Source organism: Salvia splendens, chromosome 1, assembly GCF_004379255.2.
Source record: "Salvia splendens isolate huo1 chromosome 1, SspV2, whole genome shotgun sequence".
Taxonomy (NCBI): domain Eukaryota; kingdom Viridiplantae; phylum Streptophyta; class Magnoliopsida; order Lamiales; family Lamiaceae; genus Salvia; species Salvia splendens.
The window spans coordinates 36822738-36890651 of record NC_056032.1 but is presented as its reverse complement, the minus strand read 5'-3'; the positions used below and the strand labels follow the sequence as shown (position 1 = coordinate 36890651).

General features: G+C 37.8%; 9 protein-coding genes across 16 annotated transcripts in view; 5 read left to right on the top strand and 4 right to left on the bottom strand.

Moving 5' to 3' along the window:
• LOC121749036 (dihydrolipoyl dehydrogenase 2, chloroplastic-like) overlaps window positions 1-4118 on the top strand; it is a 5997-nt gene extending 1879 nt beyond the window's left edge. The window contains exons 5-15 of the mRNA XM_042143654.1: window positions 3-127; window positions 380-505; window positions 603-683; window positions 1083-1145; window positions 1242-1316; window positions 1404-1482; window positions 1564-1664; window positions 2367-2480; window positions 2767-2880; window positions 3271-3342; window positions 3771-4118. Of these exons, the coding sequence (XP_041999588.1) occupies window positions 3-127; window positions 380-505; window positions 603-683; window positions 1083-1145; window positions 1242-1316; window positions 1404-1482; window positions 1564-1664; window positions 2367-2480; window positions 2767-2880; window positions 3271-3342; window positions 3771-3818 (998 nt within the window). The 3' untranslated portion in view covers window positions 3819-4118. The remainder of the gene's footprint in view (window positions 1-2; window positions 128-379; window positions 506-602; window positions 684-1082; window positions 1146-1241; window positions 1317-1403; window positions 1483-1563; window positions 1665-2366; window positions 2481-2766; window positions 2881-3270; window positions 3343-3770) is intronic.
• A 4395-nt stretch (window positions 4119-8513) lies between these two features.
• LOC121749030 (GTP-binding protein SAR1A-like) lies at window positions 8514-11737 on the top strand. The gene is made up of 3 exons (XM_042143647.1): window positions 8514-8963; window positions 9633-9764; window positions 11241-11737. The coding sequence occupies exons 1-3, from the start codon at window positions 8835-8837 to the stop codon at window positions 11559-11561; spliced, it is 582 nt and encodes a 193-aa protein (XP_041999581.1). The 5' UTR covers window positions 8514-8834; the 3' UTR covers window positions 11562-11737.
• Window positions 11738-20111: 8374 nt separating this feature from the next.
• On the bottom strand, window positions 20112-21970 carry LOC121749001 (dirigent protein 18-like). The gene has a single exon (XM_042143612.1). The coding sequence runs from the start codon at window positions 20961-20963 to the stop codon at window positions 20220-20222; it is 744 nt and encodes a 247-aa protein (XP_041999546.1). The 5' UTR covers window positions 20964-21970; the 3' UTR covers window positions 20112-20219.
• A 500-nt stretch (window positions 21971-22470) lies between these two features.
• Window positions 22471-25208, bottom strand: LOC121749010 (zinc finger matrin-type protein 2-like). Of its 4 annotated transcripts, none has more exons than XR_006039617.1 (8): window positions 24978-25208; window positions 24803-24883; window positions 24665-24689; window positions 24407-24489; window positions 23927-24005; window positions 23809-23842; window positions 22810-22874; window positions 22471-22537 (listed from the first exon to the last, which is right to left on the bottom strand). XR_006039617.1 is itself a non-coding variant. In XM_042143620.1 (7 exons), the coding sequence occupies exons 1-7, from the start codon at window positions 24996-24998 to the stop codon at window positions 22517-22519; spliced, it is 375 nt and encodes a 124-aa protein (XP_041999554.1). In that variant the 5' UTR covers window positions 24999-25208; the 3' UTR covers window positions 22471-22516. The 4 variants fall into 4 exon arrangements, 2 of the variants coding, with proteins under 2 accessions (XP_041999554.1, XP_041999563.1); XR_006039616.1 differs by having other exon boundaries at window positions 22810-22870; XM_042143620.1 differs by lacking the exon at window positions 23809-23842.
• A 470-nt stretch (window positions 25209-25678) lies between these two features.
• LOC121799489 (probable protein disulfide-isomerase A6) lies at window positions 25679-29702 on the top strand. 2 transcript variants are annotated; one of them, XM_042198887.1, is made up of 11 exons: window positions 25679-25922; window positions 26269-26353; window positions 27342-27439; window positions 27570-27577; window positions 27914-28031; window positions 28217-28244; window positions 28343-28434; window positions 28652-28808; window positions 28883-29010; window positions 29130-29229; window positions 29408-29702. In XM_042198887.1, exons 1-11 carry the CDS (start codon window positions 25774-25776, stop codon window positions 29471-29473), a joined length of 1029 nt encoding a protein of 342 aa, XP_042054821.1. In that variant the 5' UTR covers window positions 25679-25773; the 3' UTR covers window positions 29474-29702. The 2 variants fall into 2 exon arrangements, with proteins under 2 accessions (XP_042054821.1, XP_042054814.1); XM_042198880.1 differs by having other exon boundaries at window positions 25680-25922; window positions 27570-27625.
• Window positions 29703-31185: 1483 nt separating this feature from the next.
• On the bottom strand, window positions 31186-34742 carry LOC121748999 (importin subunit alpha-2-like). 2 transcript variants are annotated; one of them, XM_042143607.1, is made up of 10 exons: window positions 34456-34742; window positions 33980-34082; window positions 33789-33880; window positions 33545-33676; window positions 33277-33462; window positions 32760-32923; window positions 32571-32649; window positions 32148-32279; window positions 31892-32019; window positions 31186-31806 (listed from the first exon to the last, which is right to left on the bottom strand). In XM_042143607.1, the coding sequence occupies exons 1-10, from the start codon at window positions 34660-34662 to the stop codon at window positions 31428-31430; spliced, it is 1602 nt and encodes a 533-aa protein (XP_041999541.1). In that variant the 5' UTR covers window positions 34663-34742; the 3' UTR covers window positions 31186-31427. The 2 variants fall into 2 exon arrangements, with proteins under 2 accessions (XP_041999541.1, XP_041999542.1); XM_042143608.1 differs by having other exon boundaries at window positions 32148-32276; window positions 34456-34741.
• Window positions 34743-41482: 6740 nt separating this feature from the next.
• On the top strand, window positions 41483-49516 carry LOC121748985 (protein SEMI-ROLLED LEAF 2-like). 2 transcript variants are annotated; one of them, XM_042143598.1, is made up of 20 exons: window positions 41483-41785; window positions 42221-42357; window positions 43286-43360; window positions 43452-43567; window positions 43786-43900; window positions 44463-44591; window positions 44854-44901; window positions 45078-45280; window positions 45399-45595; window positions 45850-46133; window positions 46209-46358; window positions 46974-47357; window positions 47440-47583; window positions 47763-47841; window positions 47919-48043; window positions 48158-48349; window positions 48467-48607; window positions 48700-48843; window positions 48921-49103; window positions 49179-49516. In XM_042143598.1, the coding sequence occupies exons 2-20, from the start codon at window positions 42223-42225 to the stop codon at window positions 49281-49283; spliced, it is 2949 nt and encodes a 982-aa protein (XP_041999532.1). In that variant the 5' UTR covers window positions 41483-41785; window positions 42221-42222; the 3' UTR covers window positions 49284-49516. The 2 variants fall into 2 exon arrangements, with proteins under 2 accessions (XP_041999532.1, XP_041999523.1); XM_042143589.1 differs by having other exon boundaries at window positions 41485-41785; window positions 47434-47583.
• A 1117-nt stretch (window positions 49517-50633) lies between these two features.
• LOC121799480 (pentatricopeptide repeat-containing protein At1g02370, mitochondrial-like) lies at window positions 50634-52661 on the top strand. Its single transcript, XM_042198869.1, has 2 exons — window positions 50634-50967; window positions 51341-52661. The coding sequence occupies exons 1-2, from the start codon at window positions 50713-50715 to the stop codon at window positions 52493-52495; spliced, it is 1410 nt and encodes a 469-aa protein (XP_042054803.1). The 5' UTR covers window positions 50634-50712; the 3' UTR covers window positions 52496-52661.
• A 6891-nt stretch (window positions 52662-59552) lies between these two features.
• Window positions 59553-63252, bottom strand: LOC121748973 (protein GLUTELIN PRECURSOR ACCUMULATION 3-like). Of its 2 annotated transcripts, none has more exons than XM_042143571.1 (9): window positions 62534-63252; window positions 61493-62020; window positions 61330-61395; window positions 61067-61233; window positions 60853-60988; window positions 60673-60769; window positions 60190-60590; window positions 60005-60109; window positions 59553-59931 (listed from the first exon to the last, which is right to left on the bottom strand). In XM_042143571.1, the coding sequence occupies exons 1-9, from the start codon at window positions 62693-62695 to the stop codon at window positions 59656-59658; spliced, it is 1938 nt and encodes a 645-aa protein (XP_041999505.1). In that variant the 5' UTR covers window positions 62696-63252; the 3' UTR covers window positions 59553-59655. The 2 variants fall into 2 exon arrangements, with proteins under 2 accessions (XP_041999505.1, XP_041999512.1); XM_042143578.1 differs by lacking the exon at window positions 62534-63252 and adding an exon at window positions 62259-62523.
• Between the last annotated feature and the right edge of the window lie 4662 nt (window positions 63253-67914).

Here is a 67914-nt window from a genome sequence, read left to right as displayed (position 1 = left end):
AGGCAAGACAGTAATTACCAGTGACCATGCTCTTAAACTGGAATTTGTTCCTCAGTGGATAGCTATTGTTGGAAGTGGCTATATTGGGCTTGAGTTTAGTGATGTGTACACAGCACTTGGAAGTGAGGTGTGATAGTTTAATCTTCCCTATTATTTTGTATCTAGACTGTTTATACTAGTAGTGTTAGATTTATTCTGGTTAGGGCAGTAGATTTCTTTTTACGGCTTCTTGATAATTCTACTTCCCCGGAGTTCTGACCACCAATCCTGATCATATACTGTGCCTAAGCGTAGACCTATTCAGCAGTCTCTTTTACACCTTAAGGTTATTTGCATGTTGTAAATACATTGATGATCTCATTACTGCTGAATCGCACAGGTTACTTTTGTTGAAGCTTTGGATCAAATCATGCCGGGTTTTGATCCGGAGATTGGAAAATTAGCTCAGCGAGTTCTCGTTAATCCTCGCAAGATTGATTCTTACACTGGTGTATTTGCTAGCAAGGTGGCTTACCAGTCAAAATTTTCTACTTTTATGTACAGACAAATAAAATAATTCATACATCCATGCTCAATTTTTATGAAGTTGACTCGTGGTACAGATCACTCCTGCAAAAGATGGAAAGCCAGTACAAATAGAGCTCATTGATGCAAAGACAAAGGAGCCAAAGGAAACTCTGGAGGTAATGTTCAGAAATCTATCTCAGGGGAATCTGGGCATGTAAATCTTATATAAATTCTAACGTTCTGCACTTGAATTTCCTTAGTAACAATTTAATGCTGCTGAGTTAAATTATTATTAATATAAAACTCTAAATACTTAGTAAGCTGAGAAAAGAGACGTAACGGAAGAAACATTATATGTCATATATTGCAAATTATTATCTGAAGTGCTAAATCCCCTTTTCTCCCATTTAATCTTTTAGATTGTTCTCAGCTGATATAACTGAACTATGAAAAATTGAAAACTACTGTATCTGTATGCCAGTGCTTGTTTGTTGAATTTTAGTCTTCTCTATCTGTTTTGTCACTACTCTTATTTGGAATTGAAAGTGTGAAGTAATATTCATGAGTACCTGCAGGTAGATGCTGCACTTATTGCAACTGGAAGGGCTCCATTCACTAAAGGACTTGGTTTGGAAAATGTTAGTCAAATTGGCCATTAAAATTGTATCATCATTGCAAAATGAATTAAAATATAGTAAGCTAATATTTTAAATTATATTTACTTCGAAATCCAGATTAATGTTCAAACACAGCGTGGATTTGTCCCTGTTGATGAGCGCATGAGAGTTATTGATGCAAATGGGAAGTTGGTGAGTCTGCAGTTTCATTTTTCTTATTTTGTATGTTCAAAAGTATTTATGATGTGCCTATTATTCACCCTAAGTTCTGCTTGTTAGGTTCCCCATCTGTATTGCATTGGGGATGCTAATGGGAAAATGATGCTTGCCCATGCAGCAAGTGCACAAGGAATATCTGGTATAAATTTCATATGAAACTTAAGCAATTTAATTTTGCATACCATTTATAGCTGTCAGTAACCTCTGGAATTGGTTTCAGTTGTTGAGCAAGTTACAGGGAACGACCATGTCCTGAACCATTTAAGCATTCCAGCAGCATGTTTCACCCATCCGGAAATCAGTATGGTAGGATTGACTGAGGTATGTCTTTCCATCTCAAAGTGCTTTTAGTCAGTGCTTCTTACTTGGTGTTCAGATCCTGCAGAATATAGCAGTACACTACCTAGCTATTTCGGATACTTCCTTCTCTTCATATGTGAAACTAGCTCCTAGTCATTCACGTACCTTTTGTTTCTTTAACTCGGGGAGTAAATATTATGTAAAGGGTGATACTAGTCAATTTCAGTAATGCTCCATGATCGCTTTCTTTTTTTGCAAAGAGTGGCCTGAGTGATTGCTGGTTAATATAATGTTAATCTGGATAGGCTAAAAGAGAGTAGGTGTAATAGTGACAGAATAAGAGGTAAATCTCTGTCTGCCATTTATAGTCACATGTTGACTCTGCGTGAGTTTAAGAAATTGTTTGATTTTGTGAAGAAAAATGGAGAAATGAGTTAGTGGAATGTGGACCACACTTTTATTTATTGATTTTATAATAGAATGTGAATGTGATGATTCAGTTGAATGGTGGGTCCACTTTACCTAAAATGGGAAAAAAAAAAAACAAATGAGACTTTAAATCACGGACATCCCGAAATGGCAAAATTAGACATTTTTTCACAGACGGATTATTCTATTAAGAAAGAAGTATTTATTTCTCCTGAGCGTATCACAATGGATGTTGACATAATTCCTCGAAAGCATGGTATAAAAGAAAACAAATATTGATTGTTGCTTTTTCAGCCTCAAGCAAGAGAAAAGGCTGAGAAGGAAGGATTTGAAGTAAGCATTGCCAAAACAAGTTTCAAAGCAAACACAAAAGCCCTTGCTGAAAACGAAGGAGAGGGAATGGCCAAGGTAATACATAATTCATAGTATAAGTTCCTTCAGTTTTAGTTCATTTGATTCTTATGATCTAAGCTCAGTGTAATTGTTGGTAAACGAATCAACAAATCACATATACTACCCTCTATGTGATACACTTTTTTAGAAGAATCTTTTGTTAAGTTACAAAGTATCCTCCTCCTCTGTATGAGTTTGATTTAAGAAAATTGATAGTGAACTCTACATTTACTTTTGGTCCTTCTAGATAATGATGTATAATATAATGTGGTATGCGTACTGAATCCAGTGTTCTTTACAGTTGATATACAGGCCTGACAACGGTGAGATCCTTGGGGTACATATCTTTGGATTACATGCTGCAGATCTCATACACGAGGCATCTAATGCCATTGCTATGGGAACACGTATACAGGTATATTTAACTATAAAATGCAACCTACTACTCTAAGTACTCTTTATGAAGAGCCTTGTAGGTAAGATACCAACTGCATAAACTGTAGCCAAGAAAGCAAGAAAATGTCTTACAGTTGAAAAATAGGATAAAATAAAATGGACAGAAAATTCACCTACTTGATGGCTTTGTACAAAGTTTATTACTATTGATTATCTTTTCAGACTATTGAGCCTTGCTTGAAAATTTACTTTTTCTGCAATGAGGTGTATGATCAGCAGAAAATGTTGAAAACTAAACTATGACCATTATTTGCTTCCAACCACACCAAGAACAAATTAAATCTTGGGGAAACAGATTCAATTTGAATTATCTGCCTTCAGTGTCAGCTGTTTACTTTGTACATTGCAGGACATAAAATTTGCTGTGCATGCACATCCAACCTTGTCTGAAGTGCTGGACGAACTCTTTAAATCAGCAAAGGTAACCCTTTGGTTTCTCTTCTTTATAAATTTGTGGGCAGGAGGTCTGTGCTGTATAATTCTATACTATATGATGGCTAACATCACACAAATGCATAGAAAAACCGTTCTCAGCCAAAGCATAAGTTCCTACCCTACATATTGGGGAGGCGAGAAATTAACAAAATACTACTAGCTAGTGAGACTCCTCATGCACTTGCAAACATAAACTGCAGGTAAAAGGGAAACCATTCTTAACTCCTGAACCGAAGCCCTCTCTGATTTTTCAATGGTACATTAGATGACTACTGTTCTCCTTAAGATAATGTGCTTAAAGAATATACACTGATTTCCCTAAATTGATGGTACATCTTCGTTGAGGGTCAAAGTCTCATTGTAAATATTTTCTTCGGAGAATAATCATACTTCCACTTGCTTTTGTAACTGCAGGTTAAACTCAGTGCCTCTAAAACAGTTGCTGAGCCAGTCCCCGTTTAGGTTTCTTGGGCTGTTGTAATTTATTAGAGTACGTGACTTCTCAAGGTTTTGAAGCTGTCGATCATGGAGAGGAAATGCTGAAACGGATTCTCTTACAAATTATTGCGATTGTTTTCGATTTTACTGGAGTCTCTAATAGTTCCTAGGAAGGTGCTATGATAAAAGTTTTGGATCTGTAAACTAACATTTTAGTTACTTTCTTTATGTGCTATGGGAATTCAATTCGTCGAAGGGGCTATGAATTTGTGGAACTCGGTTTATCAGTCAAATAAGATAATTCATCCATTTGTGTTGCATGAATTTTCAAATTCCAACACTAATTTTCCTCCCTCGTGTTCTGACTCTGACATTTTAAATTATATTCGGTGTATAAGGTCATCCGCAACGCTGTCTCTTATCCGTCTCTTAACCTTCTTCTCATCTCTTCACTATTCATGAGCTCTACGGTACTTTTCACCCATATCTTAATTAAGAGACAGCACATGCATCCCTCCATCTCTTAACTATCTCATCCCTTAACTATTCATTCAATTTCATTTTTTATTTTTATTTCCAAAAAATTCAATTAATAAAAACACACTTCATTAAATAAAATAAAATTAAAACTTAAAATTCTAAAAAAAAAAAACAACATTAATAAAATCCTAAAAAAAATAGATAATTTAAAATCTTCCGCTCACTCTCTCTAAATTCAAAATCTCAAAATTCAAAGAAGCATAAGAATATCATCAGTTGCGATGTCTTATTCCGTGGGATCAAAGCTCGAGGCAACAAAAAGTCGCAGCAATAGACTTGGGGAGGTGAAGGATTTTATTTCGAATTTGGGAGAGAGCTCCGACGAACTTTTAGTCCGTGGATTCCAACGATACTTGAAAATTCAGGTTGTTTGATTTTTTTATTCGATGCATTTGCTCAAATGGATCCATGAATGAATTAAATTTGGGAGAAGAATAATGCTTTGAGATGAATAATGTAGAGTGTTTGAGTGAGAATTGAGAGTTTTTTTATGGTGGATTAATTTGTGGGAATGATTTGATATTTATAGAAGTGATTGAGGGCTTAAAAAAATAAAATAAAAATAAAAAATTTGCAAAAAACGCCTATAAACGGCTAGTATATTTTTTGGGATTTTTTTTAATTTTTGAATTTTTCTTGAATTTTAAAAAAAAACAAAAAAAATATTTTTTTCGGATAAAGACGACGTCCACTCGCAGGCCGGCGAGTGGGCGTCACGGACGAACCGGAGCTCGCCACTTCGCCAACGCGCGTGGCGAGCTGTCTCGCGAGACTTCCCTCTGCGGCGAGACAAGGGACGGGATGGGGACGGGCTGGGGACGAGACGGAGCCCGCAGCGCTGTCTCGATGCATTCTCGTCTCTCCGAGACTAGATAGAGCCCGCAGCGCTGTCTCGATGCATTCTCGTCTCTTCGAGACTAGATAGAGCCCGCAACGAGATGCGTTGCGGGTGTCCTACCGTATTAGGTTAGTCATGTGGTTGGTAAGAGATTGAAGACGGACTAAGTTGATATGGGAGTAAAAAATAAGTAAATAGTAGTAGCAGCAGAAGCAGCCGTCGATGAATTTTATTTCTTTAATTCGTGGGTTAGGAAATATCACATGTTTTGTTTTCCAACTAAAGTAGTAGTAATTTTTTTGGTTTGATTTTGATTATGATAATCAAGAAACCACTCTTACACCCACGTCCTTTAATTGTGTCACTTAATTAAATGGGTTTATTTAATTAATGAACTAATGGGTTTAATTGGCTTTAGAGCATCCACAACGGTGGCGTCCGTCGCCACTGCCGTCAGCGCCGCTGGCACGGACGCTACCCGCCGCCGCTGCGCTCGCGCCGTGCCAGCGAGCAGCTGACATGGCGAGCTGGGATTCGTCAACGGCATAGCCGTTGTGTTTAAATTTTTTTTTAATTAAAAAATCGGTTTTTAATTAAAAAACCGATAAAAAAAAATTCACTTCCCAAAAAAAATATATCCGTTTATAACCGTTTTTTTCCACTTTTTAATTTTTTTTTTCATTTTTTTACCCCAAAAATACACACTTTCATCTATAAATACCCCCAATTTCACTCCCAAAAATTCACATCAAACTACACAATTCTCATCTTCATTCTCTCATATCCGTTTTCATCTTCAATCTCTCATATCCATTTTCATCTTCATTCTCTCATACCCTACAACATCACTATGTCCGGCCAAGACGATAACCCTACGGGCTCCCACGGTTGGAACCTCGAATGGTTCGGTTCATAACTGTTTCCTAGTCCGGAAACGGACTATTCGGCCCCTCCTCTCACCCAAGATTCAGGTGTTCCAGGTGGCTACCGGCCATACCCGGTCGACGAGCAAGGTGCCTCCGATGGGCGATACGGGTGGACACCGGAGCCTTGGCCTCTCGTCCCTTCCCAAACTCCGACTCCTCCATCTCGTGTCGGTGTCCGCACACCATACTCACCGGCGGAGATGGATAGATTGTTCAAGGCGTACTTGGAAATCTCCGAAGATGCGGTGGTTGGCACGAACTAATCCGGCGATCACTTTTGGTGGCGCGTCTCTCGGCGGTACAATGCAAACCGGCCGCCGGGAACGATCGAGCGCAACGAGAGTATGGTGCGCAACTGCATCGGCCGAGCCAACGACGAAATTGGCAAGTTCAATGGCTATTTCCTCCAGGAGTCACGGAATGCAGGGAGCGGCCGGAGCAAGGTCGACATCATCACTGCGGCGCTGAGCACCTACCAATCCATGAACGGTAAGTCGTTCAAGTACCTAAATGTTTGGCAGGAAACGAGGACGCACCCGAAGTATCTGGGAGGCGTAGCATCCTCCTCTAGCGGCTCCTCCAAACGGTCACGGTCGGCATCCCTATCCGACGCCGGCGAAGAAGTGGCTAGCCAACTCGCCGAAGCTAACTTGGGTAGCCCCGAAGCCGACCGCAAGGAAAGAAGAAGGCGGCGGCCGAACGCCGTCGCGCCGCGACTCCATCTGCCCCCGCCCCCGAACCCGCACCCTATGTTCCACCTCCACCCCCGAACAACTCGTTGTGGGCCCTTTTGGCCCAACTCAATATGGCCGATAGGTCAACTATGACCCCCACGCAACTTCAAACGCATGAGTACATGATATTGGGTCTCAAAAAACAATTGGGGTTGGTGCCGCCGGATGCGTAGTCTTCCTCGGGTAATATTAGCCAATAATCATGTAATTTTTAATTTTTAGGAGTTTAATTATGTAATTTTTAATTTTAGTTTTTTAATTATGTAATTTTTAATTTTTATGATTTTAATTATGTAATTTTTAATTTTTAGGATTTTAATTATGTCTTTTTTATTTTATTTGTAATTTGTAATATTTATTGTGGTTTTTTAATGAATTTTAGTATTATGGAAATGTTTTTGTGTAATTGAATTTTAAATTAATTGTGCTCGTCTTTGCGGAAGAGCACAACTGTGAGTGTTGTGCTCTTGCCAGAGAGCAGGCAGAAAAAGTGGGGTCGGGCCCACAACCGTGCCGCTGGCAAGAGCACGGTTGTGGATGCTCTTACCTAAACCAAATTATAGTACTATGGAATCTAAAAAACAATTATTAGAATAATATTTATAGATTTTAATTTTTAAGTTGTGTAATTTTTTTTTCAATGAATAATAGTATAAAAATATACTCCTACTTAACAATTACTATTATTTAATTTAATATAAAATAATTGATAGTAAAGTGTTGTGGAGTTAACTTGTAGTAACATGAATAAAAATATGTAGGTATGATTGAAAAAGTATAAAAAATGTATGTGACTAGGTTATAATTTTAACCAATTTAATTTTTGATTTTCTGTTATTTATTTTAAATAAATGTAAAATTGAAGTGGCATAGCTTAAATAGATCTGAAAATTTGTAGCAACATTACAGTTATTATGACTAAGACCATCAGCAGTGGGGCGCCCTAAGGCGCGCCCTATGGCGCGTCACGTCAGCATTTTTATCCTCCTCCTTCTCCACCTGCAGTGGGGCGTCCTAAGGCGCGCCCTATGACGCGCCACATCATCATTTTGTTGTTTTGTTTAATTAATTTAACTGTTTTCAAATAACACATAACGAGTAAAAAAAAACAACTAAATAACAAGCGGCGAAGTTTTAATAAAAAAAAATTACACCATTCAACTAAAAAAAGAAAAAAACTAAGTCGGGCCAATTCCCAACTTCCTACGCAACTCATCGAGTAATGCACGGAGATACTCGGCTTGTTCGGGGTCGGTGCACTTCTTGAGGGCCTTGTGCGTCTACAACATCGTCCTTGCCATCGACGCTGTAGCTAACGACGCAAATGCGGTGGACGTCTGCGTCGGGAGCTCATCCGGGTCCGGATCAGGGGTTGCAGCGGTCGACGCAAACGAAATCGCGTGCCATCGTCCGCGGCCTTCACAATGGGGCGGACGACATCGTCCGCGACGTCCGCAATGGAGCGGACGATGGCGAGGACGATGGCCATCGTCCGCGGTTTAAGTCGCGCCCGAAGCATAGGCCGCGGCCTATGCCACACACCCACAGTGGGGGCGGACGATGAATGACGCGGACGATGCGCGCCATCGGGCGTGCCATCGTCCGCCCATTGCAGATGGCCTAAATATAACATACTCCTATTAATATGACGGTTAAAAAATGGAATTTAGCTGAATTCGATTCAGAGTAGATTCCTGTATCCAAAAAGGAAAAGGAAAAAGTGGGCAACAATCATGGCGGCGCCTAACCAAATAAATTAAGATTTTGAATCTGAAAACCATCTGTCTCATTCACTCTCTCCTAATTCGGTAATTATTGTCACAGCGCAACATTGTTTCTCTCTCCAAGGGAAATTGAAGTGCGAGCGTTTACACAATCGAGAGATTGCGAGCGGTTCTTTGTTTGCAGATCGATTATTTTGTTTTAATTCTTCGATCGGAGTTGGTTGGATCAATCCATCAGTATACAGCTGCGAACTCACCTGTGCTAAAAAGATCCGAAGATGTTCTTGTTCGATTGGTTTTATGGAGTGCTCGCATCGCTCGGTTTGTGGCAGAAAGAGGGGAAGATTCTCTTTTTAGGGCTTGATAATGCGGGCAAAACCACCCTCCTGCATATGCTGAAAGACGAGGTGTCCTTCGTTTCCGTTTTAGTTTGATTTGTTTGATTGGGATTATGATTCTGGCGTTTGCTGTTTTTTATCCTTTGGCGTTTAGAATTGAAATGAGTCCTCGTTCGACGATATTTTTGCGAAATTGCAGATTTTGGTGAATCAATAGAGATCAGATGATGAGCGACTTTTTTATTATTGACTTTTTAAAAATGAAATCGAACATTTTGTATGTTTGGTTAGGGATTCATGGTGGGGATGAACTGTTAGTATGTAAGTTTATTTCAGTTTTTGTTTTGGCAGATTTAGATTTTCAACCTTAACTGTTCTGAATTATCCATAAATCGCACCCCTTCCCAAAGATAGTTAAATTAAATCATTTATCTGGAAGTGCAGTACTGGGACTAACATTGTAAAACAGATGTGGGAAGCCCCTCTGAAACTGCATTCAGTTGCCTAAATTTCCATTACAAGTTGCAGATGCGTGACTGAAATTAAATTGCTTAGCTCATAATTTCTTTCTGCTATTGCTTTCATGGAGAATTGTTTTCCTGATTTTCTCGGTGTCCGTCCTAATCTAAAATGTTCATTGTGAAGTGGAATATATCAGTGTGATCAAGGTGAATTTTACCTGCCATTTTTCTGACTTTAGAAGTAAACTGAAATTCTCGTGGTGTTAAAAATGAGCAGAGATTGGTACAGCATCAGCCAACTCAGCATCCAACATCAGAGGAGCTGAGTATTGGGAATATCAAGTTTAAGGCCTTTGATTTGGGCGGTCATCAAATTGCACGCAGAGTGTGGAAAGATTATTATGCCAAGGTATGATCCATCCATCCATCCATCCATCCATCCATCCATCCATCCATGGGATGAATGTTTCTTTTGTTATTTCAAATATAATTATGCCTATGAATAACCTTTCCAAGACTAATATCCATCATCATCATCCCAGTGATGAATTTTGTTCTTTGTCGATTGTTCCTATTGTTATTTGTCAAATGTTTTTTTTTGTTCTTTGTCAACTGTTCACAATATTTCTATGGTGTCATAGCTTACCACATGTCCAAATTTTTCCTTTCAGTCTTGTGTTCTTTGATGGCATGTATTCTAGAGTTCCTAGATGATTTTTACGATTATTTCCTTCTTTTATTGTACTCTTCTATCGGTGATTTTCTGTGTATAGTAAATGTATGGATCAATCATTAGGATTTCTTGGTAATTGATTCTCGATAGATGCAAATATGCAAGTATTCTTAATGATGCTTTAATACTGGACTTTTTACAAATAAGTTTGTATCTTAATAGATAGAGCATCATTTTACATTGAATCCTTTTCTAGTGAGTCTCGATGATGCTCGTCGGTTAGACATTGATTATATCCTTATCGAGGAAGCTAGAAATGTGATTTTTTCTCCTCTTATGTGCTTAAGCAGTCAAAAAAATTTCGGATATACTGTGCTTTTATATACAAAATAGAATAGAATTTCAAAGTGGAAATGAAGCTTATTTACTTCACAAGAGCAGACTTCCTTGGTTAATATCTTGTTTGGGATCTCAGTCCATAAGCTAATCCTTCTTGTGATACAAGGATTTAATTTAATACTATATCTATAAGATTGGCCTCCAAGTCCCAGAAGAATCTTGCTACTTGTTTATTTGATTTGTTGGAGGCTCAACTGAAAAATGGCAGCTTGATAAAAGTACTTTGATTGCTTTAAGATGTTACAATTATACTTCAACCGAACTCTTCTTTATTATTCTGAAGGACATTATCTTGAAGGAAAAAAATTACTTGTAGTACGTAAATTATATGAGTTCTTAGTACTTTTAAGTTGGAAATAGGAAAAACCTCAAGAACCTGGGAATGAACTATGGTCACATATTTGTTAGTATATTGGTTGATATGACCGATATTTTATGATTGATCTTTATCTCAAGGAAGTTGTTACACGTTATGAGTTTCAAAAGGACTTAAGTTTAGAGTAAACTGTTCTAGAGTGGTCAAATTTGAATTTTTTTTTTGATACTGCAACAAAGAGGTTAAGGATGCAACTTTTAAATATATTAATAATTTGGAGAAAAGTTGAGTGACTGAACGTTTTTACTTCCTATAGCAATAAGCTCAAAAAATCTTGGCAAAAGTTGATTAACTCACCAACATTGTTATATGCCTTCTCTTTTATAAAATCCATGTGGCCATTTATGGTTCAAATATGTATTAGTGTAACATAATGCAACTCAATGTTCGAATCCCTGCATTTCTGTGGTAGCTAATTATGTCTTTTGGATGAGAAGGTGGATGCTGTTGTTTACTTGGTGGATGCTTATGACAAGGAGAGGTTTGCAGAGTCGAAGAAAGAGCTGGATGCTCTTCTCTCTGACGATGCTTTGGCAAATGTTCCATTCTTGATATTGGGCAACAAGATTGATATTCCTTATGCTGCATCTGAGGATGAGTTGAGCTACTGCTTGGGTTTGAACGGCATCACTACTGGCAAAGGCAAGGTAAACCTTACTGATTCAAACGTTCGTCCGATCGAGGTGTTCATGTGCAGCATTGTGCGCAAGATGGGCTACGGAGATGGCTTCAAATGGGTCTCTCAGTATATCAAATAGAGGGCTGACAATACATTATTAGACTTTATTCGGTCTGCTTCAAAGGTTTGTTAGATAATTTTGCCCCATCGGTAAATTGGTTGAATTTTTGGATTTATTTCTTGTTCAATGTCAGCATATGATTACGCATTTATAGCTGACGGAAGGATTAAATTGATAAAGATTTTGGAACTTTATGTTGAGCCTTGTTATCTGTTATCCGGTATTAGTAATAATTTTGAAGTATGGAGTTTTTATGTATACTACTATCTGAGAGAGTTTAAGTTGAATATAAAATCAGTATTACATGGACCGGCCATTTCGGTTGGGCTGATTGGCCCAGCTGAAGTTGGGCCAACTATATAATCATTATGTGGATTGGACTGAGCAGAGTAAATAACAACCTGCATAAAACGTATGTAGATGGATTGATTAGGGCAAATAAGCCCTACCCACTTACCATATGTGTCCACCCCAATAACAGTATAATAAGATAGATAAAAAGTAGGGTAAATTGTTTCAAAAGTCGTCAACTTTGCAAATAGTTTAGTATTTCCCGTAAACTTTAAAAGTTGCATGAAAAGTCATGAACTTTACCAGGTGTTGCAAATTTCCCGTACGACCTGACCCGGTACATTTCCGGCAAAAACTAATCCTACGTGGCTCGCCGGAGCGTGACATGGCAAAATCTCCGGCAGAACAATAAAACGATGTTGTTTTTTAGTTTCAATTAAATTAAATTGAAGCATGAATTCGAAATCAATCTGTCTATTTGTTTGCAGATTTGTTTATTTGTTTATTCGAACTCGAATTGAGGCATAAAATAGATTGTTTGCTGATTAAAAAGAAAAAAAAGTCATTTAATGCATAGTCAGCATCCTAATCATCCGCCGCTTCAGCATAAAATTTACACGTCAGCACCCGGATGGCCGGAATACCCGACACGGGAAATCGACACCCAAATGTAAAGTTCATGACTTTTCATGCAACTTTTAAAGTTACGAGAAATACCAAACTATTTGCAAAGTTGACGACTTTTGAAGCAATTTACCCTAAAAAGTAACATGGACAACAACTAAGAACCTGGATCCATGGGCGAATCCATGTGAAAGTAGGATATGGCTAAGAGCATCCACAGTGGTGCGCATGTTCCGACGGACATTCCCGCGGACATCCCAAAAACACCTCCTGTCACGTCATAAGGACTTCCCACTGCACTGCCACGTCATAAGGACATCCCACTGCACAGTGGCGGACATCCCCAAGGACATCCCGACGGACTTCCCACAATAATAAAAATTCACAAATTCACCAAATTAAACAATTTACAGAATTAAAATTTCGACACAAATACGGAGAAATTGCAACCACTTTATTTAAAAAAAATATACATAGTACAAAAACAATATACATAATTATTAAAAAAAATTACATAGTTAAAAAAACCGCTGTCTCACTCCTCGGATTCCCCGCCGCCATTACCCTCGTCGTCCCCGCCGGTAGTCCCCTCATCGCCACTCTCCGCCATGTCTCCCAACCCCAAATCGCGCCACATGTTGTTGATGATATCCTTCAACGACGACCTGTAATGGCGATCGGTCGATGTCCGCCATTCAACCATTGCACGTAACAAGGTTTCATGTTGCGCGACGCGGGCAAGTGAGGGGAGTTCGGGATCGTTTTGGGTAGGAGCTGCCGATTGGGCCTCGACGGACCCGCAGGCGCTTCCACTCGCCATCCGCGCCGCGGACTTTTGCCCCACCGGGCGACGGCGGCAGGCCGACGATGAGGGTGTCAGGAACTCTGTCTCGGCGGGGAAGTTCGTGGGAACCAGCACTGCTACTGTACTCCCTGGAGGCGCTGATCTTCGTCCGCTTCGGCCAGTCAGATTCAACACCCGCAGTAAACTTGGCCGAAGTCTGCACCACAAGATACACCTCTGAATATTTGAATTCCCCGAAGCCCGCCGCAGCGTCTTTGAACTGATGGTGAGACAGAAGCTTCACATCTTCGGCAGACATGCCGCTGGTTGCCGAGCGGAGGTTGTTTGTGTAAATGCTGGCGAATCGGCTGAGCTGCCTCTTCAGCCGCTCCAACTGTTTTCGGCATTGCTCTCCGTTGTGAGGCTTCCCCCCTTGCGGTTTGAATTGGAAGTAGCTTTGGCTAATGCACCACCACATCCTGTCGATAAGCTGGTTAGCCCCGAATATGGATCCTCCACGATCCACGCCTTCGCAAACGCGATGCACTCCTCTGTGCTCCAGACGGTCCTTTTTTTCCCCTTGGATCCCTCCCCTACCTCAGCGGCCACCGCCTCACCATCGTACCCCGCCGCAGGCGAGGTAGTGCCCCGTCCCCTGCCCTTTCTCCATGTCGCCGTTGGTGCGTCTGTGGGAGAATCCAGGATCGGAGATAGCCCCAACTCCTCAAACGAGAACGTCTCGATGCCAGTGAACTGAGTCTCGAGAGGAGTACTCGGGGGTTGTCCGTCGAAAGTAAATTCATATAGGGGCGATAGACATTGTCCACCGGTGATTGGGGGACCCCCTATCTACTCCCCCGCAGCGACAGGCGAGCCCTGCATTATCATCTCTGTCATCTGGGGAGGCATCATCCCCGGCATTCCGAGCATCATCCCCGGCATTGGGGTCATTCCGGCACTCACCTCGGGCATTTGGGGCATCATTCCATACCAAGGCGGGTACATGTTGTAGTACCCAAGCATCATCCCCGCCGTCATTTGGGGTTGGGGCATCATCCCCGCCATTCCGGACATCGTGGCGGACATTGGGGTACTTCTGCCAACGGGAAACATCGGTCCCTGTGACTCACTCGTGGCGGGGAATTACTATCGTGGTGCTCCATTTATATTCGAAAGAAAAGTATTTAGAGAGAGAGATACTCGTTAATACAAGTGGTGCGAATGAAATGAAGTTCAACGAGCCGTATTTATAGAATTTTTGAAAAAAATAAAATAAAATAATCGGGACGTCCGTGGAGTCAACGCAATGGCGGACGTCCCGGGAACGCCGCGGAACTCCGGTGTCCGCAGTGGACGTCCGTATCCGCGTCACCGCTGCACAATGGCGGACGTCCCGCGCGGAACTCCGGCACGCCGGCCGGACGTCCGCCGGGACGGGCGCCATTGTGGATGCTCTAATGCCCTTAATAAAAGTATTTTTTACACATTTTTCTTTTATAAAATTTTGAAATTCATCCAAGTTTAATGTAAATTATTGTATAAAATCCCTTACAATTAATCTAAAACACCTAAAAATATAACTTTGGAATAAAATTTAGAAATCACAGCCCTTATTCATATTTTTTTCTGCGTCCGCCCCTGCCTGGATCAAACTAATATCAACATCTAAAGCTACCAACAAGGCAACAAGGTAAAGAGAGAACAAAAAAAAAGACATTGTCAAAGTGAGAAAAAAGAGCCAAGAGCAAGCCATAATTACTATAGTAAAGAAGAAGGAATCCTCTACACATAGAATTGATAAACCAAACTAGCATGTGTACTCAGGAATATAGGTTTACTCGTGGTCTTACCAAAGCTCTAATGTGGTTAAACTCCTCTATCTGAGAAGGCGAAAGTCAGACACCAACCTCTCACCGAAGTCCCAAGATCTGAAAATAATCATTTTTCTCAAACTCTTATTTAGATATCAATTCTTGGAACACAGCTTTGTTTAGGATATATCCTATATGGATCACAAAATGACATAAAACATGTGTAGGAAAAACGTGTGGAATTGTGAAAAGGCTAGGCCTTTGGCCTTTCACTTCCATTTTTTATGAGGTGTCTTGAAGGCTTTGCCTTTTGGAGTCCAATTTCCTATCCTATAAATAGATAGGATTTGGAAGAAGAGAAAAACAACAAAAACGAATCACTCTCTCTTCTCTCTAGCTTAAGCATTCTAGTTCGCATTAGGAGCATTGCATTGCTCGGTTCTCGCCTCCAATTCAAGTTCGCCGGTGCCTACGAGTTTGAGGTGCTTCAACTTGATAGGAGGAAAGTCGTTTCATCTTTGGGGACATTACGCCAATCCGTGAGCACTAGTCGGGGCGTATTTCGTCTTGCGGAGAGAGGGTCACCTCGACTCGACTTGAAGAATACTTTAGTTTGCATCTCTTTACTTTCGTTGTAATTTTTTTGTTACATTTACCTTCCAATTTTGTGTTCTTTGTAATAGCAAGGGTTGCCCGTGTAAAGGTTACTATATTTCCAACAATCGCAAGACGAAATGTTGTACTCTTGTTGAAATCATGTCGACCGAAGCTGGAGGAAACATGAAATTCAAAGCTGGAATAAAGCAACGAACGGTCGCAATGTCAATGCGCCATGTAGTGGTTAATTCCTTGAGATCTATTCTCCTGAGAATGATGTTTATCGTTTGTCATTTGACAAGCAAGACCAATTTAGATTTGGTAGTAGTAATTGGGATGCATGGGTTGATGAATATATCAATGCACATTTGGTACAATATAATTGTGTACTTATTGTTGGAAACAATATTGTGCAAATTATTTGAACGTGTTGTTATAAACAACAAAGATCACGAGGTGATCGCAATGGTCTCCGACGTGGACCATGGTAATAATCCAAATGAATGGTTTGTTGATACGGGTGTCACATGTCATGTGTGCTCCGAGAGAAACGTTTTTTCTACTTACAAATCTGTTGGAGGTAGAAAAGTACGTATGAGAAACCAAGCCTCTTCTAAGGTGGTTGGTGTGGGTAATTTGTTCCTAAAATTAGGATCTGGAAAGGTTCTTACCCTCAAGGATGTGCTGCATGTCCCAGACATCCGAAATAATTTGGTGTCAGGCTCACTTCTAGTAAATCATGGATTTTCACTAGAATTTGAGTTCGAAAAGATTATATTGACCAAGAATAGAAAATTCATAGGTGAAGGTCACCTAGTGAATGGGCTTTTTGAGCTGAATGTTACGGTCATTTACCGTGGAAAAGGAATAAGCAATAAGGAAGACGATACATCATCTTATTTGCTTGAAAGCTCTGATTTATGGCATAATAGATTGGGACATGTAAATCTAAATGCTATAAAAAGATTAGTAAATCTTAATTTACTAAAAGTAGATAAGTTTAACTCACAAGAAAAATGTGAAGTCTGTGTGGAAGCAAAAATGACCAAACTACAGTTTCGCTCGGTAGAACGGAGCACAAAACCTCTAGAGTTAATCCATACAAACGTATGTGATTTAAAATTTGTGCAAACTAGAGGTGGTAAAAATACTTCATCACATTTATAGATGATTGCACAAGGTATTGTTACCTTTACTTATTAAGAAGTAAAGATGAGGCAATTGAAGCGTTTAAAGACTTCAAAAATGAAGCCGGAAATCAACTTAATTGTCGAATTAAGTGTGTTCGAAGTGATAGAGGTGGTGAGTATGTAGCGCCGTTTGCAGAATTATGCCATGCAAGTGGTATAATTCACCAAACCACAGCTCCATATTCTCCTCAATCAAATGGTGTTGCTGAACGCAAAAATCGAACACTAAAAGAGATGATGAATGCTTTGTTGATTAATTCAGGATTACCCCAAAACATGTGGGGGGAGGCTGTGTTAACAGCGAATCATATCCTGAATACAATTCCACTAAAAAATAGGGATGTGACTCCTTATGAGTTGTGGAAAGGGAAGAAACCTGCATATTCATACCTCAAAGTGTGGGGGTGTTTAGCGAAGGTAGAAGTGCCACCTCCGAAACAAGTTGCAATAGGCCCTAAAACAGTCGATTGCATCTTTATTGGCCATGCACTTAATTGTAGTGCCTATCGTTTCCTAGTCCATAGGTCAGTTGTGCCTGGCGTGGCTGAAGGAACAATGATTGAGTCAAGGAATGCTATATTCTTTGAAAATGTATACCCTTGCAAGAGGCAAGAGGATCGTTCTAGTGAAAGAATGATGGATGAATTCACTAGTTCTAATCCTCCAAAAAGGACGAGGTCAAGTCCTGAGGATGTTGAACTAAGACGTGGTAAAAGAGTTAAAGTTGCTAAAACATTTGGTCCTGACTTCATAACTTTTATGTTGGATGACGAACCAAAGTCATTGGCGGAAGCTCTGTCTGGCCCAGACGCGGCGTGGTGGCAAGAAGCTATCAACAGTGAAATTGAATCCATCATGAGAAATAACACTTGGGTGTTAGTAGACTTGCCTGAAGGCTGTAAGACTTTAGGGTGCAAGTGGATTCTGAAAAGGAAATATAAGTCCGATGGTACTATAGATAAGTACAAAGCTCGCCTAGTTGTCCAAGGCTTTAAGCAGAAAGAAGGGCATGACTTTTTTGATACCTATTCACCTGTTACGAGAATCACTTCCATTCGGGTGCTTCTTGCGATTGCTGCTTTGCACAATCTTGAGATTCACCAAATGGATGTGAAAACTGCGCTTCTGAATGGTGATCTGGAAGAACAAATATATATGGAACAACCCGAAGGGTTTGTTGTGCCTGGGCAAGAGCGTAAAGTATGCAAACTGATAAAGTCATTATATGGGTTGAAGTAAGCACCATTACAATGGCATTTGAAATTTGACAACGTGATGTTGGCAAATGGATTCACTATCAATGAGTGTGATAAGTGTGTTTACATTAAGAACATAGATAACGGGTTTGTTATTGTGTGTCTGTATGTTGATGATATGTTGATAATGGGCAGCAATAGTGTCATTATTAACGAGACAAAAAACATGTTGAAAAGAAATTTCGATATGAAAGATATGGGTCTAGCTGATGTGATTCTCGGAATCAAAATATTGAGGACTAATGAGGGAATTGCCTTAACGCAATCTCATTATGTTGAGAAAATGCTTAAGAAATTCAACTCGTTTGATTGTAAGCCAGCAAAGACTCCTTTGGAGCTCAATGTCCATCTAAGCAAGAATATGGGTGATTCCGTTGCTCAAGAAGAGTATGCAAAGGTCATAGTAAGTTTGATGTTTATCACAAACTGTACTCGACCTGATCTTGCTTGTCCTGTAAACAAGTTGAGCCGATTTACGAGCAACCCAAGTAAGGAACATTGGAAAGCTCTGTGTAGAGTTTTGAGATACTTGAAGTATACTCTTAACTTTGGGTTGCATTACACAAGATATCCCCACGTACTTGAAGGGTACTGTGACGCAAATTGGAGTTGAGACAATATTGTGTTAATGCTATTGACTAGGCATACACCAAGGAGGAATAGTTCATGGCATCGCGTCCACTAGTCCGCCGGTATGTCCGATAGTGTTGACTATGGAAGGTTCAAAACCACAAGTTACCTCTCCAAATACAGTATCGTTTCCTGAGAACTGAGCAAAAGAGTCTGCATACATGCATTTGTGTCTGGTGTTGGTTTGAGCTTGCAGCGCTCTAACCAATGTGTGGGATTGTAGGAAAAACGTGTGGAATTGTGAAAAGGCTAGGCCTTTGTCCTTTCACTTCCATTTTTTTATGAGGTGTCTTAAAGGCTTTGCCTTTTGGAGTCCAATTTCCTATCCTATAAATAGGTAGGATTTGGAAGAAGAGAAAAACAACAAAAACGAATCACTCTCTCTTCTCTCTAGCTTAAGCATTCTAGTTCGCATTAGGAGCATTGCATTGCTCGGTTCTCGCCTCCAATTCAAGTTCGCCGGTGCCTACGAGTTTGAGGTGCTTCAACTCGATAGGAGGAAAGTCGTTTCATCTTTGGGGACATTACGCCAATCCGTGAGCACTAGTCGGGGCGTATTTCGTCTTGCGGAGAGAGGGTCACCTCGACTCGACTTGAAGAATACTTTAGTTTGCATCTCTTTACTTTCGTTGTAATTTTTTTGTTACATTTACCTTCCAGTTTTGTGTTCTTTGTAATAGCAAGAGTTGCCCGTGTAAAGGTTACTATATTTCCAACAACATGGAGACCCAAATTTGTTGAAGGCAGCTTTAGTAGCCAATGGAGTATTTATATGTCATGCATTTTAGCTGGATACCTATCACTTCATGAAGCTCTATTTTCCTGCCAAAATTATCTAAGTATTTTAGTAGATTTTCAGAAAAGTGTCTTTTTATATATGTATAGATTTTAAATGTACGTATCACAAAATTATTTACAGTAGCTACAATACATACTCATATTTGGTATTGTTTGTAGAAAAACACAAATTAGGTTTGGATTAATAGTATAACTGGAGAAGTTTTCTGCATAAAAAATGAGATTTGATGTATTATTAGAGATGGTCATAAGTTATATACTCCATATTGACTAAAGTGACACATGTGTGATGTGTGTGTGGAAGTGTCATGGGCTCATGGCTTTGCAATATTTAAGCTCTACTAGTTAATAAGATATCCAAATTAATTTGCAATACTAATTCTTGAAGATATTACTAGTATTTTTACAATGGGTTTCTTACTTTCTTATATTCTGCAGTACCAAAAATAAGATTATTTGGTGGTAGGGGGTGCAACTTATACATTGGTTATTTGTAGGGTTTGACTTTGAACACATACAACATGGGGATGTAGCTCAAATGGTAGAGCGCTTGCTTATAAATATGCATGACATTTTGTGTCCAAATCTAGCACCACTTTTGTTTAGGGAAAATCAAAAAACAAACACACATATAAAACCAAGAATCATCAATACCACAATACAAACATACACAGAATTAAACAATGCAAAATGTATCAGTAAGTAAGATGCACAGTCATCCTGAGCAACGTCTGCACCCCGTCGGAAACATGCTGCCCCGCCGGAATGAGCGACCTCACCTCCGCAAAACCGCATGCGTTCTTAAACTTGCCGGTGCCCCCCGTGACGGACAGCCTCGACATCGTGCTCCCGATCCTGTACACCCCAAAGAAGTTGATGCTATCCCCAAACTCCCCTCCCTCCATCATCGCCGTGAACGCCATCATCTGCGTCGACCCGTCCGCCGAGCTCGCCACGTACACTCCCTGCGCCTTCCCCACCTGCTGCGACCCCAGCTCCGGCGCTGCCGTCAGGTAGTCGTCGATCACTGTGATCGTCCCAAACCCCAGCCCCAGCCCGTCCGGCCCCAGCTGGGCTGTGTTGATGTTGTTGTTGTTGTTGTTGTTATTATTGGGGATTCCTGCGAAGGCGGTGCCGGCCAGGCCGGTTCCGAGGGGGATGCCGTTGGCGTTGATGGTGGGGATGGCGCCGTTGGCGTTGGGGATGGCCACGCCGTTTTTGGGGGGTTGGAAGCCGAGGGGGCGGGCGAAGGGGACTTGCCCGCTGTAGATGTTGCCGAGGAGCCCGGTCACGGGCCGGGCTGTCGGGTTGCTGCCGCCGAGGATGTCGTGCATGTATAGCTCCAGGACCGGGGCTTCGGCGCCGGGGGCCATGGCGCCGCTCTTTGCCATCACGGCCAAGAGTGTTACTAGGAAAGCTATAGCTGTTATGTTGGACATTTTTTTGTTTGCAAGGATTAAATGATGAGTTTGAATGAGAATGAGATTCAAAATTGCGCCTTATATAGAAGAAAAAAATGTAGTTTTTGCAAGATGGAGTAGTTGTATAATCTTTAATTAAGTGGATCACATACGATGGCAAGTGTGGAGGGTACAACAAAACCATATAAAGCCATAATCCAGCAAAGCTTAAATCATGATCCTCAAAGCCAACTTTAACAACTCCTCAAAATTAGTCAAGAAACTGGAAACTTGAACAGATATATGGGGGCGGTTTGATAATTAGTGTTGTCAAAACCTAATTAAAAACCTCCTTCACTATTGAAGTTGCTATTTTTACGCAATACGCTACAACAATTTGCTGACTTATTTGTTTGTACTAGAGGCTTGGAAAACTATAGTTTTCCAAGGGTTTCATTTCATGTTTCAACCTCTTGTCCAATATATAGCTGTCTAACATCGTGCACCATTGATTAATAGTAACTAGCAGCTCTTAAAGTCACAATCTCGACCATGTGATTTGCAGAGGCGAATATGAAACAAGACAACCCGAAACAGAGTACTGCCTCCACCTAGCTTGCATCACTGGGAGACTCATATATGTGCTTTACCCCACACTTCTGATTTAGGGACCCAGGTCACAGTTCACTTCTTCGACGATCCAAAACCTCCAAATCCCATCATAGCTGCAACGTATGGGTCAATCTCGGGTTTCTCCTCTACTGCCTTCTCTTTCTGAGATATTTTGGCACGAGATACCTCTAGTCCGACGGCGGTGGGAACCTCGCATAATAGGCCCGGTAGAAGGCCTGATGCTTTGCATCACTAGCGTCGATCCGAGTTTGCAAGTGCTGGATCCGTTCCCCAAAGTTGTCTAACCGGGAGTCACACTGGGCCCTCCACACCACAGCATCTGCATTCCATTGCTGCACCTGGGTCCAACGGGCATCCTGCTGTGCTTGGCCTACTTGAAGTGCTCTGACCCCAACAGCTATTTCTGCCAAGTAACTGTCTTTGGTTGGTCTCCCCCGTGGTCGGTTCCTCTTGGACCGACTGCCCTGGCCTACTTCATACTCAGAGGCGACTTCATCCCGCAGCCCCATATCCCCGAGGAGCCTCTGCAGATCCAAAATGCTCCGGCGGACATGGATGATGATGATGAAGTCTCCTCTGAGTATGAAGTAGGTCAGGGCAGTCGGTCCAAGAGGAGCCGACCACAGGGGAGACCAACCAGAGACAGCTACTTGGCAGAAATAGTTGCAGGGGTCAGAGCACTTCAAGTAGGCCAAGCACAGCAGGATGCCCGGTTGGACCCAGGTGCAGCAATGGAATGCAGATGTTGTGGTGTGGAGGGCCCAGTGTGACTCCCGGTTAGACCACTTTGGGGAACGGATCCAACACTTGCAAACTCGGATCGACGCTAGTGATGCAAAGCATCAGGCCTTCTACCGGGCCTATCATGCGAGGTTCCCACCGCCGTCGGACTAGAATAACCTTCTTCTCTTTCTTTTTCTCTTGACGTTGTTGCTTTCTTTCCTCCTCTTCTAGTTGTTTTAGGATCCGTTCATCAAAGTCTAAAAATGGAACAGGAAAATAAAACAAATCATAATTCATCATCAAAGCCATTGTGTCGTGATCGCAGATGGTTATAAGAGTGATCCATCAGTAAAACCCTAGTTTAGTTAGTTCATCATGTGATCATAACAAATGTGAACCAGGCAAGTGGAACACAATCTTTTATGATTAAAGACATGCCACGATAAATGCATCTGTCAATTTGCCAGTAAGTACGCAATATTGAAAACATCCACAAGCATAATAAATATATTCTGTTCCAATTCAATACCTTGCTCTGTAAAGCCTGGAGTATCTGTCCTCTTTTTAAGAACCTCAAACCGTTGCTGGACCTGTCTACCAAGAAAAAGTAACATAAACTATTATTCTACTAATATCCCAGGTATAGAATAACATGGTCAAATTGCTAAGACTAACGAGCACATTTCTCCGACCTACTGAAAACAAGCTACCTGTTACACTCCTTTTATTAATAGTTATTTGTTTCAGTTTTTTTTCACATTTTAGTGAGTTTAACTTGATGAGAACATACACACAGTGCAACTCCTTTAAGATGTCAAATTAGAGAACTAAAGAGAAAATAATTTTCTCTCCTTTTAGCTTTATATATCAATGCAAAGTCCTAATCTTGCATGAGAATCAGATTATAGCTAATTAACTGTCTATAGTATATAGGTCAATTTTATAGGTTTAACATTATTGTGAGTTGTATGTTGAATTTATATTTATTTTAAGTGGTCAGTGCAATAGGATTTCCAACTAGATTATAGGATTTCCAACTAAATTATAGGATTCCCAATCAAGAGGGAGAGAGCAAAAAATTTTGCTAAGAACAATAAGATCATATCATATAGAAAATTAGTGAATAATCTAGCTTCAAGCTGGCCAAACTATTTGGTTTGACAGGACTACATGGTATCTCAGTTCAGTTTGCCTAATTCCAATTTATGCAATAACAGTACTTATTTTTCTTGTCTCCTCACGTTTATCATTTCATGTCCTTCCTCCCCTTATCTGTGTTTAGCAACCATACACATTATGTCCATGCTAGTACAAATCTAAGAGACCAGACAAATAGTACCAAGTAGTTTTATTACGTCCAAAGACTACATACTAGCTTATGCATTGGTTATAACTCAGACAAGACAAACTATATCCAAAATACATTGACGATAAAAGCCAAAAGTCAGTTAAAACTTAAAACCAATGTTCTGATCGCCATAACAATTAACATTCTTCATGCCAAGTAAAAGGAAGAATTCAAGCCCACCTGCTCCAAGGTTACATTCCCAGAGCTCGTTAATCTAGAGAAAAAGAATCAATTGGGATCTATATAGCACATACACAGATGTAAAAACCAAAAGAAAGAGACTGGGTTTTTGACATACGCTTTTTTCCATTTATATGATCCAAGTAGTTTGCTGAATCTTTAACTACACATTCGCAAACTGAGCAGTAGTATCCAGCCTGCAGCAGCATAGTGCTAAATGATTTGCATACATAAAATCCAAGAAAATACAACACGTTTTAAAAGATTCTATCAGAAAACTTAAGCCAAAGTAAAACACCACAAAAAAATCATCTTAAACTGCAGTAGCTTTTGTAAAAACTGGGGAACTATTCACAGTCCCACCTCTTAGTACTACTATATAACTGCATTAGGATTACCTTTAAATACAACAAAAAAAAAAGTTTTGACCACATACCTGTTGACTGGATAAACAAATTCATTTTTTGCCACTAATTATATAGAAATGTGGTTACAGGATGAATAACAACAATAGTATATGTGGTCATGAACTGAAAGATGTAATCAACGACTTGCAGAATAGGATGACCAGACACATACGATTTTGTTCAAACAATACCTGAGTCTTCCCCAGGCGTGATTCGAGGTACACTTCATAATCTCTGTGCTTCAATGGTTTCCTTTGCACTGGTGGACCACTTGCTACACCAAACAAAATCGAAAGATTGTTGGCAATCATTTCAAAGATCCAAATCCAATAGCAAACATCAATCATGAACACCACATTCACCAATACAATACACTAACCGCTGATGTTATCTAATAATTTAGGAGCATAATAAGAACGGAACAAAAATATTGAGATCAGAAACCATACATTTTGACTTGTTCCGGGCTTCTTCCTGCAACAACACAAGAACAAACAGATTATCTACCTTTTATGGCATTGCCAGCTGGAATAACTACATTTATGATAATCCATCAAGAAAAAAACATTTATATGGCATAGACAGACCTTAGCTTCGCGGTCCCGAGCACGTTGCAGGTACTCCTCTCGGTCAAATTTTTTTGGGTAAGTGTTAACAATTCCAGCAGCCTGCAGAAAGCAAAAAAAGAGTTCTGCCTTTGAGTCAGTGAAATCAAAATTCACACAAAATGGAGATGAATTTGAAACACGAGTTTGTGCTTACGCCACTGCCAGATTGAGCCATTATGTAGCTCCGTTCGCCGACTCTTACATTGAATTCTACCAAAAGGAATCGCGTAGAGATGAGGGAGGGGAACCGGAAATTATGACGAAAGGGTCGATGGGAGTGGGAACATACTAATTCAACACTAGTTTTCTGAATTGGGGTTTGCAGCAAAAAAGGACTTGCCTTTCCCCTCTTCCTCTACTCTCCTTTGTTTAAGTACTCAAATTTGCATGGAATAATTGTTTACAGTATTTATCAGTATTTAATGCTCCATATTAAACCAATTCCTTGGTATTTATTCCACTGAAAATTAGTACATCTACAATACAATTGGTGCACCAAAAAAACTATGTAAATCAGTAGCTATTAGTTTCAATGTCAAAAGGCTCAAAACATTATGGAAAAAATCCTAATAGCATATTATATCGTTCAAATAAATCCTAATTCAAAACATTAATCATATGACATATTGGCTATAATTCTTGGATACATAAAGCTTAATGAGTATATTTATCGCATTAGATTATTTTTTTGCCTTTTTCATTTCTTTAATGTTAAAAAGACCATATTAGCACATAGTAGTAGGAGTACTAATTTTACAAACTGAATTTCATTGTTCACTAAAAACATTTAATCATTTTTAATACTACTACTATCTCTTATTTTATGAATTTCACCACCTATTAAGAGCAATATGTCAAAGTAAAACCACTGAAAAATCTGACAAAATTAGCTTTAAGTAGACTTACTACAATCACACAAAAAACTTCTATTTTTTCCGATTGAACCGAAAATGTGGAGATCGTCGATCTGTTTCGCCGCCCTAACGCTGTTGTTGGTTGCTTCGGCCTCCGCCGACGACGTCGTTGTTCTCACCGAGGAGAATTTCCACCAAGAGGTCGGCAAAGACCGCGGTGCTCTCGTCGAGTTCTACGCTCCCTGGTATCCAATTTTTTCTGAAATTATTTTGATGTCACTCGTCTGTTTTAAAAACTCTGTCATCTCGCGTATCCTCTGCTTGTCTATTGTAATTTATTGGTTGTGTCTTTGATTTTCATGTTTCTTTAGATCATTGTGTAGATCTGATTTGATCGGTTACTTATTCGATTTGTTGTCAGTTAGCTAAGTAGGGGTTATGTTTGATTATCTATCTCTACTCGCTAGTCGTTTTTCTTTTATCAGAATAAATGGCGGTTAGCACTGGCCATGTAGTTTCAGAACAGTTCCTGCTTTTGCTGCAGCTATGTAGTTTCAGATCATGATGTGGAAATTTTATCTTATAATGCAGGTGTGGACACTGTAAGAAGCTTGCTCCTGAGTTTGAAAAGCTCGGTGCAAGTTTCAAGAAGGCAAAATCTGTTTTGATAGGAAAGGTTAGCCCACCTTTTATTCTTGTTCATGACTTGGAGTGAATGTGCTATGTGATACTCATTTCCTAATCTCAAGTTCACATGTCATATTTTCGATCTTGGAATCAATCGTAGTATGAGTGACGGCCTTGAGGATGTTTGAAATTTCAAATACTTCCACTGTGATTCAGTCAAGTGTTCTATTCTTGTTGTAGCAAGCTTTGTAGTTTGTAGTGTTACAGAAATTCTCTATCAAGTTTCACTTTGTAGGAGTGAGAACCAATGGTCAAAAATAAGGTTAATGATTTGTAGCACTCAACTTCACAGTCGAACGTCTTCATTAAACTAGTGCAGTAGAAAAAATACTATCTGAGACAGCTAATTAAATCAATAAAAAAATAAATAAATCAAAACTTATATAACAAAAACACATACGTAAGTATTGAATTTCAGAGAAGTTTAGGGAGGCTGAGCCCCCTCACCACCCTTGATGTCAAGGTTATACTCCGTCCCACTACAAGTGAGGCGTTTCTATTCGGACATTGTTTTGCAAAAATGATAAATAAATAGTTAGAGTGGAGAGAAAATAAAGTAAGTAAGAGAATAATGTATATACGACTCTCTTCTATATTATTCTCTCTCTTACTTTACTTTCTCTCCACTTTAACTATTTATTATATCATCGTCGCAAAACAACGGACGGAAAGAATTGCCTAAGTACTAAATTATGTTTTGCTTACTGCAACTTATAGTTTGACCAAGGCTGTCAATCTTCGAGATTTTAAGTGCTTATTTTTTGTTGAGATTTTGACCCTAATCATTTCATCTGAGGGTCTGTTTATTGGATGTTTCTTACAGAATTATGATTGCAGTTACCCTACATCTAAATATCTTGATCGACGATAAAACATGTCAATTTGATATTTTGATGCTATGGTTTTGTAATTTTACATTTTATTTCTTAGGATAAAATAGTTGATTAATGTCAACAGCTGCATTTGGTTTGTTGTAGGTTGATTGTGATGAGCATAAGAGCCTTTGCAGCAAGTATGGGATTTCTGGGTATCCAACTATCCAATGGTTCCCTAAAGGTTCCTTGGAGCCAAAAAAGTGGGTTATAGTCTTCTTGGAAGTTTTGTCTAACTTTGTCCTCATCCCCTTTCTCCTTGAAGTGGATTAGTGGAAGTTTAAAGTATCTAGTACAATTTATATAGCCTAATGAATAAAATTTCATGTACAGGTATGAAGGTGCTAGGACTGCTGAAACCCTTGCTGAGTATGTTAACAATGAAGGAGGTTAAACATTTTTAGTTAATGTGATAAATGTCATTCAAAATTAACCATGTATGTTTATCGTATGTCATTTGATGATTATGTTGTTTTTGGTGGCGTAACTAACTTTGGCTTGAGCAACAAATTAGTATGTGTGTGCAACCTTTCAGTTTTGTGAAGAAACTTACTTATGAACTCATGGATGAGAATAGGACGCTGTGATGCTCTCTTTTTTAGTGGTTTTACTTATTAGCTTAGTTCAAGCCCAAGTACGTTGTGTAAGTAACGATCATCAACTTGTTCCTTCATCAGGTACCAATGTCAAGATTGCCGCAGTCACTTCAAATGTTGTGGTTCTGACTCCTGCTAACTTCAACGAGATTGTACTTGATGAGAAAAAGGATGTGCTAGTTGAGTTTTATGCACCTTGGTAAGTGTGCATGAGTTGTTTTCTCTTGAGCATTATAATGTTATATGAGACGTGGTTGTCATGCAATTTAAATTATCTTACGGACCTTGAAAGCAGATTGATTAGCATCTTATTATGATATTTTTCCAAATGCATTAGTATGCCCTGTTTATATATACTTATAACTTAATGCTTTGCTTTTCCAGGTGCGGTCATTGCAAGAGCCTTGCTCCTGTAAGTGCAGTGCTGCCTACAGTGCCTAGTTAGTTGAATTGTCATAACTCTTGAAGATTTCATTCAGATATTGATTTCTATATCTTTTCGACATGTAGATCTATGAAAAGGTTGCAACAGCATTCAATCTGGAGGAAGATGTGGTCATTGCTAATCTTGATGCTGATGCACACAAGGATCTTGCAGAAAAGTAAGAGCAAAAGCACAGTTGTTTTCTCCATCAAAATACATAGTACTTGTCTTTAAATTCTAGTGTTGATTAGTATTTAAATTCTGTCCTGGTGTACCATTAGCTGCAATGCTAGCCTGCATCTTGAAGTACTCATTAGATTCCTGAAATTTATGTACTTTTTCTATGGATAGTAATGTGGCATCGGTTTCCTTATGAAGTATCTTCTGCCTTGCAGGTATGGTATTACCGGTTTTCCTACATTGAAGTTCTTCTCAAAGAACAACAAGGGTGGTGAAGATTATAATGGTGGCAGAGATGTAGATGATTTTGTTACTTTCATTAATGAGAAGTGCGGAACGAACCGAGATGCGAAAGGAAAACTCACCTCCAAGGTCTGTGACAGAATTACTGATGTGACCATGTTTACTTTTGTTTGTGATACTGATCTACTTTATATCCTCCCTAGGCTGGCATCATTGAGGACCTTGGAAGCTTGGTGAAGGAATTTATGAGTGCAAAAAAAGGCGAGGAGAAGAAAGTTGTATTCAAACTATTAGAAGAAGAAGCTGGGAAGCTGAAGGGTTCAAATGCAAGGTTTTTCATAAATGCATATTTTAATTTGATCAGTTGTAATGATGTTATAACATGCCTTTTTTTAGATTGTGCATATTAACATTGGGATTATTACTTTATCCCATCTAATTATCCTGTAGATATGGGAAGATCTATATGAAAGCTGCTAAGAGCTGCATGGACAAAGGTTCTGATTATGCAAAGAATGAAATCCTACGTTTGGACCGCATAATTGCTAAGGTACATCATATCTCTTTTGCTACATAGGTTGTTGAAACTAATGAATTTAGTTTTTCCTATACTTCTCCATGATATAATATTGGATGCTACTGTACATAAGTAGCAATGTTTATCCTTTATTGTGCCCTTGCATTCTGTAAGAATTTTCATAAATATTTCTTGCTTCTTGTTGATGCAGTCAATCAGCCCAAATAAGGCCGAAGAATTCACCCTAAAGAAGAATATCTTATCGACGTTTGCTTAAGATGAGTGATGAAATGCAGTGTGGTAACTCGAAGGAATTCTTCTTCTCCTAGGGTGAAAGAAACAAGAGCTTCTACCTTCGTGAATATGAGTAGCAAGAGATATAATTTGTATTACAAAAACAAAAACAGATAGTTTCCACCAGTAGTAATCATAGAGGATATTTGACAATTACAATTTTTTCATATTAACAAACTTGTAAGTTAATGCAGATTTTGAGTTGTTCAGCAGGTCGTCATGTTTTATTGTTTGCGTGTCGATTTATTTCTTGAACAGTCCATCTCCCTTTTCCAAACCATGTAGGAGGTATTGTTATTTTGTTGACCTCCCCTTGAAGGCAAACTCCCCCTCACCCTCTCGGAAAATAGCCGTGGTCGTCCCCTCCCTTGCCATTGGCGCTGCCCAAAGAAGAAGAGAAGTCGAATGTTTTCCTTCGTGTGTGATTTTGGGCGGATAATTGAATGAACTTCAATTTGATTCCTGCGCGTGCTCTTCCTCATCATTTTTGGATTTACCATTTGTCACTTGCCCCATTCTCCCCGATTTAATTGGATTTCTGAATATTTCGAGTGATGCATTAACAACTAACAAGATTCAGTTTTGGGGTTTCGCGTTGGTTTTTAAATACGTACTACTTTTCCTTCTTTTTTGGATTATATAATGCAAAATGGGGGGGGGGGAGAGAAACTTGCAATAAAGAGATAAAATTGTATCATCCATACATTGTTTAATTTCATTTTAGTCCTCTGGTAAATCATTGCTTGCTTGGACAAATAAGCTTGTTAAAGTAATAGATTTTGTTAATCTAGCTTCACTGGAAGACTTTGGTGATCAATATAGTACTTTTCCGGAAACTGCAATTTTTTTTGTGCGTAAACCATACCTTACCTCCGAAATACCAAATTATGTAAACTAGAAATCTTCCTATTGAAATAAAAGATACAAAAATAGCGCACCTGAAATGAGCATGAAGAATAAGAAGGAAGTCGTCGGAGTGAGCTGGCAATTAGTTGGTAGTTATAGTTAGTTATAAGGGTTTTGATTGTATGTAATCATACCCATGCACCCACATGCACTCGAGCACATGCATGTAGCATGTTGCTTAGAACTATAAATAAGTGGTTGTTTCTTCTTCTTTGTAAGTTTCATCTTTTTGTTGAATGAGAAATATCTTTTCTCTATGTTGAAATTATTTCTTCATATCTATTTTACATTTCTTATACTTCCAAATTCAATCCTATAGATCTTCATGGCCGAACTACATGATTTGTGTATATAAATTGAAATTTCGAATGCTAACTCTCATCATCCCTTCCATTTTCCTTTCTCTGTCTCTGCTGCCCCTACTTCCCCCTTCCATTTTCCATTCTATGCTCTCTCCCCACTCCCATTCTTTCCCCGCAAGTCACGCCAAGCTCGCCTCTCTCACAGTCATCAAGCTAATCTTCAGGGAGTCCACTACCTTCCTGCAGCTGCTGTGTGATACCATAGTCATCGACGAAAGGCTGCCGCCGGGAATACAAAACCCAATTACAAAACATGTGCTTGGACAAACCAAACCTAATGACGAAGAAACAAATCATCTTACCAACTAACCCCGAATTTGCCATCTCTAGAAACCCTAAGTCATTTCACTGGTTGAAACTTAAAAACTGTGATAGATAATTTTGATTGCAGGGGGAATTGATAAAAGAAATGAAAAACAAGTACATATAGAAAAAATATCAAATCATAATTTTGTAAACTGAAAGGCGATAATGTTTGCGTGACCAAATAAATAATTTCCAACCGACAAATTTGATCATACACTACAACGTAAGAAGAAACAAGTTCACTACCTAACAGGCTAGGTAGGTATCATATATCTTTTGGGAAAAAAATATCCACTGCCACTTAATAGCAATAAGTTTAATATCTGCCTCCGTTTCAATATTGGCAGAGACATAAGCCAACATTTAGTTGAAGTTGAACCCACCCGCCGGGACATTAACGTCAGCCCCTCCGAATTGGAACCCTGGCTGGGCTGGGTCGCCTGGTGGGGCTGGCTCATCATCATCCTCCAACCAATATGTCTCAAGTATCTTCACGGCCTTCTCATATATCTCATTGTTGTCATGACTCTGCAAGTTCTCGATTTTTTCAAGACCTTCAGCATCATCAATCATTTGAGCAAACAGGTTGGTATCTCCTGCCCCTGTCAAACCTAAATTCTTCTCAGCTTCCCCTACTTTCAGAATGTTTTCAAGACCTTCCAAACATACTGTGACGATCCTTGGGTCGGGGCATATAAGCAAATCGCATAGAGGCTTAATACAATTTTGACTTACAAGGTACCTGTTCAAGAAAGAAAGGATTCAATTGCAGTAACAACAACAAATTCTAGTAATACAAAGATAACATAGTGCATGTCATAACTCACTTTATTTGTTCATGAGTACCACCAGACGTCGCATTTGACAAGGCCCATGCAGCCTCTTTTTTAACATCAAATTCAGCATTTAGCAGCAATTGGACAAGTGGTCCAATAATGTTGGCTTCAATGACAGCCTGCAAAAGGTGGATGTGTTGCTTAGTAAACACTAACCTATCAAAACATGTTTCACAGCACCACAACCCACCAACTGATATGCTTCACACACACAAACCACCCATATCCATAGCAAACCACACTTTACCTGAATTTGCCCTTTGTTTCCAGCTGTGATGTTGGAAATAGTCCAGCAAGCTTCCTTTTTAATGCTTTTCTTATAGCTACCATTCAAGAGGTTAAGAAGAGAGGGTAGTGCGCCATTGCTGATGATAAACTGCTAAAGGCACTCAACATTTAGAATTAAATCATGTATTGTAAAACAAGTACTACAGATCATGTAGACATATCTAATGACAGAATTTTGGCATATGCATGTTGTTTAAGTGTATAATTAAAACATTAGCCACTAGGTCTTGTGGCGAAGAACAATAAAAGGACTGAAAGAACTAAGCATACATTGTGCTAGTTCACTTCCCCATGCCACAAGTATCTCAACATGTTATTATTCTGAAAGTAAAGAAAATAAAACACATCCGTAATGTGATTGGCAGAACATCCTCAGTCATACCTGAGTTTGCATATCATCACCTGTGACAATATTGCCTACGGTGCGAAGGGCAGGGATAAGAACAGAGGGTGATGGATGGCTGAAATGAAAAATAAATCATTAATCAGACCAATAAAAACAAATAACAAGCTTCATATAGAGGAACTTCTTTGAGGTATCTTTGATACAAAGTCTAGTCTAGATACTCACAGCAACAACTCAACCAAACGAGGGCAGACTCCAGAGTCTATCACAGCTTGAATTTTGTCATTGCTACCATCCGAGAGATAAGAGAGGGCCCAGCACGCATCAGTCAAAACTTCCTCATCAGTTGAGCCTATAAGTTGTCTGAGAATTGGAAGTGTGGGGCTTGTCTGCATATCACAACCAAAATGTCATAACCATGGTATGGAATCCTAAAAAATAGATGTACATGTATATTACAGAATAAGATAAGATGAATCAGTCATTTGGAAAATTAACAACAGGGACAATGGTCTACAAATACTGGAACAAAAAAATATGCATTGCCTCTCTACCAAATAAGCATAAAATCATATCAACTAAAAGGGGCAGGTGACAGCAAACAAGGCTACACCAGTACAAATATTACACGATGACACTTTTGTTTTGTGGTTCAATGTAAGTTTGTGAACCTTCCATCATTAATTCTTAGTATACTCAGTAGCACATCCAAAGATACAAAACCATGTCCAAGGAGAAAAACCTGTTCAAACTTTGGCTGTGGCTTGCCTCGGCAAAAATTTGATAAAGTCCAGGTAGCATTTCTGAGCATGGACAGCTTGGCATGTTCATTCAACTGAGCTAGCAAAGGACCCAAAGCTCCATAACCAAGGACAAGGTCTCGGCATGTGGGGGAATCACCAGCTACATTTCCCAGAGCCCAAACTGCCTAAAATGGCAGGTAACATATATAAGCAACAAACTCTGGCAAATTATAAGGGGGCATTAATAAGCATTTAATACATGCACACCTGTTCCCGAACATCATCACTCGGAGAACCAAGAAGCTTGACAAATATTGGGACTGCTCCATGATCCATTACCACCTTCGTGTGTTCAGATGTACCAGAAGCAATATTTGTCAGAGCCCATGCTGCTTCAAACTGTATCAGTTAAGACCAAAAAAAATTATAAGAATAAGAAACACAAATGACACGAAGAGACCTAAATCAAAACAGCTATATAAGCAAAACAGATTATAAGATACTGTTATACCTGAAGTTGTGGAAAGTCCTCCCTTGTCAAAAATTGAACAAAGCGGGGAACAACACCAGCTTGAATAACCTCCTGGATAGGAGGGCAGCGTTCTGCCAGATTCAAGTGTGGCAGACAGAAGGAATTTAACACCAAGGATAACTAAATGATTTTGCCAAAAAAATCAGAATAATTGAAAACATAATAATCACCTATAGAGAGCAATTTACGAAACTGGGTCGTCGCCTCAAGTTGTTGGCTTGCATCTTCAGTCCAAACACTTTGAACCATTGCTGGTAGATTTTCTAACTGCACCTATATTCGTAAGAATCAATAAATTAGGTCGTCACAACGGGAACCTTCTGAAATTGTGAACTGGAAACAATTATTTCTGTACATTACTATTATTCAAATTTTCACTCAAGAAGGGATGTAAAATCAACAATATCGTAGTGGCATCACAACCAAATTCAATCCAACAAACGCGAGTAAAACGTCCAAATGTTACAAGTGCAGGAGATAAAAATAAGCATAAGTAAAATAAACACTACAAACCACAAAACATGCAATGAATTGACCGCAAAATTATAAATTTATAACCATACATCCACAAAAAACCTACCTCTACAAACCAAATTTCAAAATTTTAAAAAAAAATAAATAAAAAGAAGAAAAATCGGGCATATACCTTTTTCTCTGGGCCGGTGGTGGCTTCAACGGGGACGGAGAACTGCTGGATGCCCTCACGGCGCTTCTTCTGGAGATTCTCCTCGCGGCGGCTCTTGCGAATCTCGACCAGATTGTCCTCCCTGCGGCGGCGGCCCTCGTCTGCATCAACGGCCACCTTGTACCTGTTGCGGCGGAGCTCCGCGCGAGCGTTGGGCCTCAGCGACATTGCTCGATTCAACGTATATCGCCGAGAAACAAATTTGAATTGAAATTTGAGGATTGAATTTGAAGCGGCAGAGTGGGGAAGCGAGGGATTTATACACGTAGGGGTTTAGTGAGTGGGAGGCAGTGTTTGTTAAAATGGGCACCGATCAACCATTATTTACAGGAATAACCCTTCGCTTTCAATTTGAATTTCAAAATAAGGAAACCAGTTGGGCCACAGCCCAATTCATTTGCGGGCCAATTCATGCTAAATTAATTGAACTCGGACATTTAATGTGTGATACTATAAAAAAGAGGATACATTTATGGAACAATTTATTTATAATTAATGTTTTGAATATAAGGATCTGCCATTGTTGGAAAAAAAAAATGAATCAGAATAAGATAACGTGTTAAATCATCGAGTGTGAACTGCTTTTCCCCTATTTGGTATATGGGGAGCATTAAGCTTCTATGGCCCTCTTAGTGTTAAGTTCTAACATAATAATAACCATTATTAAAAGGGTGGACGGTCTAGATTAAGATTTTATAACTGACTCCGTGTTACATTATTAGGTGGAATTGGTACATTATAGGGGTAGAAATGTAAACAAAGCATTTATATCACACGTTTAAACACTCCAGGTCCGAAAATTAAGCAGGATATTCCCTTCCACTCTCTCTCTCTCTCTCTCTCATTCCAAACACCTCCCCCATTCCAATTTCGATCAAGACACTTTTCCCCCAATTCCACTCCTAGTCAAAACCCTAGCCGCCGGGAAGAGACCACAAGAGTAGTTTTCCACGCTGTTCTATCTCCGTGAAAACCTTTCGGCCATGTGAACACTACGTTTCTCAGTCGTTTCAGCCTTCTTCGTCGTTGTACGGTTGCTATGGCAGTGCAGATCTGGTGGAAACTGAACCAAAGCCGGCGATTTCGGGTAAGTGTGAAGCTTCGACGTTTTTAGCAAAGTTTTTTTTTTTTTTCTTTTTTTTTTTTCACCCGACGTTTTTAGCAAAGTTATTATGGTGGGTTTTTCTGCAAATCAGCACTTCGTGTTCATTGTTGTTAAGTTTTTTTTCTGTAAATCAGCACTTCTGTCAATTTACAGTTTTTGGGTTGGTGATGGATTTCGATTTTGGTTTGCTACACTATTTAATTGATGCTCATACATCACTGCTCTATATACATTATTCACACAAATTGATACATTATTTCACTGTTAAATCATTTAGATAGATCAGTACATTAACAGATTTTGTTTTTATGTATCATGTTATGTTACATCATGTAGCTAGATATGTACATTGCGTTCTATTACATTATTTAGCCAATGATGTACATTAGTTGGTAATGTTGCGGTACATTAGATGTTGTTGTCATGGGACATTTTTTTCTGTACATTATTTTGATAGAAATGCTACATTATGACGATCTATTTGTACATTACTTCACTATGATGTTCTATCCATTTCCCAAGGGGCAGAAGTTATATCCATTCCCCAAGGGTTTAGCAGTCCATAGGGCTAGGATGTAGTACCAACCCAGTAGTACAACGTTCGATTAGGGAAGAGAGTCAGAGTCATTCTCATTATATTTATTATAATTGTAATGTACAACTATAGTTATTTCATGTATATTTCTCTTACTAAGTAATGTACGAGGATAGTATTTTAATGTATGTTTTTCTGATTTTGTTTGTGATCAGATGGGACACCAAGATTCGAGAAACTCTCCAATGCTGAAAGATATAGAGAATGATAAGGAGAAGCATAGGCAAGAGGAAATATTGACATTTTTTAGTTTGTTTTCAAGATGTATTGTTTTTTATACTTGCTTTAAGACATACATTATTTAGTAGTTAAGTATTACATTATTTTGGAGTTATCCTACTTTATAATTTTATCCCTACTATTATTATGTTATAAATTTACATTACTATATACTTTTGGCTCATGGATTGCTAAACCCAAATGGCATGAATTCAAGTTACTTTCAACATTATTCTCTTCAATCTGTACATTATTCACTGATCCGAATGTACATTATTAGATAGTATTAGTACATTATTTATTGTACCAAATCTTAAACACATTAAAAATTAAATTAAATTCATATGGTGGTGCTATACCCTTGCCCCATGGATTACTAAACCCTAGGGGAATGAATCAAACTTCATGCGCTTGGTGATGGTTTCGTTTGTGAGTGAGTACTACAACCTAGCCACATGGATTGCTAAACTAAAAACATGAATTCAAGTTCATTTCAACATTATTCTCTTCAATCTGTACATTACTCACTGATCCGTGCACATCATTAGTTACTATACCAAATCTTAAACGCATTAAAAATAAAATTTAATTCATGTGGTGATGCTATAACCTAGCCCCATGGGTTGTTACACCCAAGGGGAATGATTCAAACTCTCAGCCCTTTGTGATGGTTCCGTTTGTGAGTGGGTACTACAACCTAGCCCCATGGATTCCTAAACCCAAAGGGTATGAATTCAAATTTCTTTCAACATTATTCTCTTCAATCTGTACATTATTCACTGATCCGTGCACATTATTAGATAATATTGGTACATTATTTACTGTACCAAATTTTAAACGCATTAAAATGAAATTTAATTCATTTGGTGGTGCTATAACCTAGCCCATGGGTTGCTAAACCCAAGTAGAATGATTCAAACTCTCTGCGCTTGGTGATGGTTTCGTTTGTGAGTGAGTACTACAACCTAGCCACATTGATTGTTGAACCCAAAGGGTATGGATTCAACTCTCACCAAACATTAAAATACTTACACATGTACATCATTTAGTATTACACATGTACATTAAAGGCCACTTGACGTACATTATTTAGTTCTACTTAGCCTAAACATTATTCCCTGAAACACGTACATAATTCAAAAATGAATTTTGATGTATGGGTTAGTAATATATTGCTAAACCCTATGGGAATGGTTCTAACTCCTTTCCCGTAGTCAAGGTTTTGTTAGTGAGTCGGTTCTATACTCTTGCCCCATGGATTGCTAAACCCTTTGGGGAATGGATTCAACTTCTGTCACACATTAAACTCATTGTAATCTACATTATTCAAAGACGGCATATACATTATACAACTATAATCGTACATTAATACAATCTATATTATACACTTAATATAGTACATTACTTGTCGAAAATTTACAAACTATAACTTACGAAAAGAAAACACGAAAATCTGTAAATCAATGAACGAATTAATTAAATTACTTTCTTATTATTGAAAAAACGAAAGCAATCAAGGAATACTTTCAGAATTTGGGTTTAGGCGAGAAATTACACCACCAGACGTGTTCAACGTAGAAAATTGAGTCAGTTATGTGAGAGAAGAAAAAGAAATTATTGTGTAACCATGAACACAAAATCAGAATCAATAATATTGAATTAAAGGAAAGAAAGAGAAGAAAGAGATATTATGCGTGAGATTTGAGTAAGTTACGTGATAGAAGAAAGAGACATTATAGGTGAGATTTGAGGGATAAATTAAAGGAAACTTCCATAACTGACTAAAATGGGTCTTCCTAAAAGGCCCTTTTCAATTTTTTTAACATGTGACACTTAATTCAGCCATCAGATCACAAAATCGTGGGGCTAAGATTCGATTGGATATTGAACAATATATTGATTAAGGAAATGAATACACCACTTTCGTATATTCCATAAATAATGGTTTTAAAATTTCACCACATGCACCCAGATCAATGCATCTTCATTATTCTGTCTGTTCATGCCTTCATGGTCTAATTGCAGGAATTTGCCTTATATTTTCTCAAGTAAGTTTCAAAACTCATTTTTGCGTTTCTCTATAAAAAATATATAAATATGGAGTTACTGAAAAATTTGGTGAGACGTATACTAAAAAATGATAGTATAAAATTTGAGTTTAATGTAAATGGTTAGAGTAAATTTTTTTTTGTGACATATATTTACAAATGAGTTTGAGTTTGAGTTTGAGTTTGGATAAATGGTTGGAGATGCCCTTAGCAATTTTCATACTTTTATTAATTAAAATTAACAAAGATGGTTTAATTGCAAAAACCGAATGGTGTTATAATTTAGAATGAAGTATGTGTTGGAATCATGCGTGGTTAATAAGTTTGATAAGGGCGTATGAGTACGAAATGTTTAAGTATGTAAATTAAATGCGATCACGTTTTGAGTAGAAGATTATGGTAAATTATCAGCTCCCCCGTCCCAGTTCAAGTGGTTGACTTTTTTCCTGCATGTGTTTGGGGTCTCTTATGCATTATTCCATCTTTTACTTTACTTTCCCTCCGCTCCTCTTTTACATTATTCTCTATTTTATTTTACTTTCTCTTCACTTTAACTATTTATAATCATTTTTTCAAAACAACGGCAAAAAAGAAATCAATCACATGAGCTGGAACGGAGGGAGTATTAAATTACGAAGTTTCAAGTTTTCTCAGTTGTCTCATCCATGCACAAATCGACATCTTTTTTTGTGATGTTATAAACGGCAACATTTCAACGAAATAAGAAGAGAAATGAGAAATAAGGAATATAAAGAAAAAAGAGTACTTACTTTAATGAAATACTACGCATTTTGAATATCGTTAAAAGACAATATTTTGTCATGAATGAGAAAATTGAGAAAAATTGAAACTTTAAGATTTAATATTCCAATTTCAAATTTCATGGGACAGACCATAATTTGACAAAGCTTCGTGATTTAGATAACTATTAACCATCCACTCTCGTAAATATTTATGGGTCTCACACGACTTTTTACCTTTTTTCATTTAATCCCTTATTTAGGAGGCAACCCATACTACATTCTTCCCTTAACCATTCTTTACCTTCACTATTCATCGGTTCCACTATTTTTTTATTTTTTCAATCTGAAAATACAATTAATTAAACAACATTCATTAACAAAACTTCATTATAAAAAATAACTTTACAAATTCTTAAAAATAAAAAAATACATACTCTCTCCGTCCCATGTTAATTGAGACGTTTCTTTTCGGCACGTAATTTAAGAAAGTTTTGTTTAGTAAGTTAAATAAAGTAAAACAAAATAGATGAGAGAATAAAGAGAAGAAATAGTAAAGTAAAAAAAATAATAAAGTAAGTGTGATTAGATGTTTTTGTTTTTAGCCAAAAAGAGAAATGACTCAAGTAACTTGGGACAATCCAAAATGAAATACGAATTAAGTAACTTGGGACAGATGGAGTATTTAAAATCCTAAAATTTTAAAATTATATTAAAAAATACATAATTTAAAATCATAGTTAAAATATATAAAAAAAACATAAAAATTATTTTCCAGCGACGGCAACATGTTCAGGTTTAGACCCAAACAAGACCCGAGGAGCTCAATTGCCTGGTTATGTGTCACTTGTTGTGACTGCTTCATACGGGAAGAGTCAACCATTGTGGCAGCGAACAACATTCCAACTAAAACAACTATGAGAGTTTGGGGAGCTGCTTGGCTGGTCAGCCCATCTCCAACTTCTAGCCATACTTGAATTGAGAATGTAAATTGAAAATATTTTGAGAAAAAAAAGTGAAGTAGTTTTTTTGGTGTTAAAAAAAATATGTGATGAATGAGATATTATAGATGAGTTTGAGATAAATTCAAGGATACAAAAATAAAAAAAATTAAAAAGGAAAAAATGGTAATATTTGGGAAAGTGTTTTTTTTAATTATTAATTTTAACTTTTTCTCAATTTAAAAAAATCAAATTTTAAAATAGGCAATAACCGCGAGTGGGCGTTACTGCAAGACGAGGGAGCCCCACGTGACGTAATGTGTGTTCCACCAATAAGGGCTCCTCCCTCCACACTGGGAGGCCATTCGGGATGGGTCACCTGCAACGACGATCCTTAACCATCCGGTCCCGACTAGACGAGCCTGGGCAGATTAAGGGCTACCGTTGTAGATGCTCTAAACAATTATGAAAATGTATTAATAGATAGTGTATAATCTATATCCTATAGACTATAGTAAGTGAAGAAAAAAATAATTTTTGAGCATCCACAATAGCACGGACTAGCCGGCGGACTAGCAAAAAACATATCCTGCCACGTCACTAGGACTAGCCACTGCATTGCCACATCACTAGGACATCCCAGTGCACAATAGTGGACAAGCACTAGGACTAGCATTAGGACATCCTAACAAACAAAATAAAAATTCACAAATACGCAATTAAAATTTCGATACGAATACGGAGAAAATGCAACCATTTTATATAAATAAAAAAATACATAGTTCACGAAAAAAATGAAGTATAACGAGCCGTATATATAGAGTCTTGAAAAAAATAAAAAAATAAAAAAAAATCAACAAAACCGATAGTCTGTCCCTTCGTCCGTTGGGAGCCCATAATAGTGGACTAGCGTGTTATCCGACGGACAAGAGGCTGTCCGTCGGGCTCGTCCTCCACCCGCTAGTCCGCTATGATAGTGGACTAGCTCGCGGACTAGCTACACAAACTTAAATTATAATTATGCATTCACTACTTGTCGTTGTAGTTTGTACCACTTGATCATTCACCGTGATGTGTGGGCTACATCATATTAAAAAAATCATATGGTGGTAACTTTATTTGAAATTTTCTTTACAATAACCATATGAAATAAAATACTTACTCTACTACAGTATATGTACCAAGAAAAAAGATCGTATTTTGACCGTTAATCTTTTCGCTGTAAACGTAGGTTACCTTAAATAGTACTCCCTCCTATTGAAACTGCTACACTAATTAATTTCCCAATTTCCAAACCACAATTCAAATTTATGTTACTAAAATAGTCAGAAAAGAGAGGAAAAGGGGCAAAAATGAGAGACAAAGGACAAAGCAAAAGCTATACTCTTTGGACTCGGTTACTGCAATTACTCTGACAAACACGTGATCCGTCTGCTCTCTCTCCATTCCCTCTTTCCTCGTTCAATTTTTAACTTCAATATCCCGGCAGCCTCTTCTTTTCCACACTTGCAAATTCTTCTGCTTACAAGATTGAACTTTGAAACGCTGGTGGTGGGACTTCTCCTAAACTCTGTCAATTTCTCAAGCGGGCTTCACAGAGCAGTCGCTAGTTTGGCTCCTCAGATCTGCTTGTGCTGAAGAAGGTTTGCAAATTTGCTCACTTCTCAAGCTCAATTGACTATTTTTTTCTGGCTAATACCCTCTTTCTAGGATTTGCAAAATGTTGCTTGTTTATTGTTTTTCTGCTTCATACTAGTTATGGGTTCTTCTATTTATCATTTACTATGATATGCGACTGTTGAGGGATATTTAAAGTTTGTTGTCGTTTTCTTTCATATCCTCTTTGGTTTTTAGTTAATAAACATTGCCCTGTCTTGTTTTCTCGATGTATGATCTTGCTGCTAGTGCTAGCCATTGTAATTTTGCTCATGTCCTGCACTTTTATTTCTAACGTGAAAAGATTGCAAATTTGGGCGGTCATTGTCTCGATTGAGGGTTCATGGAGTTACTATAATATTCTGGTGTGAAGGGTATAAGGGTTAGTGCAAATTATTGAAGCTGTTTTTTCTTGTTTTAAGAAATGGGTGTAATTTCCCGAAAGATCTTCCCGGCATGCGAGAGCATGTGTGTTTGTTGCCCTGCTTTGAGATCTCGGTCACGCCAACCTGTCAAACGTTACAAGAAATTGCTGTCGGAGATATTTCCCAAGTCTCCTGTGAGTTTCTCCCTCAGTAAAGTTTGTATTTTTGTCATTGGCTTTTGTTCATGTTATATGTTTGTCTTTTGATCGGGTGCTGATACTTCTATTCACTTTTATTTTTGTATTTTGTTTTTATTCAATGACAACAGTTGCTGATGTAATACTCAAACCATTCAAAATTCCAATGATATAATCATCTAACAAGTTACAACACACTAAAAAATATTTAGCTTTTATGCTATGTACCGTTTATTTCATTGACAGTAGGTTTTGGCTGGTTTCTCATGTCTCGAGTTTATGGGGAGTTGTGTGGGGAGTTGCATTTATCACCATAATTTACATTAAATATGGTTTTTGTCCCCTCTATATTCGATCAGTTGTCAGTTAAATATCTGCCCTTATGCTCGTTCCTTATGTTTTTGTGCTTCTTGACAAACTTCCTAAAGTTGACTGTCTAGGGATCGAGCAACTTAGCTGATATTATAGAGGTGGGGATCTAGTATTTGTGATAACCTAGGTATGCATCAGTTGCTTAAAAGAATTGAATACATGAATTAAAGTTTTCATGGTCCACTTTCATGAATTGTAGAGATAACATCATAACAAAATGGAGCCTTTGCTCCTTTGAATATCTTTGCTGAAGATGCATGAATTCTAGACGTTTCCTTCTTTTTGTCTGGGAAATATGGAAAAAATACAGTATAAAAATGGCCCCTTCTTGAAAAGTTGGTCTTGCAGAACTCTTGTCAAACTGGTAAGACAATACATCTGTTGCAGTGGAAGTCAATGCCGCTAATGGACATAAAAGTAAAACTTGCTCAATGTTGGAATCTAGATATGGGATTTTCAGCCAATAAAACTAGCTCGATGTTAGAATCTCTTACCCATGCCGTCAATACAATTTCAACTGAAACAGCTGTGGCCCTTTTTTCCTACCATGCAGGATGGTCATTCAAATGATAGAAAGATTGCGAAGCTGTGTGAATATGCTTCTAAAAATCCTTTACGGATACCGAAGGTGAGGTCATTTGCATGTATGTTTGCAGAAGATAAAAACTAGTGTTACATTATTTGGATCAACTAATCTGCAATAATTTATATGGTATTAGATTGCTAAATATCTGGAGGAAAGATGTTACAAAGAACTGCGTAGCGGTAATGTCAAACTTGTCAGTATTGTGGCGGATATATACAACAAACTGCTTTGCATCTGCAAGGAGCAAATGTAAGATTTTAGTTGACATGAATGTTCGTCTGGATCACTTGCTAATGCTAACTTGATGAGGCAACTATTATTCTGATGGGGTATTGCCACGTTTTTCTGGAAAGTTTTTAACTGCATATGAATTCATCTATGCCATGTGTGGTGTGCTTTCCTCATTCACACTTATTTTATAGTACTGTTCAAGATGGATTAAATTATTTGACATTTTCATCCTGCAGGGTCTATTTTGCTGTTAATTTGTTGAATGTAGTTTTTGAACTGCTGGATGACTCTAAGCAAGACACCGTGTTGGTGATTGGATGTGATACACTGACTACTTTTATTTATGGCCAGGTGATTTATTGATCTTGATTGGACATTTATCACGTGTTTGCAGTTGGAGAGCTATCTAATTATTTTCTTGTAATTTTCTGCTTCATGTTGAGTCATTATGCTTGCAATGCACAATCATGAGATAAAAAATTTTACATTGATATCGCAGATGATAAAATCTGTGTTAGCATGTTAAATTGTTGGATTGTTGCATTAATAGAGAATTCCCTACATAGTGGAGGTATTTTTCATGATAACTGGTGTTGTTGGAGCTTCTCAAGTTCTTAAGTGTTACAGAGATGTTTACTACCTTCTTGCTTTTTTGTTTTATATGTAAAGGTAGCAATTCGAAGAAAGTAAAAAGAGAAAGCCTCGTTCGTATTTGAATACATTGGTTAATATTATAGTGACTTGTATGCAAGGCTGCTGCATTGTATATATACACCATTCTGGTGTTCTGTTGACATGAAAATGTTCATATTGGGAAATTCTTCTTGTTGAGTTCATGTGCTTATCATGTTGTGTTACTGTAAGCCTGAGATAGACCGTACTGCCATCTTATTGTTGTTAATTTTTTCTGTAGGTCGATGGAACTTATACACACAATATTGAGAACTTCGTTGACAAAGTTTGCATACTGGCACATAAGACAGGCGGTGAGCATGAAAAGAGTGGTTTAAGAGCATCAAGCTTGCGGTGTCTTTCTGCAATGGTAATTTGGACTGGGGAACTAGAAACTTTTGCTTTTTTGTATACATTTACTTATCAATAATTAGGTTTTGCATCTTCATGCATCTATACCTAACAGTCAATTCAAAATTATATTTTTCTTTTTGAGTGTGCTTTTGATAATTCAAAGCATACAGTTCTAATCAGATTGGTGTCAAGGATTTTTTGGCAGTTATTTCAAATTTTCATACTCTATTCTAACCTTTGCTCATGGCAAATTAAAAGTTTGGTTCCACCATTCGCAGGTGTGGTTCATGGCGGAGTTCTCACACGTATTTGCTGATTTTGAAAAGGTATGTTGTTTTGACATAGTTCTTTTATTATCCTTGTAGTTTCAGATAAAAATTGAAACAGAATTTTATTCTGTTTATGGATTACATATGCAATCCTGCTACTTAATAACACCGAAAACAACAGTGAAGGCTACCATTACTTATTTTCAAAATAACTGTTTTGTTATTTGTTATAGATTGTGCATGCTACTCTTGATAACTATGAGATGAATTCACAAAACGAAGAAGCTGAAGAAAGAAATGAGGCACATCACAATTGGGTGGATGAAGTAGCGAGAAGTGAGGGAAGAGGTACAACTGTTGGAGGTGGTGAGTTTAGCCCTAGCCACATGATCATAAGAATCAGGCCAGAAAAGAAAGATCCTGCTGTTCTAACAAGGTTGGATCATGTTATTATTAATGAATGTATGAATTTTGTTTTAATGAGATAAAGATTTGGTAGAATGGGTTGGTTGCTTTGTCTTTGTGTTTAATTTCTTAATTTTAATTGACATCAGAGAGGAGGTTCAGACACCACAAGTATGGGCTCAAATATGCGTTCAAAGGATGGTTGACCTGGCAAAGGAGAGTACTACGATGCGAAGAGTATTAGAACCAATGTTTATTTATTTTGACATGAGAAGACACTGGGTTCCTCAGCATGGCCTGGCTCCTACTGTTCTTTCTGATATGTCATCCTTCGTGGAAAATCCAGGTGATATATCATAGCTTTGTATCTACATATCTTTACTTTAGCTATAGCTGTTTACTAACTTAATCATAGAATTAATATCATGTTAATATTTCAAATAAATTGGAAATATCTTTATTGGGTTATTACATGTATGTCTTGTAAAATCAAAGCATGTCCTGGCTAGCTAATTTTATGTGAGTGGATAACTTGCAAACTTCAGAATGAGGAATTGTGATCCTTGAAAGGGTTAAACTGACACATCTATTTGATTACAGGACATCAGCAATTAATTTTAGCTGGTGTTGTTCGGCATTTGGACCACAAGAATGTTGTGCATGACCCCGAGATGAAATGTCACATCATCCAGACGGCTAGCTGTTTGGCCCGCCAAGTAAGGGCAGAAGGCGTGATATCTGATATGGGGTTTGTTAGTGACCTCTTCAGACACTTACGCAAAAGCTTTCAAGCAACGGCTGAACCAGTTGGAGAGCAAGAACTGAATGTGAATACTGCATTGCAGACTTCTATTGAAACTTGTCTGTTGGAGACTGTGAGAGGGGTATTGTCTATCAACATTGAAATATTTACTTTTTCACTTCTGTCTACCTTGTTTAATTGGTTTGTATTTGTTCAGATTGTTGATGTCCGGCCACTGTTTGATATGATGGCAATTACACTGGAGAAGCTTTCTCCGGTAAAAGCTGTTGCTAGGGCAGCCCTTGCCTCCCTCACTATTCTTGCTCATGTCATTTCACTGGCACCTATATCATTCCGCTCTCAGCAGGTCAGAAGCTGAGTAACTTTTACATTATCTGCCACTAGCTGTTAGTTTTTCTGTGTGCGCACGCTCCATTAGTATAGTCCCATGTGATGCAATTGGACTGAATTACGGGCTGTAGGGTCATAGGGTGGTCCTACCCTGCTCAATCGTGGGTCAAATGAGATGATCCATGTGCCTCATTGTAGAAATTTGATAAATTATTATTACTCCCTCCGTCCCACAAAAATAGGGACACTCTCCTTTTCCATCCGTCCCATAAAAATAGCTCATTTTCATTTAGGAAAGTTCTCCCCAACTCATTACTCATGCACATCAATTTATTTACAACTTATAGGGCCTACCATTAAACACTAATACTAATGTTGGGTCCGACTATCCACTAACATTATTTAACTACCTTTTCCTCTTCTCTCTTACTTTACCAATTATGCATTAATTCCTGTGCCCTCCCAAATGTCCCTGTTTGTATGGGACAGAGGGAGTATTATTATTAAATAAAAATATATGATAATAATACTGATTTTGTTGATTGCACAATGTGGAGATTGAAGTATACTGTTGCTGTTTTGGTAATATTTTCCATCTGAAGTGAGTTCTGATATTCATTTTCATCCCTAGGTTTTTCCTGAGGCTCTTTTTGTTCAACTCTTGAAAGTGATGTTACATCCCGATGTTGAAATACGCATTGGAGGGCATCAGATATTCTGTATTCTTCTAATTCCAAGTTTTGCTCATGCAAGAAGCGACTTTACTAACCACCCAAGAAGGTGGCATTCCAAAAGCATGTCTACATTTTCCTCGATTGCATTTCTGCTCGAAAAGCTTCGGTTGGAAATAAATGGAACCAAAATCAAGCATGGAGGTGAAAAAGATGACTATCAGCAGCTCAATAAAGTTGAAGAAGAATGGAAGCATGGGAGATCACACAAGAACTCTCCTAATATTCATTTAATTAGCTCCCTTATGGACAAGGCCGGTGGACCTACTAGCTTGACTGAGACTGTAAGAATATTTATTTTGTCAACACGGATCTGTTTTCGTTATCTCTATTGTTACAACTATCTTTCTGTCCATGTAGGAACAGTATTTTCTGCAATGCAACGAGGACCAAGTAGTGCAGTTGCTGTCTGCTTTATGGATACAAGTCAATCTCCCTGACAATCTGCCAGCTAACCTTGAAGCTATTGCACATTCATTCTGTTTAGCACTTATCTCATCACGACTTAAGGTCAAAACTCAAATACATTAGTTCCGTTTGCTTCTATTAAAATTATAGTGCAGATGTTCAAATTGATCCATGCCCTTGTTTATATTGTTGATATGCTACTTGTATTTTCACATGTTTAGTTATGCTTGGTGCTTGATATTTTGTCTGTAACATGATGGTTTCTCATTGCTTTGTTGCAGAACTCCAACGATAACCTTGTTCTCAGATTCTTTCAGCTTCCCATGTCAATTAGAAAGATCTCCTTAGATGCCAATAATGGTTGGAACAACACCAAAGAACTTCTCTCTATTAAAGCAGTAAACTTTTATGTTTGATGTTTTATCGTTTCAATGCAGTGTCCTTGTCACCCGCATACCAAAGATCCCTTTTTGTATCATCAACTGCCATGGTGATTTTTGCTGCGAAGCTATACCATGTAGCTGATGCCAACAATTTGCTTAACTTGCTATTTGAATCTGATGTAAGTATGAAATCCTTGTGCATTCATGTATTGTTAATGTACATAGTTTATTCTGGTTATGATATAGTTCCAACGTACCTAGCACTAAGCTTCGTTATAATGCTTACAATTTAGGTCGATCCATATCTTGGCATCAGTGATGACTTTCAAGTCTATTTAAAGCCTCAGCATGAAGTGAAAGATTATGGCTCTGCTTTCGATAATGAAGGAGCCTTATCAACTCTGACGGAGCTGCGGGATAAGGCTTATGAAGTTGACAAAAAATTGTTTTCCATACTAGTTGAGAGTTTATCTACCATTACCAAGGTATCTTCTTCTACATTGTGCGTCTTCCTTCAAACCCTAACCGATCTTGCCAGACAAAAAAGGGCTTTGCGATAATTCCAAGGGCTTAAGCTTATGCTCGTGTTTTGTTTCTTCAAGTTTGAGCCTGAAGAAGTCGCAGAGCAGCTCTCAGAAGGATTTGTGCCCGATGAAGCTTTCATGTTTGGTTCACAATTAACGCTTGACATGGATCATATCCAAAGGGCTGCTCACTCCAAGGGATCACAATCGTTTGATGGGGTACGTAGTGTTTGATTCCACTGCCTAGAACCAAGCTTGCTTTACTTCACATTTTTATAGAAATTTAAGAATTGCATTGCTCTTATATACAGGACTTCTCTGCCAATTCTATTCTCGAAGATGATGCTATGAGCATATCATCAGTTGCTGACATATCTCGCTTCATCCCCAATGTCCCTCCATCCGCCTCTCCGTCAATGTCCCATATTGTCAGCATTGGTCAGCTGCTAGAATCGGTAATAGTATGATCGATGTCCACGAATGTAAATTGATAAGCAGTTCCCAAATTCTTATATCTGAATGTGAATTTCAGGCTCTCGAGGTAGCTGGCCAGGTAGCAGGAACATCAGTCTCCACATCGCCCCTTCCGTATAGTGCCATGACAAATCAGTGCGAAACATTTGGTACAGAGACGAGGAAGAAGCTGTCTAATTGGTTAACCTATGACAACCAGTGCCCGAAAGCCTCCTGTAGTACACAGACTGCATTTGAGAAGGTGAGCTAATGATGATGACTCCCCCGTGTAGAACTAGGACATTGCGGTCGTGCTAAGATTTGTTTATGTACACAGATAATGAGCGAAGAGAGCGTTCCAGCTGCAAACAACGCATGGTTAGCTCTGAGGCTTCCGCCTTCCAGTCCCTTCGACAACTTCCTCAGAGCAGCTCGCGGTTAGAGAGCAGAGGTCTGAATGCTCCGATATTATCTTGTAAATTGTTAGAGCTGTGAGGCCGAGACGCAGAAACTTCTCTTTGGTATCCATTAGCTGTTGCTTTCTTAAACCACTCTATGTTCTTGTATTCAGTATCAGTAGTAGCTTTTTCATAACAAACATACAAGCAGAGAGCATCAGCATTCTATTATCTGGATTATGGAATATCAGTATCTCATTTTATTTTTGTTGCAAAACTTGTGTTTTTTAACATTTGGTAACTGCTTTGTTATAGTAAAGGTAATGTGCATGGTCATTGAGATCTATGATGTATTAAATTAACTTAAATATAACTAAAATGACATTACGTAGGCAGCGAAACAATATTATTGCTAAGTTAAATAATTTCATTTGCTGTACTCCCTTCCATCTCGTTTCTCATTTCTCGCATTTTATTTTCTACTCTTCACCCCCTTCTTTCTTAATATAAACTCTTACTATAATCTCATTCATTTCAATGTATAAAATGTAACGACATTTTGAGTCGTTTGCATGATGTTTGATAGCGCCATGTAAATAAGTCATCCAACATATTAGCGTATAAACTTGAATGGTTGCAAAATGAAAACAAATCAATGGTTTTGTAAACCAATCAATTTTTCAATAATTTACACATATTTTAAAAGTGGTAAGCAAAACCGAAACATGACAAAAAAGTTAGGAATTTACAAACAAATTACCCTTATAAAATTAAGATGTCCCATTTCCGTACTATTTTTAAAAAAAATTTTACCAACAAATACTCCGTACGACATTCCTTTTAGGCACGGAGATTAAAAACTTGTGTTAAATGAGTGTAATGACGATAAAATAAAATAGAAGAGAAAGTAAAGTATGAGATAAAATAAAGTAGGAGCAATTAGATGTTTTATTTTTTTTAGCAAAATAAAGAAATAACTAAAATTAGTTGGGATATTTTGAAAAGGAATACGTCTCAACTTAGTCGGAACGAATGAAGTACTAGTACAATTCTATATATACTTTTAATTTTACCACTCCATTTTCTTTCAATATTTCCATTTTTCTTACTCCTTAAATTTGTCCCAGTTAATATCCAATTATATATTTTTTTATTTTAATCCATTTAACAATTTTAACTAAAATCTCATGGCAATCTAAAAATGTAATCAGCTTAAATGTTAACTAATTTTAGGTATTTTCAAGAAATAATTATAATTTTCATAAGAACAATTTGTTTTGAACACCTAGTCAATAGTATTAGTGAAATATTTAAGAATAATATTATTGGGCAAATAAAACTAAAACTGTGATTTTTTCAGTCTAATATTTGTACTCCTTCGGTTTTAGAAAACGGAGTGTTGAATTAATTTCCTTAACACAAAACCCTTGCCCTTAAACCCTACATTCCGTCTCCGTCGTCTTCTCATCGGAGATGGCGATTATGAGAATCATTACACGTTTAATCCTCCGGAAACCGTCGCCATCTCCTCTTCCACGGTCGCTGTCGACGGCCGCGCAGCAACCAAGACCTCGAAACACTATTTTCTATAAAGTGGTCGGCGCCAAATCCAGTGTGGCGGACGCTATGAACGAATGGGTTGGTAGCGGAAAAATAGTGAGGAGAGCCGATATTATCAACATCAGCAGCTACTTTCGCTCTCGGAAGAACTACCGAGCTGCACTACAGGTTCTTCTCTCACTCTGTTAATCAATTTTTGCTCGAGAAGCCTCTACTTTGTCAATTAACCCTACTTGTATTTTTTGTGCAAACTTATTAGATAGGAGAAGAATCATTCATGTAGATTTTAAACAATATTGATAATGGGGGTAAATTTTTGGTAAGAGTATTGAATTATTAGGAAATTATTCGCGTTTGACAAGGTTAGGGTTACGAAAGTAGCAAAAATCATCTCATAACATATTTTTCGTTTTCGTTTTCCTTTTACTTGAACTTGTATGCGTATGGATCTTGTTTGCATCCTCGTGTTTCATTTTGCCTCTAACATGTAAGTATGCATTTGCTCTGTTTTGCAAATGTTGATCCAATTTGCGCGCATCAGTTGTACGAGTGGATGGAAACCAGCAATATTGCGCCGACCGCAGCTGATCAAGCTATACACATTGACCTCCTTGGAAAGACTGAGGGTGTAGCTTCGGCGGAAAAATACTTTGATAGTCTCTCAGAGAAAACTAATAAAACATATGGAGCACTTCTCAGCTGTTATTGCAGGGAGAGGGTTTTGGACAAGGCTTTGGAGACCTTTGAGAAGATCAAGGAATTGAATCACGTGAGCGTGCTAGATTTCAACAATGTGCTTTCACTTTACTATAACTTGGAGAAGCCTGAGAAGGTTGTCTCTCTAGTGGAAGAAATGGACGAGAAGAATACCGGTCCAGACATTTATACTTACAACATGTTGATCAATAGTCATGCTGCTCTGAAGAATTTAGATGCTATTGATGGAGTTTTGGATAAAATGGAAAGTTCTAATGTCAAACCCGATGTGTTTACATACGGAAATCTGGCTACCATATATTTCAATGCAGGGCTGCACTACAAGGCTAGTGCTTGCCTTGAACTGATGGAGAAGATGGAAGTTAAGAAAAATACTGGTAGGGAAGCTTGTCGTACCCGCTTGAGGTTGTACTCTTTGATGAATGATCTGCCTGGGGTTAATCGAGCATGGGAGGCTCTGAAGTTGGACGAACCAAAACCATCTAACACTAGTTATCTTTTCATGCTTTTGGCTCTTTCAAAATTGGGGAATCAGGAAAACCTTGAGAAGATCTTTAAAGAGTGGGAAGAAGGCTGCACCTTGTATGATTACCGGTTGCCAAATGTGGTGCTGGAATATTACATCTCTAGGAACATGGTTGAAGAAGCTACCTTGCTCTACAAAAGATTGGCAGAAGGGTTGACAGGCAGAGGGTCGGCTCCAAATTTGAAGACGATGGAGCTGTTTGCATCTCTTTGCTTAAAGAACTCTGAGATAGATTTGGCTCTTGAGTATTTGGATAATGGATTAGAAAGGGCGAAATCGCGGGACAGTAAGTGGTTTCCCAATAATGACACTGTTGAAAAATTTATCAGTTATTTTGAGGAGAAGAGTGATACAGAGAGAGGTGTGAAGTTCATCGAGAGCATGAAGAAGCACAACCGTCTGAGCTCTGAATCTTTGCTTTCGTACATCAAAGCTAGTGAAGCGGGAAGCTAAGCACGTTTCAAATTTCTTGCATTTTAGTGGATGTTGCAGTGGGTTATTTTGTTGTTTATTTCTTGCTTCATTTCTTTTGTGCTGCAGTTGAACTTATTTATTGAGATTATGTAACCCTGCTATATTAACAAATAGTGCCTTGGAAAAGGATGTCTTTTGCATAAAATAGTTGAAGCCCATTTATCTGTGACCGTGTAACTACAAATAAATGCGGGACAATTTGTCCCGTGAGTCTGCTAGAATGTTGGGTTTGAGGTTGGGGCCATAGTTACAGTTCTAACAGTAAGCGGTGAGAGTGAGGGAGACGATTCGATAAACAGATAGACTAGAGCTAATAAGATTTGGTTTTTAAATACACGCTTACAATTAAAATTCTAATCATATTAAACAATAAATTAAAGGGAAAAGAATCATACTATTATTTATATATAAAATTATTACTCCATTAAACTTCATAAATTATAGAAAAAATAGTTTTTTTTAAACAATTTAAATTTAGCAGAGGTGAATTATGTTTATATTTTTTGATGTAGTATAAGAATAGGAAATTATAAAAGAATTTTTTTTAAATATGTTAAATAATTAAAAACTCATAAAGGGTATATTTAAATATGAAATATCAATGAGAAAGATTAAAAAATGTCATGATTAAAATACGGAAGATTTTATTTTGTTGTGAGTACGTTTTAGAGTTTATCGTAGGTGATCCCTTTCGATTAAAATATCCTCTAGTAGCATAATGGTAAAATGGCATAAAAGACTTTAAATAAAAAAAAAACACATTACAGATATAAGTAGGTCCATGTTATAATATATATGAGTATTTTTTTAACTTAGGTACATGTGGTGTTCGAAAGTAGGTCCATGTTATAATATATAGTAGTATTTTTTTAACTTAGGTACATGTGGTGTTCGAAATGTTAAGACCCTTGATTTGCACTATATTATATAAAATCTAAAGTATTTTTAATGAGTTGCGGAGGCTTGTTGGTCCTAGAAAAATATATAAAAATGAAAAATTGACTTTAAACATGATAAGTTGATTACCCCAGTAGTTCAAGGATTACTAGTGATACATTTTTTCCCGGAACAGTGTAATATCAAACAGCATACTTCATCCGTCTCAATTAAAATGACACTTTTATTTTAGTTTGTCTTAACTAAAATGACACAATCTTGTTTTTAAAAACTCTCTCTTTAATTAATATACTCAATCATTTTTTATATCTATAATTAAATATTTAACTCTTTTTCTTTTTTCATTTAATACTTACTCCAACTCTTTTTAGTCTCTCCCGTTAATCACATTATATCGACAAAATAAAATGTCAATCTTAGCCTGAGATGGATCATAGATCTATTATGCTCATAGTTATATTAATTATTATAGAAAATATCCATGAATGAGAATAAACTAACAAAGTTGAAAAATAAATATCGCCATGAAATAATTAACATTTACGTCGGGGGCATTACCTATAAAGAAGAATTTGAGTAAGAAGAAGAGAAAAAAAAAAGACGTGGAACGTCACGTTCTGGGATTTAAAAAAAAACTTTGTTAAGAAATTATGATTTCACCTGTGGTTAAAGATTTTTTTTTTGCACTCCAATTGTCAGTCTTTATGTCTAAGAAAGCATTATTTCACCTTTCAAAATAATGATCTGGATCAGCCACTTTGACTCGGCTATAGTGAATGGTTAAATTAGAAAATTATGATATCTCCCAATGTACTGCTTTAAACAATGTTACATATACACATAGCAAACATGTACTAATTCAAAAAAGAGCATGATATCTCTCTTTAGCTAATTGTTTATTATGAGTAAACTAAATGCGAGGCATTCACAAATTGTGATTGGGTAAATTCATGTCTTTTTGCAAACTAAATAATTAACCATGGTTATAGTTTAACATTAATTATTACTCCCTCCGTTCCCAAAGAATATGCACTTTGGGTTCGGCACAAGCTTTAATGTAAAATTGGTAAAGTAAGAGAAGTAGAGAGAAAAAGTAATTAAAATATTATTAGTGGAGAATGAGTCCCACCTCATAGAGAGAATATTTTTCATAATTAGAAAGTGCATATTCTTGTGGGACGAACTAAAAAGGAAAGAGTCTATATTCTTGTGGGACGGAGGGAGTATTTTGTTAACTATATATGCTCACAAATTAATACTCCCTATGTCCTACAAGAATATGCAATCTTTATTTTTAGTCCGTCCCACAAGAATATGCACTTTCTAATTTTGTAAATTCTTTTCTCTTCAATGAGGTGAGAGTTGAGACTCGTTCTCCACTAGTAATACTTTAAATACTTTTTCTCTCTATTTCTCATACTCCTACTTTGCTAATTTTGCATTAAAATCCGTATAGAACAAAATGCATACTCCCTCCGTCCCAAGTTACTTGAGTCATATTTTATTTTGGATTGTCCAAAGTTACTTGAGTCGTTTTTTTTTTGCTAAAAACAAATATCTAATCACGCCTACTTTATTATTTCTTTTAGTTTATTCTCTCTTCTTTCTCTTAGTACTACTTTATTCTTTCATCTGTTTTATTTAACACACAAAATACAACTTTCTTAAATCTTGTGCTGAAAAGAAACGTCTCAAGTAACGTAGGACGGAGGGAGTATTCTTTAGTGACGGAAGGAATACTAATGTTACTAGGAGTAGTATAAATTAAAATAAGATGAAATGGAAAGCAAGTATATGTAAAAGAAAATGAAGAGGAATCTTTGCATGGTGGGGTACAATAATTTGAGAGAGAGAGGAAAGAGGGATTGGATGAAAGGAGGGTGGCAACGTTGGAGTCGGAGAGGTGTCAAATCTGAGTAGACAGAAGCGACTGATCGGATGGGTGCAGCCACCCGCGGCCTGCGCGGGAGGAAATCTCTTTTCTCTTTCCATTTCTATTGGGAACATCACTCTACATTTCTTTTCTTTTCCTTTTTTTTTGTTTTCAGTCTCACAATTCTGACTCACAGAGAAGACGTAACTAGATGTTGTTCCACGCTTTGACCCTTGTACAGTTCATATTCTTTTCATGTTGCCCTTCAATATTCAATATTCAATATTCAAAAAATTACTAGGAGTAATAAGTTTTAACACTTGCCACTACAATTCATAGGATTAATAATATCTCCTTATTAATTGCACAAAGATAGATAGGGATAAAGATTTACACATGATCACTTCACTAACACCACATCAATAATGACTTTGCCTAACAACACTCATACACACACGCACTTAAGTACATTTAATTAGAACATGTTCTTCTAAGTCCTATTTACCCCAATTCCTTGGAGGTCCACAAAATTACTTTGCCATCCACCTTTCAACCTAATTACTTATAAAATTGGTTGTTATAATGGCAGATTGATGGGGAATATGAGACGTACGTGTTTTCTCTCTTCTACTAATATTTTCACATTTCAAATCACTAGATAGATAAATGAAGAATTATTATTAATTATTTTTAAATACTCCCTCCGTGGCTCCGTCCCATTAAATATGCAATATTTGCTTTTCGGCACAGGATTTTATGCAGTGTTGTTTTGTGAGTTAATGAAGAGAGAGTAAAGTAATAGAGAAGAATAAAATAGAGAGAGTATTGTTTCCATTTTTAGAAACGTTTCATTTTTAATGGGACAAACCGAAAAGGAAAACGTTTCATTTCTAATGAGACAGATGTAGATAGAAAAAAGACAAAAAAGTGTTAACTCACCGTCAATGTCAATGATGTAGCCACTTTGGGCAAGGGTAACCCATTTAGGTTTTAAGAGCATCCTTAATCCCACAGGCCGGACTGCACCTGGGTCTCGGCCCGCGGCCCCGTGCGATGGAGGTGACGAATTTGCGGCCCAGGCCGGTCCCGGGGACTCAGTCGCTGCCCAGGGACGCGGCCAGGGTCCGGCCTGGCGGGCGATGGAGCTTCCGGTTGGAGGGGGGTCGGGCCGCTCCTGTGCCCCAAGTTCTGAATTTTTATGCATTTGGAAGAGGAAGAAGAGGGAGGGGGAGAGGAAGAAGAAGGAGGAAGAGGAAGAGGAGGAAGAGGAAGAGGGAGAGGGGCGAGATTTTTTTGCACTTTTTTAAATTAAAAAAAAAATTTGCACTTTTTTTTAATATTCTAATTTTTTTATATTTTTTAGTTTATAATTTATTATTTTTGTATTAAAAATGAATTTCTCGTATTATAATTGCTCAACGGTTTCAATTTTTACAAGTAATATAGGCTGGAGTTGTGAATAATGCAATTTAATAGTTGTGGCCCGGGATGAGACCTGCTGGGTTAGAGCAGTTGTGGCATAGGACTCAAATTTAGGGAAATGATGACGTGGAGGGGACTTGGGGCCTGAATCCGGGCCAGGGTTAAGGATGCTCTAAAATCATAAAATAATGATCAATCTAAGAATCAAAATAATTCTTTTAGACCATAAATATATAAATATATTAGTATACAATATTATTGATTTCTATTCAAGTTTTTTGTTGATTTTCTCACAACTACTAATTTTTTATAAAAAAATTAATTTTATTATCACAAATTTGTGAAATGAATTTTATACACGTCAATATTTATTTATACATGTAAGAAAATATTTTAATTTAAAATCATAAAATAATGATTTTTATGATCTTTGAATCAAAGTTAATTCTTTAGTCCCAGATGTGTAAATATCAAATCCTATCGTAAAATTTAATAGTAGTATTTAAGTTCTGTCATTTACACAAAAAATACATATTCTTTAATTATTTCGACGTTAGATCTTATCATCATATGCTATGCTACATCTTGCAGCTACTTCCGATGATATTGGTACTAAAAAAACTCCACTAAGTTCAAACAGAATTTAGACATGATATTGGTACTGAAAAGACTCCAGTTGTTCTAACAAAATTTAGGCCTCAGTGTCAAATTTCTTCCCCAACACATTTAACAACCCATGAGATGTCTGATCCCAATTCAAGACTGATTTATAATTTATGGACCAATTTTATAATACTCCACCAAATCTAAGGCCATCCACAACGCTGTCTCTATACCGTCTCTTAAACCGTCTCTTAACTACTATTTGAGCACTATTTGAGGGCCCCACTGTCCTTTTTGCCTCCATCTCTTAACTAAGAGACGGAACCTGCAACGCTCCGTCTCTTAACCGTCTCTATACCGTCTCTTAATTACTATTCATTCAATTTAATTTATAATTTTTTTTAAAACCCAATTCAATTTAAACAAACACACTTTATTAAAATTAAAACAAAATAAAAAAACACACAAAATAAAAAAACACACAAAAAAAACACACAAAATAAAAAAAAACACACAAAATAAAAAAACACACAAAATAAAAAAAATTAATCGGAAGGGCTAATCATCCTCCGGAGGCGGTTGAGGTTGAGGGGGAGTCGGAAGGCCAAGTTGTGCTGCCATATGCACAATTCCGTTCCACCAGGCCGCGTATTGGGAGTGCGAGAAGCGGGAAGTGTCCGCCATTGTGGCGGTCATGTACGCCACCATAAGTGTGTCCGAGCCTCCTCGCGAGCCCGATCCTGAGGCCGGCTGGCTTGATTCGCCTCGGCCCTTCCTTGCTCTAGCCGCTTTCGCCGCCTTCGTCCCTTGCGGCCGACGGCGCCTACTCGCGGATCCTCCTGCATCGCCGACCGTACCCGCAAACTCCTGGGATTCAGCATCATGTTGGCTGATGCCTTCAGCAGTGTCACCACCAGACGCACCAGCACTAGACGAGTATTGGCCACTCGCCGTATGCTTCGTGTGCTTCGAGTTTGAGCCCGAGCTGGAGCGAAAACCACCGGCCCATCGTTCCTCGTCCTTGACGGCGCGCCAAACATCAACAAATCTGAATTGATGTCCCTCGTCCTGGTAGTAGGCGCGCAAAGCGGACGTCAAAATGTCGGTGGCCGTGGCGCCGCTTTGGTAGCGCGCCTCTTCCGCCGAGTAGATGCCGCAGAATTTTTTGACCTGTCGGTCGACTCGGTCAAAGTGACAACGGATCATTTTAACTGTGCGCTTGCGGGAGCGGTTCGGCTTTATTTGGTGGTAGACCTCGACAACCTTTTCCCAGAAACACTTCCGGGTTTGTTGATTCCCGACGATGGGATCGTACGAGACCGTGATCCAGGCGTTGTACACCGCCATCGTTTCGAGGTTGTTGTACGGATGTCGGCCAAGATCCTCTTCCTCTTCTTCCTCCTCGTCCTCGCCCGTCTGGGGTTGTACACTGCCTCGGCCACCTCCACCGCCTCGCCCACCTCCACCGCCTCGGCCTACTCCCGGCGTGGGATCAACTGGAAAATCCTCCCGGATCTGGGATAATCCCTGCGAAAACCGCGGGACGTTGGGACGAACATATGCATCAAGGTCAAAATTGGGTGGTTGGTACCCCCCCGGCGTCGCCGAACCCTGGGTCCCCGGCGTTGACGAACCTCCACCGCCCAATGTGTTGATCATGTTCTCCCAATCGCCGAATGAGTTGAGATCCCACCCGCCGGAGCCGGAGCCGCCATAGTTGCCCTCGCCGTCGCCGGACATCTTGAGTTGGGTTATGAAAATTTCAGCGAAAATTTGAGAGAAAATTTAGATGATAGGAAGAATAGATGTGTAGTTGTGTGTAAATGAGGATGGGTTTAGGAGTATTTATAGAGTAAAAAATTTAATAAAAAACAAAAAAATATAAAAAAAAAACAAAAAAACGGTAATAATACCGTTACAAATTTTTTTTTTTTATTTAAATTCGAATTTTTTTTTTTAAAAAAATATTTATTGCGTCAGCACGTGACGACGCCCACTCGCGGGCCGGCGAGTGGGCGTCACGCACGACACCGGGCTGCGCCACGTCGCCTAGGCGCGTGGCGAGACAGCTCGTCTCGTGGCTCGCCGAGTCGAGACGCGCGACGAGACGGGACGAGATGGAGGCTGCAACGCGTCTCGCCGGGGTCTCGTCTCGCTGAGACGAGACGCGAGACGCCGGCGAGACCCGTTGTGGATGGTCTAAAGCTCACATTTGGAGCATGTCAGGCCAACTCAAAATGGTAACATCCAAACACCCTCAGCTTTATATGTAATCCTTGAAACAGAAAACACTACACCAAGAAAATTTACAAAATATCCAACCTTACAAAAACTAAGGGAGTTTCTAAATCCTACTGCGGTCACTCCCGGGACTCGCCAGAGTTAAGACTACACCTTGTAGCTCAGTTTTAGCCCTTGACTCCTTCGCAATAGGAAGAGAGGCTCGTCTCTCTGGGGACGACCTTCTGAGTTGCGCTTGTTCTGAGACGTGTCCAACCACCTTCACCGGATGCCTTGGAGACGCCACTATGGGAACAGCATGGTTCTGTACATTGCTAGCGCGAGGGGAAGCATGAGGATGGTGGCTGAGAGTGGCGCCACGCGTACCAAGATCAGGTCCCTTGATCAAAAGCAAACACATCAACACCAATGTTAAGATTCAAGAAAGTAGCAAGTGTGAGAAATGAGCTTACTGCAGCAAATAACACCCCTCGAAACACTTTCCCATTCACAGTTGCCGTCATGAGGTAGCCTGAGTCGAACGTCCCATCAACCTGACCACGTACCTCTGCCCCCATCTGGCACAAGAAAATGGAGTAACTAATTGAACAAGTAGTCTATTTTTATGCAAAAAATATACACGTGTGATGGACTATACCAGATTTCTTGTTTTTCCTAGAGATAATGATTCTGCAGCATTGCACTGCACTCGACAAGCATCACTGCAGATCACGTTCTTATGTTCAGGTTTAACTTTATTTGGATGCTCCAATGATGGATATCTCTCCGGGAAAGTTGTAGGAACCGCGTGCCAGGAGCTGGCCTGATTTGAAGGTGGCTGGAAACAGTTTGGAGTGGACGCATTCTGCCTGAACATCATGTGAACTCTGGGAGAAGAGTAAGAGTTGCCCATGTTTTTCTGCATGGTAGCCTGCTCGTGATCAGATTGGGACGACGGGGATGATTGCTGTGACAGTGAAATAGAATGTTCTTGGAGCTCCAGTGTATCTTCAGGTTGCTTTGAATTGCTAGTTCTTCGCCTCTTGGGATGCAACCTCCCTTCAAGAATAGAAATACAAGATTACAATTGCCGGTCTTTATTGATTTGAGACCGAGGGAAAAGGTGTATTGTGAAACCTACCAGAACCAAAACGAAAAGCCTGCTTTGGAACGAGCTCAAGCTCCTCGACCTGCTGGGATGTTGAATCTTCATTGTCGACTACAAATATCGTCTTCTTCTGTGAAAACAATCAGAACATCTTAGCATACAGATATGATCTTCAATACTTGTATGATAAGCATATACAGCAAACTTGAGTACCAAATTATTCTCAGCTTTGTTGGTGAGTGAAATTTTCTTGATTTCTTCTTTATACGTGTTTCCAAAAGCCCTGCACGTTTGCGAGTCAATCTGCAGAACGAGTAATTCATTTAAAGGGCGTTCGTCCTCTCCACACCTGCAATGTATGAGATATCACTAAAACTTGTATGCCAAGAGAGACGAGCCTAGAGTTGCATTAGCATGAAGGTCTCACCCTCCAAATATGGCAATGCCCAAATTTGTGACAGTGGCTGTATGAGAGAATCTCCCTTGAGATTTCGGTGAATTGATATCGAGTTGAACCCACGAAGACGTTATCACATCAAGAACCCATATATCGTTGTAGCATGGCTTATCACCAACTCCCCCGAGCACATACACCTATACTTATATATTCATATTGCTCCTGATCTAAACAGAGGACTTAAACTTCAATCTAATTCAAGAAAAAGAAGCACATTGCAAAGAATCACTTGCCTTGGTGCCTATGCTTACAGCAGCATGCCCTGCACGAGCACCAGGTGAAGCTCCGTGAGTGTCCAACTGTAACGAAAATCAAACAACAAAACAATGTTTTACCATTCCATGTAGTACTTGATATTCAAGATAATGAGGAGAAGTGAAGATCATATAAATATACCTTAGACCAAACCACTTTATTCATGTCCAACACATTAACATCTCCTTGAGATCTATAACCAGAGTCACCACCAAACATGAAAAGGCGGTGGCCAACAGCCACCGCGGTGTGGCTGTCACGAGGGGCGGGTACACTTCCCTTCACCTCGGGAGAAGACCACTCCATAGTGTTGAGGTCCAAGACATGCAAGTCATTCAAATAATTAGCCTCCCCTTCTCCGCTTCCCCCAAAGATGACCATCTTCTCATCACCAACAACGTTGGCCGTGTGGCTCTCCCGAGCACAAGGCGGATCTCCGTGACACTCGGGGCGGGCCCACTCCCTCGAGAGCAGATCCAATATGTGGAAGTCATTCACCTTCCTGCATCCATTAGAGCCTCCAAACACTAGCATCTTGTGGCCCACAAGCACGGCGCTGTGGCTGTCCCTCGGCCCCGGCCCCTGGCCCGTTGTCTTAAGAATGTTCCAGCTCATCGTTGCAAGATTGCACACCAGCACGTCGCTGAAATGCACGCCCCCGCGACATCCCTGAATAAGACCACTAATACTTATGCACACCATTGCATTACTCATTTATATTTGCATCATATTTTCACAAAAATGAAAGCATTAACATCTAAAAATAGGAAAAAGATTAGATCTTTGGAAAAATCTAAGAAAAATAAAAGTAATGTTTAAGACCTTTATGAATTATGATCATAAATCATTCCCTTCACCACCCATCTTGATATCTATACTAGAGTAGTTGAAAATTTATTTTACGTACCAATTTCACATATAGATAAATCATCCCTCTCTCTCTCTCTCTCCAAGCTTCTATATGTATACATGTATAAGTGTTTTCAAAGATGAGATAAAATTATGGCAACATGAGAAAAAATGAGCAAGAATAAGAGAAACAATACAGTTATTCAAGAAAGTGAAGCTGCTATTTTGTCAAAACAATATATACATAAAACAAACTCAAGAAAAGAAGATGCAGAAGAATAAAATGGAAGAGCATGCAAAAACAGGAAAATAGAAAGAGAAAAAAGGAGTTACTCCAAAAATGTAAATCAAGCCATTGAAGTAGCAAGCTGAATGTCCCCATCTTTCAGAAGGGTTGGCACCCATCATCTTTGGATAAACCAACATTGCATTATTTCTTGCAACTTCACCTCCTCCACCCAAACACTCCATCAAGTTTATTTTGCTTTCTTTCATGTGTTTGTGCAGTGTGTATATAGCTTGACAATGATGGGGAGGAGGGAGAGGGAGAGAGAGAGAGAGAGAGAAAAAAAGAGGGTCAAATTGAGAAGCCAGGAGACATATCAACTATCAGTGTCAATGGACATGAAAAGATGGGCGGTTTCAACTTCAAATCACTGTGCCACCACCAACGCATCCATCTATCTATATTTATTTTAATTTAATAGGAGTAACTAAAATCTAAAATTCTACTCTTCCCAATTATTTGTACATAATCCTTCTCAGAATAAAGAAAGAAAATGATTCCCTCTTACACATGCACGTGGAGTACTAAAAATTCATTCTCTCAACTCAACCTCAAACTAAAAGTGTGTAGGAGTAGTTTCCAATATATGTTTAATGGTTGTTAATTTGTTTGTTGGGTTTTCCTGGGGGTACCCAACTGAAAATGATGGCAGCTTGTTTGATCTCTATCTATTCTGTGTGTGAGAAAGAGATTGATCAGTGTGTGTAGTGTGTATTGGGATTGATGGGAGTAAAATTTTGGTTGCAGAGGAGGCGGTGTAGATGGATGTGTATCAACTATTGCTATTCATTAATCAATGTGTATGTGTATTTAATACTACACCCTCCTTCCCCCTCCGTCCGTGAGTAAGAGTTTCGTTTATCCATTTTAGTCCGTCTGCAAGTAGGAGTCCCGATTCACTTTTATCATATATGTGAATAGGGTCTCATCTTCCCTTAACTCATTATGCTGAGGGTGCTTTTCTCTAGTAAGCGTGGGGGTTGTGTTTCTTTTTTTTTTTTAATTTCTATTTCTATTTCCAGTTTTGGGAATTGGAGTGCGTGCTCTTTTCCTACGCTTCTCAAATTTTGGTCCTTTTATTTAATTTCGATTGGAGAGTCTGTATGTGGACTGCCCCGAACCGGCCCGTTGGCCACAAATTCCAAATAGAATAAATAATTTTTTTCATACCTTAAATTAAAAATTTTTAAGTTACGAGTTCTAATAAATACTGGTAAGTAAGAAAAATATAAAAAGTTAATCAAAATATTATTAGTAGGGAATCTATACGTGTGGAACGGATCGAACCGGCCCATTATATGGCTAGAAATCCAAATAAAAATCCATATAGAATAAATAACACTCTCCATTTCACAAGAGTTAGAATTACTATTTATGATTATATAGTATTATAAATGAATTATTGTTTTTGTGACAAAAGTTAATACATTTAATTTCTGTTACTTTATTTTTATTTTTTATTCAACTACGAAAAGAGCAGGGGAATATTTGATAACATATAATAATAATAATAAAACATTAATAAATTTATTTAATGATCTTATGTTTTTATAGTATGCCCCTTTACTCCTTATTTTAGAGATTTTCTATTTATTTTATTCATTCTTTTGTATTTTGTTTACAAAAAACACATGCAAATTACATTTTCAAATTATAAGTTATTTCTGATATTAAAATAAAGTTTTTGTTTTTAAATTTTTTGTGTGAAAGAATGTATTCACCATAATTTTTGGGTCAGGTATTAAATTATCATAGTGACAAGGCTAGTTATTGTAGTATTTCCTTCGTCCCACTTTAGGAGTTCCGGTTTACCATTTTTGGGTGTCTCACTTTAGTAGTCCCTGTTGAAATATTCCATAAATGGTTTTAGGCCCCACATTCCACTGACATTTTTCCACTCACATTTGATTATGAAATTAATATAAAAAAGTAGAACCCACATTCCACTATATTTTTTCATCAACTTTCCTTTATATTTCTTAAAACCCGTGACGAACTCAACTGGGACTCCTAAAGTGGGACGAAGGGAGTAATAATTTTCAGTTAAAATAAAATCACAGCTGGCCACAATATGACAATACTCACTTAATTTAGCTAGCTGTTCAGTGGGAAATCTTGACCTGCTTTATCAAAAATTTTAGCCACTAATTTTCCTTATTTGGCCTCAAATGTAAATAGTTCTTAGGTGAGACAGTTTGTAGAATTAAGAACTAAATTGTTTGATATGTATGCCCTCCGTTCTGCCAAGTAGTAATTGATATTATATCTCTAGATTGTATTATTATTAGAAGTGATCAATTTTTAATTTTAATAAAAATTACTCCCTCCATCCCATTTTAGAAATTTCATTTGAATTAGGCACGTGTTTTAAGAAATATAAAAGAAAGTTGGTTAAAAAAGATAGTGGAATGTGTGTCCTACTTCCATCTACTATTGATTTTATAATAAAATGTGAGAGGAAAAAAATTAGTGGAATATGAATGGCCTACCATTTATGATATATTCCAACTGGGCTCTTAAAGTGGGACGAAAATAGTACTTGTATATCTTCTTTTATTTTATTCTCTTTTTTTTAATTCTCTCTCGGTCTAATAAATAAATATTACTCCATTTTTAAAATTTTTGTACCTTAAAGAAATTCGACCAGTTTAATGAAACGGAAGGATTATATACGTTGTTAATATTCGATTTAATGGTAAATATATTAAGTATATGGTGGAGGCCCATTATTATGTTTGGACTAGTTGAGGCATCTTATAATACTAGTACTTTATTTTTTGAATCAATCTTATAACAGTAACTGAGTTGAATTCTATCACCATCAGCATTGATTGGTTTCAGTTGTGGTCTCGTGTCAATTTCACATTCTAAATTTTTGTCAAATAAAGAATAGTTCAAACAGATTAATTATACTAGGAGTAACATCTTTTGGCAAAAATTATTTTAAATTTTTATCACATGGTTTGAAATCATAAGATATTATTAATTTACAATTTCGAAATTATAAATTTAAGTTTTCTGAACAGAGTACGCAAATTATTTGTAATTTTAAGATATAGTAGTATCTGTGTATATTTTAAACAAGAAACGTGTGAAACATAATCGAAAGTGAAACACGAGCATAATACCAAAAAAGGGTTAGAGGAGTAGGAACAAGAATTTTGACGGAAATAAAGGGCTATTTTTATTAGTTTGTATTTTAATTTAGTTTTCTAATCTTTTAAATTTTAAGGTTAATTACAGATAAAGATACTGTAACTACAGGGACAAAATGAGTCTTTTTCTTAATTTGGCTAACCGATTCACCGCTAAATATACTGAGGGAGTATTTCATATTTTAAGTGACATATTTTAATTAACCTTTCTCACTAGTTAGTAATAGGGAATCAATTTGACAAAATGAATATACTATGATTATCTATATTACTCTATCCGTATTATAATAAGAGTCTTATTTTACTTTTATCATAAATAGTAAGTAAGTCTTATATTCCATCAACTTATTTCACTCACATTTTGTTATAAAATGAATATATATATATAAATGAGATTCATATTCTACTAACCTATTCAATTCACTTTTATAGGAAATCTACTCCCTGTGGATTAGCTAGGAAAATGACGTAATATGTTCAGTTTAGTATATCTACTCCATGTAATAAGTCTATATCATCAACACATGCACCGGTTTATTTGAGTAATTTTCTTTTTTGTAATAATTAATATTTACGTAACTCCTTACTTTATTATCTTATTTTTAATATTGTATTCTCTATTTTTTTCCTATTTTATTATTTATGATATTTATAATTTAATTTATCAAACATCATTATCTAAATTAATATTTTACTCCCTCCGTATTAAAAAAATAGAAACATTTGAAACGACACGGGTTTTAATGCACAATTGGTAAAGTAAGTTAGAAAAATTGGTAAAGTAAAAGAGATGAAAAGAAAAATGAATAAAGTAAGGAAGAGGAAGAGAAAAAGTAATGAAAGTAGAGTTAGTGGATTATGGGGTCCATGTCCTAAAATAGAAAGATTTTAAAATTTCTATTTTTAAGGAACGACCCAAAATGAAAATAGTTGCTATTTTTAAAAAACGGAGGGAGTAAAATAGAAATTTCACGTTTAGATTGTGACTTAATAAGTACTCACTCCGTCCGCCATTAGGAGTCTCATTTCTTGGCAGCATGAGTTTTAAGAAATGTTAATAAAAATGAGTGGAAAAAAGTTAGTGGAATAGGAAAGTCTCACTTGTATATATTAGTTTTAAATGAAATATGAGTAGAATGAGTTAGTGGAAGGTGCGACCCTATTATCATTTATTGTAAAAGTGAACCGGAATTCCTATTTGCGGACGGATTAAAAAGGAAAAACAAGACTCCTATTCGCAGATTCCTCCACCCGTATGTAGCTGAGTCATATTCTTTCTTGGGTTGTTCTATTGTAGCTTAGCTATTTTTTTTTCAAAAAATAACAATATTTCTTCTCTCTTACTTTATTTTATTTTCATCTCCATACTTTTTCTTTCCAATTTTAATCTATTTATTTAATTCACTTAGCATAATTTAACCTAGAAATGGTCGAAAATAGATTTGGGGTATTTTATAAACAGTCATTTGTTTGGCGCAAACACGACACATGACAAGTTGAAAAGCATTGTAAAATAGTGTTTAATATTAGAATGATATAAAGTATGCCAAAGTATGACAGAAAAGACAGAGAGCGCGATAAACACGGGCGACCTTTTTCTGTCTGAATTTTCGATAAATTATGTATTTTGTGAGAGAGAGAGAGAGTGGTGACGGTAGGAGTGTTTAGTGGAATGCTTCATATGACTGACATGACTGCGTGTGTGAAAGTGCGATAGTATCAACCTAATTTTAATTAATCAATTTTCAAACTGCGGACTTGGAGCCAATCAATCTATTTTAAAATTCTAACTTAAATGGAATAATACATTATTAATTTTCAATTTTTTAGAAAATAAACAAATTTCTTTTAGTGAAATTGTGCTATCTGCGTCCCATGCTGTTCGCACTTTCTATTTCGACTTGTTCCAAACTATTTGTAGTAGTAGTATTATTTTTATTTTAAGTAAAAATTAGAATATTAACCAAGATATTAGAGTTGATTAAGTGTTTATTTATTAGTGTTATCTTATTACATCTAAATACTTCCTCCATCTCCTAAAACAAAGTAGAAACTTGTTTTTTTTTGTCTATCCTTTAAAAATAGAAACTTTCAATATTAGGACTTTTTTTTTTCTCTAATGAGGTGAGATATTTTCAATCTCTCTCTTACTTCACTAATTTTGCATTACTCATGCCATTTCAAAAGTTCACATTTTTAGAAGACGGATGAAGTACTAATTTACTTACACTAATTATTAAATCCTAAATTCACAACTTAGTAAAATGAAAAAA

Excerpts from the sequence above, each read along its gene's own strand:
- LOC121749030 (XM_042143647.1), top strand. The coding sequence starts at position 8,835 with ATGTTCTTGTTCGATTGGTTTTATGGAGTGCTCGCATCGCTCGGTTTG. Across the intron at positions 8,964-9,632 it reads TGCATATGCTGAAAGACGAG|AGATTGGTACAGCATCAGCC; the intron begins GTGTCCTTCGTT and ends AAAAATGAGCAG. Across the intron at positions 9,765-11,240 it reads GGAAAGATTATTATGCCAAG|GTGGATGCTGTTGTTTACTT; the intron begins GTATGATCCATC and ends TTGGATGAGAAG.
- LOC121749001 (XM_042143612.1), bottom strand. The coding sequence starts at position 20,963 with ATGTCCAACATAACAGCTATAGCTTTCCTAGTAACACTCTTGGCCGTG.
- LOC121749010 (XM_042143620.1), bottom strand. The coding sequence starts at position 24,998 with ATGGCTCAATCTGGCAGTGGC. Across the intron at positions 24,884-24,977 it reads TGGCTCAATCTGGCAGTGGC|GCTGCTGGAATTGTTAACAC; the intron begins GTAAGCACAAAC and ends TGCTTTCTGCAG. Across the intron at positions 24,490-24,664 it reads AGCCCGGAACAAGTCAAAAT|CAAGTGGTCCACCAGTGCAA; the intron begins GTATGGTTTCTG and ends TGTTTGGTGTAG.
- LOC121799489 (XM_042198880.1), top strand. The coding sequence starts at position 25,774 with ATGTGGAGATCGTCGATCTGTTTCGCCGCCCTAACGCTGTTGTTGGTT. Across the intron at positions 28,032-28,216 it reads GTTGAGTTTTATGCACCTTG|GTGCGGTCATTGCAAGAGCC; the intron begins GTAAGTGTGCAT and ends TTGCTTTTCCAG. Across the intron at positions 28,435-28,651 it reads CACAAGGATCTTGCAGAAAA|GTATGGTATTACCGGTTTTC; the intron begins GTAAGAGCAAAA and ends TCTGCCTTGCAG.
- LOC121748999 (XM_042143607.1), bottom strand. The coding sequence starts at position 34,662 with ATGTCGCTGAGGCCCAACGCTCGCGCGGAGCTCCGCCGCAACAGGTAC. Across the intron at positions 33,677-33,788 it reads AGGACTTTCCACAACTTCAG|TTTGAAGCAGCATGGGCTCT; the intron begins GTATAACAGTAT and ends TAACTGATACAG. Across the intron at positions 32,280-32,570 it reads GTGATGATATGCAAACTCAG|CAGTTTATCATCAGCAATGG; the intron begins GTATGACTGAGG and ends GAGTGCCTTTAG.
- LOC121748985 (XM_042143589.1), top strand. The coding sequence starts at position 42,223 with ATGGGTGTAATTTCCCGAAAGATCTTCCCGGCATGCGAGAGCATGTGT. Across the intron at positions 46,134-46,208 it reads TGTTGGAGACTGTGAGAGGG|ATTGTTGATGTCCGGCCACT; the intron begins GTATTGTCTATC and ends GTATTTGTTCAG. Across the intron at positions 47,358-47,433 it reads CTACTAGCTTGACTGAGACT|GAACAGTATTTTCTGCAATG; the intron begins GTAAGAATATTT and ends CTGTCCATGTAG.
- LOC121799480 (XM_042198869.1), top strand. The coding sequence starts at position 50,713 with ATGGCGATTATGAGAATCATTACACGTTTAATCCTCCGGAAACCGTCG. Across the intron at positions 50,968-51,340 it reads ACTACCGAGCTGCACTACAG|TTGTACGAGTGGATGGAAAC; the intron begins GTTCTTCTCTCA and ends TGCGCGCATCAG.
- LOC121748973 (XM_042143571.1), bottom strand. The coding sequence starts at position 62,695 with ATGAAAGAAAGCAAAATAAACTTGATGGAGTGTTTGGGTGGAGGAGGT. Across the intron at positions 60,770-60,852 it reads ACAAAGCTGAGAATAATTTG|AAGAAGACGATATTTGTAGT; the intron begins GTACTCAAGTTT and ends TTGTTTTCACAG. Across the intron at positions 59,932-60,004 it reads GAGGGGTGTTATTTGCTGCA|GGACCTGATCTTGGTACGCG; the intron begins GTAAGCTCATTT and ends CTTTTGATCAAG.